The 69,279-nt window shown below is 47.4% G+C and overlaps 5 protein-coding genes and 1 non-coding gene across 6 annotated transcripts; all 6 read left to right on the top strand.

Annotated features, from left to right (window-relative positions):
• Positions 1 to 29,478: 29,478 nt before the first annotated feature.
• On the top strand, positions 29,479 to 33,791 carry Klk12 (kallikrein related peptidase 12). Its single transcript, XM_052178970.1, has 5 exons — positions 29,479 to 29,515; positions 29,928 to 30,087; positions 31,214 to 31,470; positions 32,391 to 32,524; positions 33,636 to 33,791. The coding sequence occupies exons 1-5, from the start codon at positions 29,479 to 29,481 to the stop codon at positions 33,789 to 33,791; spliced, it is 744 nt and encodes a 247-aa protein (XP_052034930.1).
• Positions 33,792 to 37,095: 3,304 nt separating this feature from the next.
• Positions 37,096 to 39,457, top strand: Klk11 (kallikrein related peptidase 11). Its single transcript, XM_052178955.1, has 5 exons — positions 37,096 to 37,162; positions 37,485 to 37,641; positions 38,079 to 38,344; positions 38,851 to 38,987; positions 39,305 to 39,457. The coding sequence occupies exons 1-5, from the start codon at positions 37,126 to 37,128 to the stop codon at positions 39,455 to 39,457; spliced, it is 750 nt and encodes a 249-aa protein (XP_052034915.1). The 5' UTR covers positions 37,096 to 37,125.
• A 2,122-nt stretch (positions 39,458 to 41,579) lies between these two features.
• Positions 41,580 to 45,728, top strand: Klk10 (kallikrein related peptidase 10). Its single transcript, XM_052178943.1, has 6 exons — positions 41,580 to 41,644; positions 41,987 to 42,123; positions 43,080 to 43,263; positions 43,862 to 44,127; positions 44,772 to 44,905; positions 45,323 to 45,728. Exons 2-6 carry the CDS (start codon positions 42,033 to 42,035, stop codon positions 45,473 to 45,475), a joined length of 828 nt encoding a protein of 275 aa, XP_052034903.1. The 5' UTR covers positions 41,580 to 41,644; positions 41,987 to 42,032; the 3' UTR covers positions 45,476 to 45,728.
• LOC127676528 (small nucleolar RNA SNORA42/SNORA80 family) lies at positions 43,440 to 43,581 on the top strand. The gene has a single exon (XR_007976001.1). It is a non-coding gene; the product is annotated as a small nucleolar RNA SNORA42/SNORA80 family (small nucleolar RNA).
• A 7,213-nt stretch (positions 45,729 to 52,941) lies between the features above and the next one.
• On the top strand, positions 52,942 to 57,151 carry Klk9 (kallikrein related peptidase 9). The gene is made up of 5 exons (XM_052194318.1): positions 52,942 to 52,984; positions 53,130 to 53,286; positions 55,230 to 55,495; positions 56,536 to 56,672; positions 56,978 to 57,151. The coding sequence occupies exons 1-5, from the start codon at positions 52,942 to 52,944 to the stop codon at positions 57,149 to 57,151; spliced, it is 777 nt and encodes a 258-aa protein (XP_052050278.1).
• A 1,892-nt stretch (positions 57,152 to 59,043) lies between these two features.
• Positions 59,044 to 65,250, top strand: Klk8 (kallikrein related peptidase 8). The gene is made up of 5 exons (XM_052178930.1): positions 59,044 to 59,113; positions 59,596 to 59,755; positions 60,029 to 60,291; positions 63,559 to 63,692; positions 65,095 to 65,250. Exons 1-5 carry the CDS (start codon positions 59,044 to 59,046, stop codon positions 65,248 to 65,250), a joined length of 783 nt encoding a protein of 260 aa, XP_052034890.1.
• Positions 65,251 to 69,279: the final 4,029 nt, after the last annotated feature.

The following is a 69,279-nucleotide window of genomic DNA, read 5'->3' as shown; positions in this document are numbered from 1 at the left end:
CCGTGATGCCAGTGTCTCCAAGGTACCGGAGCCAGCAGCTATGAGTGACAGCTGGGGATTTGAGCAAATAGGAGGCAGCCGCCCAAATCCTTCCTGTGGAACAGAAAATAAGGATGTGGTTGAGTTGGAGAGACTACCAGCAAAGAAAAAAAAAAAAAGACTCAGGAAAGCCAGCCAAGTTGCCAGGCCTCCTCCTTCTCCCTCCTCCTCCTCCTCCTCCTGAGTTTCATTCACACACAACTAGCCTCCACTTCCTGTTTTTGCCCCAGGGAGTTTTAATAACCAAAGGTAGCTTATGCAGGAGAGGAAGGAATCCAGAGAGAGTTTCAAAGAGGAGACAAAGGAAGAGAAACTCGGAAGGACCTCCTCCAGGATGGGCTTTGTCAAAGGGCAGCCTTACTTCCTGGCACACACCCTGTCCCTACAGCGTGAGAAAGATCTCACCCAAGGGTGAGATGTCACAGCCCTGTTTTATGGAAGAATGAGCCCAGAATAAGGAAGGTACGACTCCAGTCCATCCAGGTTGATGGGAACACATTCTAGAACGTTCTTTAGCCTGAAAAGTCAAGAGAAGGGGCAGCGGGGAAGTAAAAGAGTGGGGTCGTGTCTCCATTTAAACAGAGATGAGAAAAACACCTAGCTGATAGGAGACTCGAGGAAACCAGGAGGGCTGTGATCCTTTCTTCTCCCCTCCCCCAACAAGCCTCTTACACCAGATCTGTTGCTCATCATAATTTCTCAAGGGTACATCTTGGCACGGGCTGCCAAAGGTACCCTACCCCTCGCCGGCATTTGTATCCTATCAGGAGCTCTTAGAACTCTTCTCTGACCTCTGAGGGCACCAGGCACTCACGCAGCACACGTACATACACACAGGCAGAACATCATACAAATAAGTAAGTCCTTTTAAAAATAATCTGTTTCCCAGCAACAAACTCTCCCTCTGTCCGTCACACGATTTCCCTGATTTCTTCTTCCAGCATGATAATCCTGGGAATGTCTAGTTTCTTAGGGCCCATTGTCTCAAAAGTCTGATAGCCAAAAGGAGTCTTTAGAAAGTCTTCATTCCTCAGACGTGGGTCTAGAGATGCCCAGGAGTCCAGCAATGCTCCACACTCCGTAGATGGTCTCTTTCTCCTGTGGGTTGCAGGGAGCAACGTTATCACAGTTCCTGTGATGTGATGTTCTGAGGTGCTCTGTACAGTTTCCCAGGGACTACAGATACTCTGATTTAGATTGAACCAATGAAGTCAGAAGATGTACAGTGGGGACTCTCCTTCAAGTGGCCCTGGGTTGCGTGTCTGGCTTGGCTAGACACTCTGTGTGTGCCTTTTAGTTTTGCTTGGTTTTTGTTTGTTTGTTTGTTTGTTTTGGGACAGTGTTTCCCTGTGTGGCCCCAACTGTTCTGGAACTCACTCTGTAGACCAGACTGGCCTTGAACTCAGAACCATCTGCCTTTGTCTCCCCAGTGCTGTGATTACAGTTGTACTCTCAGTTATCACATCCTGAGCACAGTTTTCTCCATTTTTCTTCAAGAAAGGGTAGACCTCCCACTGGATATCAACCAATCATGGCAGGTCAAGCTGCAGTAAGGCTAGGCACCACCCCTCTTATCAAGGCTCGATAATATCTGTCTGGTTCCTGTCTACAAGTATAGCAGAATATCATTACGGATCATTTCACACACACACACACACACACACACACACACACGCACACGCACACGCACACGCACACGCACACGCACATGCACAATCCAATATAACCTAACTGTAACCCTAATCATATATATATATATATATATATATATATATATATATATATATATATATATATATACACATATGGTCCTGTTTGGTTTATCCTGGGTTTCTGGGCTATCCAGCCTCTGGTTTCTGACCCTCCAGGCAGTGTCAGGAAAGTTTCATGGCATGGGTCTAAAGACAGACCTAACATTAGTTGGTCACTCACATAATGTCTGTACCACCTTTACCCCAGTACATCTTGTAGGCAGGACAAATCTTTTTGGGGGGGTGGTGGGTTTTTTTGTTTTTTTTTTTGGATTTGGTTTGTCTCAAGACAGGGTTTCTCTGTGTAGCCCTGGCTGTCCTGGAACTCACTCTGTACACCAGGCTGGCCTCGAACTCAGAAATCCACCTGCCTCTGCCTCCCAGAGTGCTGGGATTACAGGAGTGCGCCACCACTGCCCGGTCTATAGGCAGGACTAATTAATTATAAATCAAGGTTTCTGTGGCTGGATTGGTGTCTTAGTCTCTCCACAGGAAGCCTCGCCTGGTTACAAGGGGTTTCAGGCTCCCTGTCCCCCATTACTAGGAATTTCCATTGCACAAGATTTCTGGCTCATCCCTGGGATACGCCTCAATTCCAGTTGTCTCTTCAGGGCTCTGTCCTTCCACTCCCCTCACCTGATCCCTCCTGTTCATATCCCCACCTGCTCCCAGATCACCCACAGTATCTTTCCCATTTCCCCTTCTCAGGAAGACCCATGTATTTCCCCCTTGAGCCCCGAGTGTTACTTAACTTCTCTGAGTCAATGACAGATTACAGATTTCCTTTACATTACAGCTAATACTCATTGTAAGTGAGTTCATACCATGTTTGTCTTTCCGGGTCTAGGTTACCTCACTCAGAATTTTTTTCTAATTCCATCCATTTATCTGCAAATTTCATGATATTATTTTTAACAGCTGAATAGTATTCCATTGTATATAAAAATACCACATTTTTCTTATCCATTCTTCAGTTGAGGGACATTTAGGTTGTTTCTAGTTTCTGGCTATGATGAATAAGCTGCTATGAACATTGTTAAGCAAGTATCCTTGCGGTGGGATGGATTGTCCTTTGAGGGTATAGCTGGATCTTGTGGTAGGTTGATTCCCAATTTTCTGAGAAACTGCCATATTGATTCCCAAAGTTACTGTCCAAGTTTGCACTCCCACCAGTGATGGATGGGTGTTCCCCTTGTTCAACATCCTCACCACCATGTGCTGCCACTCAAGTTTTTGATCTTAGCCATTCTGACCTGTATAAGGTGGAATCGCAGAGAAATTTTGATTTGCATTTCCCTGATGACTAAGGACTTTGAACATGTCTTTGTGCGTTTCTTGGACATTTGAGATTCCTCTGTTGAGAATTCTGTTTAGATCTGTACCCCACTTTTAAATTGGAATATGTGGCTTGTTGATGTATCTTGAGCTGTTTGTATATTTTGGATATTAGTTCTCTGTTGGATATAGGCTTGGCGAAGATCTTCTCATTCTATAGGCTGCTGTTTTGTCCTGTTGATGACGCACTTTGCCTTACAGAAGATTTCAGTTTCATGAGGTCTCATTATTAATTGTTGATCTTAGAGCCTGCACTATTGGTGGTCTGTTCAGAGAATTGTCTCCCGTACTGATTTGTTCAAGGCTAGCTCCCACTTTCTCTTCTATTAGATTCAAAGTATCCAGTTTTATGTTGAAGTTTTTGATCCATTGGACTTGATTTTTTTGCAGGGTGATAAATATGGTTCTATTTGCATTCTTCTACATGCAGACATCCAGTTAGACCAGCACTATTTACTGAAGATGCTTCTTTTCCCATTATATAATTTTGGTTTCTTTGTCACAACTCAGGTGTCTATAGGTGTATGGATTTACATCCAGGTCTTTGATTTGATTTCATTGATCAACCTGTCTATTTTTTTAAAGAATTATTTATTTATTTTATGTATATGAGTACACTGTAGCTGTACGGATGGTTGTGAGCCACCATGTGGCTTCTGGGATTTGAACTCAGGACCTTCAGAAGAGCAGTCAGTGCTCTTAACTTCTGAGCCAGTCTCCAGCCCAACCTGTCTGTTTTTATGCCAATACCATGCAGTTGTTATTATTATAGCTCTGAAGTACAGCCTGAAATCAGGAGTGGTGCTCTAGCTAGAATTTTGTACTATTATGAATAGATAAGAAGAGAGCTTTGTCTTGTTCTCAATTTTAGTGGAATTATTTTAAGTTTCTCTTCGTTTAATTTGATGTTGGTTATCGGTTTGGTGCATATTACCTTTATTATGATTAGTTATATCCCTTGTATCCCTGATCTCTCCAATAAACAATAAAAGAAAGTCTTTTATTGTACAGGATTGTTTTAGCTATCCTAGGTGTTTTGCTTTTCCATACAAAGTCAAGTATTGTTCTTTCAAGGTCTTTAAAGAGTCATGTTGGACTTTTGATGTGGTCGCACTGAATCTGAAGATTGTTTTTGGTAATATGGTCATTTTTACTAAGTCAATCCTACCAATCCATTAACATGGGAGATATTTCCAACTTCTGAGGTCTTCTTCAATTTCTTTTTTCAAAAACTTGAAATTCTTGTTATACATATCTTTCACTTGAAGATATGTATCTTGGTTAGTGTACTGGCTGGTTTTGTGTGACAACGTGACACAGGCCTGAGTTATCACAGAGAAAGGAGCTTCAGTTGGGGAAGTGCCTCCATGAGATCCAGCTGTGGGGCATTTTCTCAATTAGTGATCAAGGGGGGAGGGCCCCTTGTGGTTGGTACCATCTCTGGGCTGATTCTTGGGTTTATAAGAGAGCAGACTGAGCAAACCAGGGGAAGCAAGCCAGTAAGAAACATCTCTCCATGGCCTCTACAGCAGTGTGGAAGTGTAAGCTGAATAAACCCTTTTCTCCCCAAATTGCTTCTTGGTCATGAGGTTTGTGCAGGAATAGAAACCTCGACTAAGACATTAGAGTTATCCCAAGACATTTATATTATTTGAGACTATTGTGAAGGATGTTGGTTCCCTGGGTTCTTTCTTAACCCATTTGTTTTTTTGTACATAGGAGGACTACTGATATATTTTTGTTTTTAGTGAATATTGTATCCAGCCACTTCACTGAAAGAGTTTATTAGCTGTAGGAGTTCTATGGTAGAATTTTTTGAGTAATTTATGTATATTACTATATGTCGCTTTAATTTTTTCAAACCCTACTTTTAATGATGGTTCTTTAATACTTTAACCACCATTGTAGCCCACTACCCACCAGAGGTAGTGGAAAATAAAGGGCACAGGGGAAATGGACCTGTTTAGAAATGGTTCTTTGGAGCAAATCTCATCTGCATTGTCTGGAAATTGGCAGTTCAGTTCACAGGTCAGCAGCAGCAGCTTGGTCCACTCACAAATATTTTTCAGATACACAAGCAGTCCAGTTCAGTAGATCCAGGATAGGAAACACCAATCGTCAGGAGGGACTGGGGCCAACAGGAACACCAGGAGAAGGTAAAGCAGAAACTTCTAGTTTCTTTGGAAAGTCAGTTATGTCAAATGATGTTTTGCTGGGGCACACAGGTGAAACCATGTTTTGCTGGAGCAGACAGGGGAAAGAATCCCTGAAGCAGACACAGATGAAAGGATGTTTTGATATAGCAGACATGTGAAAGAAGGCTTAATGAAAGAGTATAACTGCCAGGCAGTGGTGACACATGCCTTTAATCCCAGCACTTGGGAGGCAGAGGCAGGCAGATTTCTGAGTTCGAAGCCAGCCTGGTCTACAGAGTGAGTTCCAGGACAGCTAGGGCTACACAGAGAAACCCTGTCTTGAAAAACCACAGAGAGAGAGAGAGAGAGAGAGAGAGAGAGAGAGAGAGAATACATATGGGAGCTGGAGAGATGGCTCAGTGGGTAAGAGCACCAGCTGCTTTTCCAAAGGTCCTGATTTCAAATGCCAGCACCCACATGGTTGCTCACAAACATCTGTCACGGGATATGATGGCTCTTCTGGTGTCTGAAGACAGCTACAATATACTCACATGTAATAAATAAATACATCTTTGAAAAGAAAACAGAGTATAATCCAGGCAGTGGTGGTACACGCCTTTAATCCCAGCACTTGGGAGACAGAGACAGGTGGATTTCTGAGTTCGAGGCCAGCCTGTTCTACAGAGTGACTCCAGGACAGGCAGGGCTACACAGAGAAACCCTGTATCAAAAAAACAAACAAAAAAAAAACCCCAAAAAAAAACAAAAAAGAAAAGAAAGAGAAAGAAAGAAAGAAAGAAAGAAAGAAAGAAAGAAAGAAAGAAAGAAAGAAAGAAAGAAAAACGAGTATAAATATGATCCCATGGACAGTAGGAGACAAGCACTGAGCACTGATTTGGTTTGCTCTGCCTCACTATTTGTTGCTAAGGACACACATGTATTGGTTCACCTTATATACCATTGTTGAGCTCAACTTGTGGTAACAACATTGTCATTGAGAAACTCACCAAGGGGCTCCTGGGGCTCCTGCAGCAGCTCGCCTCTTCAACAACCTCGCCTCTTCAACAACCTCACCTCAGGCTGGTTGGTGTTCATGCCTCATATCTTCCCACCAAAAGAACTGCACTGAAGCTGTCAGTTCATGTCTACCTGCCTAGAAGACTGGTCTGCAGCTGCTGGTTCATGCCTGGTGTCTGCCTGCCATGCCTGGTGTCTGTGGCTGCTGAGTCACCTTTGGTGTTTGCTCCAGGACTGAACTGCTGCCAGAGAAGATCGAGCTCACCCCCAAGAACTATTGCTGAGCAGGTCCACTTCCCCAACATCCTAATAACTTTTCCACTACCTCTGCAGGTGGTGAGCTAGAGGAGAGGCTGAACCCATATTAAAAATAGGTTGCAAAGAATTTATGCCTACAAGAAGTTCTTGGCTGTGTCTCTCTCGGTAAAGCAAAGATCAGCAAAGACTCAAGACCAACAAGCATTGCACACCTGGCTCTACAAGCAAGCCAAGCTTTGCCTCTGTCACTGTCACTGTCTGTCAAGTCCTATTTATAATACCTTCAAACATCGTGTGCCCTTCATGGGTCTTGTCTCACCACTTGTCTTGCAATAGCATGTGAGTCTGTCTCAGCTGATATCACTCTGCCAATCAGCCTGGGTCTGCAAAAACAGAAAAAAACAAAACAAAAACAAAAACAAACGAACAAAAAAAACAACCCTGCAGCATGCAGCACACCACCAGAAGTTTTTTGGTGCATTTCTCTCTGTGGAGTCCTGACATAATGGAGCTTAGCTATGTAAGGCAGATTCATCCTTTACCACATGTCCTTTCCTATTCTTGCTTTAGCAGAACATCCGTTCACCTGTGTCTGCTGCCTTCACAAGTCTTAGTCTTTCACTGGTGTCTGCTTCAGCAAAAAGGTCCTTCATGTGTCTGTCTTAGCAAAACACCATCTGACACAAAAGACCTTCCAAAAAACCCCTTAAGTTTCTACTTCATTCACAAATAGAAATACTTTGGCTTCTTCTTTTCCTATTTGAATCCCGTTGATCTCCTTTAGCTGTTTTATTGCTCTAGCTAGAACTTTAACTATTATTTTAAATTGATATGGAGAGAGTTTTGTCTTGTTTTTGAGTTTAATGGAATTACTTTGAGTTTGTCTTCATTTAATTTGATGTTGACTATAGGCTTGCTGTATATTGCTATTATTATGATTAAGTATGTCCCTTCTATCTCTGATCTCTTCAAGACTTTTTTTTTTTTTGGATTTGGTTTTTTTGAGACAGGGTTTCTCTGTATAGCCCTGCTGTCCTGGAACTCACTCTGTAGACCAGGCTGGCCTCGAACTCAGAAATCTGCCTGCCTCTGCCTCTCAGAGTGCTGGGATTACAGGTGAGTGCCACCACCACCCAGCCTCTTCAAGACTTTTATTATGAAAGGTTGATGATCTTTTTGATGTGTTATTGGATTGGTTTGCCAATATTTTATTTAGTATTTCTGCATCAATGTTCATGAGAGAAATTGGTCTGTAATTTTCTTTGTTGACTCTGTGTGGTTTGGGTGTTAGGGTAACTCTGAATTCATAAAATGAATTTTCCAATTCTCCTTCTGTTTCTATTTTGTGGGATATTTTGATTATTGACATTAGCTCTTCTTTAGAAGTTTTGGAGAATTCTACACTAAAACCATATGGTCCTGGTCATTTCTTAGTTGGGATACTTTTGATGACTTTTTCTATTTCCTCAGGTGTTATAAGTCTATTTAAATTGCTTAAGTTCTTGATTTAACTTTGATAAGTGGTATATATCAAGAAAATTGTCCATTACCAATTTTGTGGAGTACAGGTTTTAAAGTATGACCTAATGACTGAATTTCCTCAGTGTCTGTTATGTCCCACTTTTGTTTCAGATTTTAACTTGGATATTCTTTCTCTGCCTTTTAGTTAGTTTGGATAGGGATTTCTTTATCTTGTCGTTTTTCTCGTAAAACGATCTTTTTGTTTCATTGATTCTTTGTGTCATTCTCTGTTACTATTTTATTATATCAACACTCAGTTTGATTATTTCCTGCCATCTATTCTTAGATTTGTTTGCTTCTTTTCATTCTAGAGCTTTCAGGTGTGCTGTTAAGTTCTAGTATGAAATCTCTTGGATTTCTTTATGAAGTGCTGTGAATTTTTCTCTTAATGCTTATGAACTTTCCTCTTAGCACCACTTTCATTATGCCCAATAAGTTTGGGTATGTTGTGCCTTCATTTTCATTTCATTGAATTCTAAGAAGTCTTTAACTTCTTTCTTTATTTCTGCCTTGATCCAGTATTCATTTAGTAGAGGAATATTCATTTTTCATGAGTTTTTTTTTAAAGGCTTTCTGTTGTTTCTGTTGTTAAAATCTGGCTTTCATCCATGGTAGTCTTAGGATACAGGAAGTTATTTCAAATTTCTTGTATCTGTTAAGACTTGCTTTTTGACCAAGTATATGGTTAGTTTTGGAGAAAGTTCCATGAGGTGCTGAGAAGGTATATTCTTTTGTGTTTGAGTGAAATGTTCTGTAGATATGATAAGTTCATTTGGGTCATAACATCTGTTATTTCTGTTATTTCTCTGTCTAGTTTGCGCTGGAATACCTGATCACTAGTGAGAATGGGGTGTTGAAGTCTACTACTATTGACCTGTGAGACTTGATAGTATGATTTAAGCTTTAGTACAAATGCCCTTGCATTTGGAGCAAAGTTGTGCAGAAGTGAGAAATCATCATGGTGGATTTTTTCTTTAATGAATATGAAGTGTCCTACCTTATCTCTTTCATTTAAATTTGAAGTCTATTTTGTTAGATATTACAATAGCTATGCCAACTTGCTTCTTTAGCCCATTTGCATGGAAAATCTTTCTCCAACCCTTTATATGAGGTAATGTCTATCTTTGGTGCTGAAGTACGATTCTTGTACACAGCAGCAGGATGGTTCTGTTTTCACATGTATTTGGTTAATCTGTGTCTTTTTATTGGAGAATTTCATCCACTGGTATTGAGAGAGATTAATGATCAATGATTGCTAATTCCTGTTATTCTGGTGACATGTAAAAGTGTGGGGGTTTTCTATGTCCTCCCTTGTATCTGAATAATGACACGGAGACCTGTTATATTTATTAATGAGTTTCCAGCACTGTAGATGGGCAGATGTTCACCTATTATAAACAACTATGCTGCCAACTACCCAGCCATGTGCCCCATTACCTGCCATATTGGTCTCACCCTGGCTGCTCCTGCTCTATCTGTGTCCCCATCAACTCCCTCATGGCCAATCTCTCCTGGAAATTTCTCCTTCCTTTCCACCCAGGACCCTCTCCCTGGGATCAGAAGTTCCACCTTAACTCTCCTCCCCAGCTGTAGGCTGACCATAACTTTATTAGCCAATTGAAGGAGAATAATTGCCATACAACATTGGAGCAGGAGATGTTTCAATAATAATGGCCCTGCCAACATCCATACTGCAACCAGATCTCTAGGCACAGTGATCGGCGTCTGAATACACAGTGCACAAAACAATCCCCCTTTAGTTGAATAAAGGCTCTTTCTCTTATATTAATGAACTACATTTAATAATAACAATTATGAAACTATCAGGTAAAACTTACATTCATAATGTCCAGTCCATTTGTATTTGTCAACCTTGAAAAAGTACTCCATCAACTATCCTATCTTGGTGAGGTCAGAGTTCTGCATTTAAATCATTTTCTATCGTAACTTGCATTTATCAATCTATAGCTATTATTTTAGACTTTAAAACATTTTCTTAAATCCTTAACAGCTTAACCTTAATTGTGAGATTTTAACTATCTAATCTTTAACCCCAGCAGAACCCGAGAATGATAAATATTACCTGAGTAAACAGGAAGTACAGAACAAGTAGCTTCCAAAACTGTGGAAATGGCAAAGGTTTCTGGCTGCCAGGACAGTCATTCAACGCTTCTCTGCATTATTAGAGTATCATCTTCAGCCTTCTGGCCCAGTATCTGGCCCATAATTCCTGTGAAACAGGAATTATGAAGGACTTGCCTACCCTGTCCTTGCAAAGTCCAGCAGTTGACTTCTTCCATGTCCTGTTTGTCAAGTTTGGAGAGCATGCTGCCTACAGTGGTGGTTAAAGCAGTTTTTTGCCTGGTGGCAGCTTGCCACATTTGAAGCAAACTCCACATGTAGATTCTTCGATGCTCATCATCTTCTTTAGTAGTAGAATGGGGTGTTGCCAGGAACTGGTCTATCTCACTGTCATGAAAAGCCTATTATTTATAATGTGTCTTTAAATACGATATTCAGTAGATCTCTGAGGTTTTTGAGGAGCATCTATCTACCTATAGTGTATCTGAATAGGCAAATGTTGCTTGTTTCTAGCTATTTATTATCTGCTTAACTTAGAAAACATCTAAAGGAGGCTAAATAAAGCTTATTTCTGTAATTAGCCAAACTATTACCTAACAAGACCATAAAGTTGATTGATTGACTACTAATTTGTGTTTCTTAATTACACTGAACAGTTTGCAATAACAGCTTTCAAGGACTAGTACTTCACATTGCATTTATAAATGAGTTGCATAGATACAATACCTTTAGCAAAAGTTAAAACATATGTGTGTATGTATGTATATATGTATCTTGTTGTTTAAAAAAAGCCTTAAACTTATATATACAAAATTCCACACCAATGTAAACGTATTTTGGCTTGTTGATGATTTTTAGTTTAAAAGTAGATCGAATACTCTACTCTTTTATCCTGTTATTCCTATATCCCTCCTTTTATTTCTTTCATCTTCACTCACCCTCCTTCTCCAACACTAAATAGGAGAGAAAGAAGAATAGAGGAAAGAAAAGAAAGAGAGAAATCCCTAAGTCTAACCTCCTGTATTTTATTTCCTCCCTGACCAAGACCATTTACAATTTGTAATCAACTCCCTAAAACAACAACAAACATCCATTGCCCACCAGGCAACCAAAAACCATCCACCCTCTTTTTGGGGGGATCTATCTCTTAAAACTGCTTCCTGCCATCTGTTCTCCTGGTGTCCTCTTTTGGGATCCCTAAGAAAATTAAGATAATGGCCAAGTCCTGAGAAAGCAGGCTGTGTCATTTGTTGTTAAGTCTCTGTGTGATGGGAAAGTGCAGGCTTAACTGACGTCCTGGTTGGAGCAGTCTGTGAGTCTGTCCAGACTTTCAAACTTACTGTCCATCTTAGCTAGCCATCTTGAAATTGTCTGGATGCAGATTCTTGAGGAAACAGCTATGGAATCAGTCTGTAAGGCAGGATCATCTGGGCTGTTTATCTTGTCTTCTTTGGTATCTGGTTCTATTGCTGTGCAAACATAAACCTTCAAAGGTAATACACGCTTCTGCATTAACATGTGTATGGAATGTGCTGTGTGCACAGATCAGCTAAAGATGATTCTTGGATCTTTGTTTGAGCTGGTAAGGCATGTATTCATTTTTTAGGTTAGTTTGGACAGTATAACCAAACTGTAATATAAATATTCATCCATTCCATTTGAAAAGATGGTGTAGTGAATCCTGAGTACTCTTTAGCCACCAAGATTTATTGGGTAGACTTTGCTAAAGTCCTGGGTGGAGACATTTTTATCTCGCTCCTCTCAACGCTGTTCCCATGTAGAGGGATCCATGCTCATGTTTCCTGCTTTATTGTTCTTTTATGAATTTTTTCCTTCATGTCTGTAGCCAAGATTTTCAGGAGGTCTTCCCTGGTCAAATCTAATCTTTATTGATTTTGATGATATCCACAGCTTTTCTTCTTCAGTTGAAACAAAGACAAAACCTCTTCACTAGCACATCATATTTCCTTCCTCCCAGTCTGAAATTAGGGCATCCTTAAAATAGATGGAATGTTCTAATTCAGCAGGTTTTTTTCTATACTTGAATGTTTCTCAGCAGATGTTGTGTTTTTTCTTTTGTCCATTGCCATTTAATTGTTTTAAAGTTAATAAAGCATTATGTTCTATTTCTAGCAATTTTTGTTACCCCTTTCTGTTTATTAAGCATCTCTTTTAAGGTAAGATTAGAACAGTTGTTTGTTCTTTAGGATTATGTGGTATACCTGTAATGTGTTTTATATGATAATATGCAAAAATTGTTTGATTTTATTAGAAATATATGCTGGAGCATTGTCCATCTTAATTTGTACAAGTATTCCCATAATTGCCATAACTTCTAATAAGTGTGTAATTAGAAAACCAGCCTTTTCAGAACTTAAAGCGGTTGCCCATTGAAATCCTGAGTATGTGCCTATGGTATGGTACACGTACCTTAATTTTCCAAACTCTGAAACATGGAGCATATCCATTTGCCCAATTTCATTTCTTTGGGTATCTTCTGGATTACTCCCTGTAGGTAATGGAGTTTGGTTATACGAAGAACAAGTAGAATATTTCCTTATAATTTCCTTGGCTTGTTGCCTAGTGATAGAAAATTCTTTAAACCTTTGCTGTTAACATGGTGTTTTTTATGAAATTCTGAAGCTTCTAGCACATTTCCTATTAGTAGCTGGTCAATTTCTTTATTACCCTGTAATAAGGGAGTCTGGTAAACCTGCATGGGATCTCATATGTGTTATGCATAATGGATGGTTTCTATTTCCGATTACTTGTTGTAGTTGAATAAATAGTAAGGTTAATTATGAATTATCCTGAATAAGTTCAGTGGCTTTTATATGTTAAATTACTCTTTCTGCATATTGAGTCAGTAACTATATTAAGAGATTCAGGAAAATCTAATAATGCTATATGAACAATAATGTTGAAACTGAGCTGTAAGGGCTCTGAACCATTTTGCTAATTTTTTTCTGAACTGTAACCTGACTTTCCTGACTTCTTTGCATCAGTATGGAATGTATGGGCCCCAGAAATTGGTGTCCCTTCTACTATGTGAGAAAGAATCCAATTGGTTCTTTTAATAAACTGAAGTCACTTGTCTTAGGGATTGTTTCTAATGCTGTCTCAATTCAATTCAGCTCCCAAAGGCTGAGTTCCCAGATGCTGAGGTTTTCCACCCACACTTGGAATTGATTATCAACAAAGAATTGCTGTACAGACAATGGCCGGGTAGACTGAGACAGAACCTCGAGGGATTTGCACAGGCTAGGAACCTGGGGAAAGGAAGGAAAGTGAGATCATCATGACAGGGAAGAAGAAAGACCAGACCTAAAGGCCCACTGACATGTGAGAATCAGGGAAAGAGGTCACCGGGGCCACTTCCCCAATTGTGTTTTGGGTAGCAAAGATAAAATTAGATTTTGAAAGATGTTAACTCAAGAGTATTAGCAGGGAGTGTTTGCAGAAACCAGGGAGAATTTGAAACTCCCATTCATTAAGTTAGTCAAGGCATATTAAAAATTAACTGGGGTGTGTGTGTGTGTGTGTGTGTGTTTCATTAGCAAATCCAGATAGCTCCTGTGTGGGTGTGCTCATTCAACTGTTTGGGAGCCAGAGCACTTAGCTAAATTACTATCACACATTTGCTTTGGAGTTATTTGTTTTTAATCTCTCCCAAAAAATTATTGCAAGCTTCTTGCCAATATACATTTTTCTGCCCCCAATGGGGCAACTTCAGCATTAGAAAATGTACCACATTTTCTGCTAATTGACAGTCTCATTTTTCTTCTAGAATCAATTCAGAAACCTTTTCTAAATAGGTCTTTAATTTTCTTATTGCTTGTGTGCTAAAAATATCCATTATAAGATGAAATCTTCTCCCTGCATAAGAATTCCTGTGGGAAAATGAATAGATTAAAGAAATCTTTGGATCCAAATGATCTACATGTGCATCCTGTAGTTTATTTTTTACCAGAGTCATTTATTTTTCAACTTGAGATGATAATTTTCTTAAACTCTTTAACTCTGTATCACCTTGTAAGGTTTAAAATAAATTGCTTAGCTCATGAGTAGTTAATCCAATTATGGGCCTTAGCCAATTGATATCTCCCAACAATTTTTTTTTAAATCATCAAGAGTTCTTAATTGATCTCTCCTGATTTGTACCTTCTGTGATTGGATTTTCTGCAGACAGATCTTATATCCTAGATAATTAATAGAATCTCCTCTTTGTAGTTTTTCAAGATCGATTTGTAATCCCCAACAAGGCAAAATTTCCTTTACCTCATCAAATGTTTTTCCTAAGGTATCGCCATCTGAATCAGCTAGCAAGAGATCATCCATGTAATGGTAAATTATATTAGAGTAAATTGAAGAAACTTCTTATGATTTATTTCTAATGGCTGTTGTACAAAGTATTAACATAAGGTAGGACTATTCTACATTTCATGTGGAAGCACTTTCCAATGATACATTTTTATTGAACAACTATTATCATAAATAGATATTGAGAAAGCAAACCTTTCTCTATCATGCTCTTGCAAAGGGATTGTGAAAAAGCAATCTTTTAAATCAATTACCATAATAGACCATGTCTTAGGTAACAAGGAATCCAATGGATTCCAGGCTGTAAAGAGCCCATTGATTGAATGATTTTATTGACTGTTCTCAGATCTGCTAACAGCCATCATTTGCCAAGGGCTGCTGGACTCTTCTATGTTTTGAGCCTCCAACTTCTCTTGGACTAACTGTTCTAGAGCCTTTTCTTTTGTCATAGGTCATTGTTCTACACAAACATGTTAGTGAGTAAAACACCTTAGTGGAAGGGCTGTTGGTGTTCTGCCAGCAGTGACTCTCTCATATAAAGTTAAAGAGTCTCTCTCGTGTCCTGCTTATGGACAACTAGGACAGATTGTGACTCTTCTTGATAACATTTTTGAATAACAGCCTGGCCATTTGGGTTCTGAACACCAGCAAGCATGGTTTCTAGGTCTGGGGCTTCTGCTGGAGTTGTAGGAAAGCATATGGAAACAAGGGGAGGGGTGCTATTAGAAAAGCTTAGTCATGTCTGAGGAAGCATTGGATACCCAGTAGAGTAGTAGCTAGTTTGATTTTTTTTTGAGTCATAGTCTTGCACTGTAACCTAGACCTCAGCCTCCTGTCCTCCTGAGTGCTGAGATTACAAGTCTGTACCACCACACTTGTTTTTGATTGTGTGTGTGTGTGTGTGTGTACATACATGTGTGTACATGTGGAAGCCAGAGAACAATCTTAGGTGTCATTCATCAAGGGCCATCCGCCTTTCATTTTTATTTATTTATTGCACTGTTTTGGGGGTATAGGGAGAATTTCCATATGCCATTGCTCAGATATGGAGGTCAGATGTCAAGTCTCAGTTTGGTTCCATCCTTTGACAATGTGCATTTTAGGGATAAAACTTGTGTCCTCAAGCTTATCAGCAAACACTTTAGGTGATCCATCTTTTCGTGGGGGGGGGGGGTGGTGGTGGTGGAGGTGGAGGGTTTATTTGGCTTATACTTCCACATCATAGTCCATTGTGGGGCAGCGGACCATGCCACCAGACAGAAAACCTGATGAGGTCAAGCAGATTGAGGAACTCCAGCAATTTTCATAATTGAGGATGGCAGGCATTTAAATCTATTCCCAACCAGATTCCTGTCCTGAGACACATGACCACAACACCCCATTGTGAGGATTGTGACAATCAGTCACATAGGAACAACACCTGAAGTCCTTCCACATGCAGCAGATGAGGCATCCCTAACATTTCAGACCAAGTCAATAGAAAACATTTGCCTCTAGATCCCAACCCACCCCCAAATGTTGATAAGGTCCTATCCACAAGGGAAAAAGTGCATGAGATATTTCACCAAAGACCTTTTGAGAGTGTCTGTCTTATGAAGCTGTAACCATCCAGGAAAGGGTTTTCCTCTTCTGAAGCTTTCTTTGCTGGAGGTTGCTTGAGCCTACTGCAGCCAGTTCTTGCTCTGTGGCCCTGACCTTGGCGCCCAAGATGCCTGATGCCTCCTGTCTCCTGCCACTGACTCTGGCAGCAGCAGCCCCAGAAGAGGCCCAGCAGCCTACCTTGCTCCTGCTCCTCACTCCAACTGGACCAGAGCCCTACAGATCCCCGTGGATAGCACCCAGTATGAAGAAAGCCAGGACTACCTCCAGAACCTGGAGGTAGGAGCTGAAGCAGAGCCCATGGAGAAGTGCTTCTTACAGCTTGCTTCTCCTGGCTTACTCAACCTGCTTTCTTCCCAGGACCACCGGCCCAGGAATTAGGTGATCCATCTTAATGACTCCACCTCACGTTTTGTTATTGTTTTGTAGTTGTTGTTCTCTTTTTTCTTTCTTTGTTTGTTTGTTTTTAGTTAGGATCTCACTAAGTAGCATTGGCTGGCTTAGAATTCACTGTGTAGACCAGGCTAGTATTGAATTCACGGAGACCTACTTGCCTCTGCCTGCCAGGTGCTGGGATTAAAGGTAATGTCACCATACCTAGCTCTGACCTTGTTTTTAGAGATTCTCTCCCTAGCCTGAGACCTGACAAGTAGTCTAGACTGACTGTATTGAGCCTCATGGGCCTTCCTCTCCTTACTTCTCCAGCTCTGATATTACAAGCACACAGCAAACCAACTTCATATAGGAGATTCTTTGACCCATTAATCTCCTACAGAGAGATCCAGAGTTACGACTTTCAAGAGCTATGGGGAAGTTGCTGGTGGGGCTTTTTGGTTGGCGATGCAGCTGTCTTCCAGCCAACCCTGCTCCTATAAATAACCAATACTCATTAGTATGCCAAGCTGGAGTTTGGTTTAATCCTACTTTAGTCTGTTCTGGGTTTCCTCTTTGAGCCAAGTAGATGTGTATGGTGTCTCCCTAGGAGAAGCCACACAGCATATCCACTACTGTTGAAGGGCTGTTACTGTGTCACTAACTGAAATTAAACTCCAGAGGTTGGACTGAGAGCCTACAGACTGTCTCTGCAGCCTTATTCCACTGGATTCCCACAATATCACACAACACTTATCGAGAAAATTTAAACCAAAGCAAACCCTTCCGCACATCCACAAATTTAATACAAATGCCAAAGCTTTGAGAGGTGATAATTCTGACTTGGTGACTTAGAAGAAAATAAGAAAATTGCAGTATAAGAATGTCAAAGAGAAGCCACCTCACCCTCATGTGTATCCAGTCACCAAACATTTAAAAATAAATTTCAGTATCTTTAAATGAATTTTTTATGCTAGAGGGGAAAAAATCCTTAAGAACTCCACTATACAACATGGTAACTTTAGCTACTACCCAGGCAATGTGTTCTAGGGAAAGCTAGAAGGAGATTGCAAATATTCTCATCATCAAACAATGGTTACTATGTATAGCAGTGTGTGTGTGTGTGTGTGTGTGTGTTTAAACCAGGTGGAGTCACACACCCAACAGAGCATACAGATTTCTTTGTGTTTTGTTTGTTTTGTTTTGTTTGTTTTTACCTTGATACTGGGTATGGAATTCAGAGCTTCATGACAGCTAAGAAAACACTCTATAACTAAGCCATGCTTCCAATTTTCTGAGGAACTGCCAGATTGATTTCCAAAGTGATAGTATAAGTTTATACTCCTACCGGCAATGGAAGTATATTCCCCTGTTCCATATCCTTGCCAGCATGAGCTGCTGCTAGAATTTTTTATCTTAGCCATTCTGATGGGTGTAAGATGAAATCTCAGCGTCATTTTGATTTGCATTTCCCTGATGACTAAGGAAGATGAACATTTTTTTAAAGTACTTCTCAGCCATTCAAGACTTCTGTGTTGAGCATTATCTCTTTAGCTGTTTACCATATATATATATATATATATATATATATATATATATATATATATTGGTTTTTCAAGACAGGGTTTCTCTGTGTAGCCCTGGCTGTCTTGGAACTCACTCTGTAGACCAGGCTGGCCTCAAACTCAGAAATTTGCCTGCCTCTGCCTCCTAATATACCCTATTTTTTAATTGAGTTATTTGGTTTGTTGATGTCTAACTTCTTGAGTTCTTTGTATATTTTGGATATTAGCCCTCCCTCAGATATAGGATTGGTGAAGTTCCTTTCCTAATCATTAGGTTGCTCTTTTGTCCTATTAATTGTACTTTGCCTTACAGAAGCTTTTCAGTTTCATGAGGTGTCATTTATCAATTGTTGATCTTAGAGCCTGAGCCACTGGTGTTCTGCTCAGGAAGTTGTCTCCTGTACCAATGCATTCAAGGCTATTTCCACTTCCTCTTCTGTTAGAATTAGTGTATCCAGTTTTTATATTGTGGTCATTAATCTACTTGGACTTGAGTTTGTGCAGGGTGATAAATATGAATCTATTTGTATTCTTCAACATGCAAAGATCCAGCCGGGGCGGTGGTGGCGCACGCCTTTAATCCCAGCACTTGGGAGGTAGAGGCAGGTGAATTTCTGAGTTCAAGGCCAGCCTGGTCTATAGAATAAGTTCTAGGACAGCTGGAGCTACACAGAGAAACCCTGTCTCGGAAAAACAAAAACAACAACAACAAAAAAGCAAACATCCAGTTAGATCACACCATTTGTTGAAGATGCTTTCTTTTTTTCCATTGTATGGTTTGGGCTTCTTTATCAAAAATCAAGTGTCTGTAGATATGCAGGTTTACTTCTGGGTCTTTGATTCTATTTCATTGATCAACCTATCTGATTTTATGTCAATGAGGTTTTATTATTATTGCTCTTTAGTATAGCTTGAGATCAAGGATGGCAATAACCTCAGAAGTTCTTTTATTGTTCAGGATTGTTTTGGCTATCCTGGGTTTTTTGATTTTTCCATATGAAGTTGAGAATTACTCTTTCAAGGTATGTAAAGAATTGTGTTGGCAAACTCAAGTCCAAGCTGGGTTTTTTGATTTTTCCATATGAAGTTGAGAATTACTCTTTCAAGGTATGTAAAGAATTGTGTTGGCAAACTCAAGTCCAAGTGGATCAAGGACCTCCACATAAAATCAGACACACTGTAACTATTAGAAAAGAAAGTGTGGAAGAACCTTGAGGACATGGGCACAGGAGAAGAATTCCTGTTCCACCAATAGCTTATGCTCAAAGATCAAGAACTGACAAATGGGACCTCATAAAATTGCAAAGTTTCTGTAAGGCAAAGGACACTGCCAAAAGGACAAAATGGCAACCAACAAACTGAGAAAAGATATTTACCAAACCTACATCTGACAGAGGGCTAATATCCAATATATACAACGAACCCAAGAAGTTAGACTCCAGAGAACCTAATAACCCTATTAATGGGGAACAGGGCTAAACAAAGAATTCTCAACTGAGGAATACTAAAATGACTGAGAAGCATCTAAAGAAATATTCAACATCCTTAGTCATCAGGAAAATGCAAATCAAAACAACCCCGAGATTCCAGAAACCTCACACCAGTCAGAATGGCTAAGTTCAAAAAACTCAGGTGATAGCAGGTGCTGGCAAGGATGTGGAGAAAGAGGACTGATAGAATTGCAAACTGGTACAACCACTCTGAAAAGCAGTTTGGTGGTTCCTCAGAGAATTGAACATTGTTCTACCAGAGGGCCCAGCTCTGCCACTCCTGGGCATATACCCAGAAGATTCTCTAACATGTAATAAGGACACATGCTCCACTATATTCATAGCAGTCTTATTTATAATAGCCAAAAGCTGGAAAGAACCCAGATGTCTCTCAATAGAGGAATGGATACAGAAAATGTGGTATATTTACACAATGGAATACTACTCAGCAATTAAAAACAATGAATCATGAAATTCTTAGGCAAATGGATGGAACTAGAAAATATCATCCTGAGTGAGGTAAACCAATCACAAAAGAACACACATGGTATGCACTCACTGATGAGTGGATATTAGCCCTGAAACTTGGAATATACAAGATACAATTCACAGACCAAACAAAGCTCAAGCAGGGGATGGCCTTGTTGGTCATCAAAGGGTGGAGAGGTCCTTGGTCCTAAGAAGGCTGGATGCATCAGTATAAGGGAATGCCGGGACAGGGAAGAGGAAATGCGTGGGTTGGTGAGTAGGGGGAAGGGGGGAATGGGATAGGGTATTTTTGGAGGGGAAACTAGGAAAGAGGATAACATTTGAAATGTTAATAAAGAAAATATCTAACAAAGAAAAGAAAAAAAGAATTGTGTTGTCAATTTGATGGAACTGAACTGAATTGATGGGGATTGCTTTTGGTAAGATGACAAATTATAGTATGTTAATTCTACCAATCCATGTGCATGGGAGATCTTTCCATCTTCTGTTATCTTTTTCAATTTCTTTCTTCAGGGACTTGAAGTTACTGTCATACAAGTCTTTTTCTTGCTTGGTTAGAGTAACAGCAAGATATTTTATAATATTTGTGGCTATTGTGAAGGATGTTGTTTGTCTAATTTCTTTCTCAGCCCTTTTATCATTTGTATATAGGAGGACTACTGATTTTTTTTTAGTTATTTTTTTAGCCAGCCACTTTGCTGAAGGTGTTTATCAGCTATAGGAGTTCTCTGGTGGAGTTTTAGGGGTCACTTATGTATACTATCATATTATCTACAGATAGAGATACTTTGACTTCTTCCTTTACTATTTTAATCCCCTTTATCTCCTCTAGTTTTCATATTGTTCTACCTAGAGCTTCATTCTTCAATAAGAGATATGGAGAGAGTCGACAATTTTGTCTTATTCCTAATTTTAATGGAATTCCTTTAAGTTTCTCTCTATTTTATTTGATGTTGGCTATTGACTTGCTGTATATTGTCCTTACTATGTTTAGGTATGGGCCTTATAGCTCTGATCTTTCTAAATCTTTTGTCATGAAAGGATATTGGATTTTTTTGTCAAAGGTATTTTTTAACATCTAATGAGATGATCACATGAATTTTTTTCTTTCCATTTGTTTATATGGTGGTTTACATTGACGGACTTTTATACGTTGAACCATTCCTGTATGTATCCCTGGGCTAAAGCCTACTTGATCATGATGGATGATGTATTTCTATATATTCCTGGATTTAGGTTGTGAGTGTTTTATTGAGTATTTTGCATCAATGTCCAAAAGAGTGTGGTTTAGGTATCAAGATGACTGTACCATCATAAAATGAGTTTGGTAATGCTCTTTCTGTTTGTATTTTATGGAATAATTTAAGGAGTTCTTCTTTGAAAGTATGATAGAATATTGCATTAAAATCATTTGGCCCTGGGCTTTTGTGGTTGGGAGACTTTTGATGCCTGCTTCTATTTCCTTAGGGATTATAGAACCATTTAATTGTTTACCTGATCTTGATTCCACTTTGGTAAGTGGAATCGATCAAAGAAATTGTCCACTTCATTTATATTTTCTAATTTTGTGAAGTATAGGCCTAATGACTATTTCAATTTTCTTGGTGTCTGCTGTTCTCTCCGTTTTTTCATTTCTGATTTTGTTAATTTGGTAACTCTTTCTCTGACTTTTAGTTAGTTTGGGTAAGGGTTGGTCTATCTTGTTGATTTTCTCAAAAACCAGCTCTTGGTTTTATTGATTCTTTATATTGTTCCCTTTGCTTCTAATTTATTGATTTCAGCCCCAAGTTTGATTATTACCTGCCACCAACTCCTCTTGGAGTTGTTTGCTTCTTTTTGTTCTAGAGCTTTTAGGGGTGCTTTTTGGGGTTTTTTTTTTCCGAGACAGGGTTTCTCTGTGTAGCCCTGGCTGTCCTGGAACTCACTCTGTAGACCAGGCTGTCCTGGAACTCAGAAATCCGCCTGCCTCTGCCTCCCAAGTGCTGGGATTACAGGCGTGCAAGGCCAGCGCCCAGCTAGGTGTGCTTTTAAATTGCTAGTATAAGACCTCTCAAACTTGTTTATGAAGGCACTTAGCAACAGGTTCAAGAGTTCCTAGATGCAACTGGATATTGCTGCCTCTGGATATCAGAAGTTGTGGAAATAGCAAGAAATTTATACACTAGCACGAAGTGGGGCCCTGAGCGCTAATCTGAACGGGGACTAAACAAAAAGCATTCAGTGTTTAAAAATAGCTCTAATGTCTGCTCCGGCCCTGGGACTTCCAGAAGTGGCAAAACCTTTCATCTCTTCATCCATGTGACAAAAGACAAAGCCGGTTTTAACCCAAACTTTGGGGTCATGGAAACACCCTATGACATACCCGTCCAAACAACGGGACCCTGTAGCCACAGGCTGGCCCGCCTGTCTAAGAGCTGTGGTAGCTTCTGCTAGTTTAATGAAAAGAAGCAAACAAATCAGCTCTAGTCAAGATCTTATACTCACAGCGCCCCACAGTGTAGTTGAGGTCCTCCTCTGAGGAGCACCAGAACACTGGCTGTCTAATGACTGTGTTACCCAGTATCAGGCCGTAGTCTTGGCCCGCCCTCAAGTCTGGTTTGAGAAACCCACCAGTGCCAATCCTGTTACCTTCTTGCCTGAAGACCCATTGGTAGCCCATCCATGACTGCCATGAGGTGAAAGTTGAAACCAGGTACACAGGAGCTAGAGTAGCTATTTTAACCAAAATGGTTTGGGCCCAAGCCAGGTACCTTAGCCCAGACAGCAGAATCGATTTTACCTAGGCTCTCAGATGGGAAAAAGGAAAAGTCCAACATTCTACACATGGACCATCAATGAGTATGTTTTTACTTCTGGGCTTGTCCATTGTATGACCTAAAGAGAAAGAGGAAAAAGGGACATTAAATAATTTTGGCCTTCCTAGAGAGTATTTGGCTTCTCCTACAAATTGCTGACCTCTCCTGCTGGGCTGCTTAACAAACAGCCTAAGACCAGTGGGGCCTAGTGATATTCTGATACCAGGCCATGGTGCTGCCTGAGTAAAAAAGAGATAGACAGCTCAAAGTCACAGACTGATGGTGGACACCAGAGTGAAAGATCATTCTCCCAGAAACCACTGGCAGAGCTCTGATAAGTGATGTTCACCAGGCTTTTCACCTGGGGTCCACAAAACGTTCTGAGTGCTCAGACCAAGTGGTGTGATGCCTAGACTGGACAGGCTAGCGTGGGATGTCTCAGCCAGATGCCTGGATTGTGCTCAAGTGAATTTAAAACAGAGAATTTACTCAAGAAGGGAGTGGAAGAAGAGAGCAACACCCCAGGGAACTCTGGGAAAATTGACTTCACCTAGCCTCCCAGGGAAGATAAAAAAAAAAAGTGTTTGCTACATTTTATAGAGACCTTTTCTGGGTAGGTAGATTTATTCCCCACCTGGACTGAAACGGCTCAAACAGTAGCTAAAATGCTCCTCTAGGAATTGGTCCCCTGATTTGCCCTCCTGTCTAGCAAAGGGTCTGACCATGGCCTATCTTTCATAGCCAAACTTCTCAATTAATTAAGCTAAAGCTTTAGACATAGATTGAAAGCTCCCCTGCTCATATAGACCTTAGAGTTCTGGCCAGGTAAAAAGAATAAACAGGACATTCAAAGAAAACTCTTGTTAGAGTCTAGCAAACGATGGATGGACACCCTTTCTTTGCTTTGCTTTGGACCTGTTGAGCCACGTAAGGACGGATTTACACCACCATGAGATTAAGTCTGGAAGACTTCTCCCATGCTTTCCAGGCTCAGAGACTAGCAGTTGGCAGAACTCTCTAAGCATTCCTTTCTTAAGTCATCATAGGCCCTCCAGTTCTCCACACAGACTATTCACTGGACTATTGAAGAGACTCAGCCGACCTCTGAGTGCACCGTCAGTTTCTCCTTGTCTGAGTCCAATGATGCCATCTGGGTCAAGCCAAAGGGATGCTGGATCTAAACTAAAAAGGGAGCCTACCAGGTGATTTTCTCCACTCCTCTAGCAGTGGAGAGAGCTGCCATTGCACCTGGATTAAGAAAAGGGAAGCCACAGACGCTGCTGCCAAGTAGATTCCCTCTGGACTATGATGTTGGGATTAAGCTTTCACTGGGCCCCAGGGACTTCTCCTTGCCCTCTCTACCTCCTCTGAGTCTTGTGTTTTACAATCTGGGTATGGATAGAGTTAGGACTCAACCCCACCACCCTCAAGCCTAGACTGGAACCTGAGGGAGACAGATACAGGGAAGGTATTCGCTAATGTGATTTCAGACCAGCAGCCCATATCCCATTTTGATTCCATTTTGACCTTTACTGACTGATGTCCACTTTAAGTGTCTGGTTGTATTTATTTTTTAAAGACAAGATGTTCAAGGATATGTGTTGAGATAGGAATGCAGAGTTTACAATTCTATACATGCCCAGCAGTTGGACCCCTTAGTTGACAAAAACAATGGAATTTCCATCCCAAAAACTGGCATTGTAAGACAGAGGCTTCCTAAAAGCATGCAGATGAGTATAGAGAAAGAAAAGGCCTTTCCCAAGAAATGCACAATAGGAAAATGTAATCCAGTGGCCATAAAATTAAAAGTCTGGAAATTTCTTAAAACATATTCCTGGCTTTTGGGAAACAGGAAAAACCCGGGTTATCAGCCTCTATGCTACAGGAAAAGACCCTGGGGGATAGAGTTAACCATTCCCAGCCAAAAGCTGTCCAGAATTGCTGATTCTGCTTAGATAGCCAACCCCTGTACTATATAGAGATTAGGAACTAATCAGACTTCCAGCCCACTGCCTAACAAAATTCATTGTGACTGAGAACAGTCCAAATTAACAACAGAGGACTAATAGGGGTCCAACACTTATCTAATATCCAAAACTTTTAATCTAGGCATTTCTCCTTACTCTGATGCCTGCTGTTCTCCCTTGTGGGTTAATTCATTTCAACAATAACATATTATCAGGCCCCAGAGACAACTTGGTGGGCACGGAATAGATGTAGCGGTTTGACAAAATGTACCTCTTCTGATGCTTTCCAAACTAAGGAGATAGGGTGATTAGGATCTAGGGGATTAAAACAGCAATTAGATTCCCTTGCAAAAATGATCCTACAAAATTGAAAAGGTTTAGATTCACCTCTCATGAGATAAAGGATACTATGCCTGGCTTTGGGGAAGAGAGTCCTGTTGTTTCTATGATAATTGATCAGGAGTAATTTAAAAACCTTGCCCCGGTTAGAGAAAACTCAAAAAAAAGAAAAAAAAAGAAAAGAAAAAGAAAAAGAAAAGAAAAGAAAGAAAGAAAGAAAGAAAAAGAAGAAGAAGAAGAAGAAGAAGAAGAAGAAGAAGAAAGAAAGAAAGAAAGAAAGAAAGAAAGAAAGAAAGAAAGAAAGAAAGAAAGAAAGAAAGAAAGAAAGAAAGAAAGAAAAGTTAGCATCAGTCTTTGATCTCTGGCCCCCCTTGTCTAACTACTCTGTTATCAGCACTGATGGGGCCTCTAATGCTCCTGACTGGATTGATGGCAGGCCCCTGAATATTAAATATATGGCCAATTATATATCCATTTAGTAAAATTAATGATCCTTAGGACCGACTAGACCTCTTTAAAGCAGGATGAGTCCAAGATTTGACTTGTTCACTAAGACCTGTGGAAAATGTAACAAAGCCTCAGACCTTAGAAGGACCTGAGACTTTAGCACAACTGACTCCATGATGGAAGTACCATTCAGGCTGTAACACTCCACGGTAAACAATACCACCTTCCAAAAGATAAACAAAGGCCAAATCCATCAAAGTTCATAGCTCTGGGAAAGTCTCTGAACTTACTAATGTTTCCATTTGTTTTCTGTAGTTCTACTTCTGCCTAACTGCTCTTGTTAACTGAAATGTGTCAACAAAGGATGTGGTATTTGGGCTTAAAAGCTCATCCTGAATGTAGCCAGGGGCTACACTGGGATCCCAAACATCCCGTGTAGTCACTGTCCTGATTAATAAAGGCTTTCTATTGTCTTAAACCTGTCTACACAATACTCCACAAGTATACTAATTATTGTTAAAAGGGTTTTCTTGGGCTCACCTGTTAAGAGTCCTTGCTGCTCTTGCAGAAGACCCCAGTTTGGTTCCCAGAAACAATGTGGGGTGGCTCACACAGCCTACAACTCCAGCTCCAAGTGACCTGATGCCCTCTTCTGGCCTCTGTAGGCACTGCACTCACATGTATATACCTCTTCACAAAAACACACACAAAGAAATCTGCTTTTTTTTGTTTGCTTGTTTGTTTGTATGTTATTTTCTCTTTTTCTTTCTATGTAGCTCTGACTGTCCTGAAACTCACTCTGTAAACTGGACTGGCTTCAAATTCAGAGAGCCACCTCTTCAGTGCTGGTATTAAAGGATTAAAGGTGTGCACCACCACTGTCTGGCTTGCCTTCCTTCCTTCCTTCCTTCCTTCCTTCCTTCCTTCCTTCCTTCCTTCCTTCCTTCCTTCCTTCTTTCCTTCATTCTTTTCTTCCTTCTTTTCTTTCTTCCTTCCATCATTACTTTCTTTCTTTTATAAAATTTTGTTGTGATAAAAATTGCATTGATGCAGCCTGGAGAACAGAATGGGGCAGTGGCTATCCTGAAACTCCCATAGGCAGCCTTTCCCTCAGGGTCCTGTGTTCCAGCCTCCCTCCCCTGCAGCCTCTTCCCCTCTGTTCCTCCCACCTCTGCCTCCATCTTCCTTCTCTCCTTAGTTCATTCCTTCCCTTCCCTTCCAGATCTCTCTCTCTCTCTCTCTCCCTCTCTCTCTCTCTCTCTCTCTCACACACACACACACACACACACTAAAAATAACAAAATATTTTCAAAATTCAAATGTAAAATAACAAAATAGGGTGGATAACTGGCTATATTGTGGTCAGTTCTAAATGGAATATTAATATTGCCCCTTCAAGGTTCAGGAAACATTGCAAAAGAGGAGCCAGAAGGGGTGTAAGAGCCAGGGAGAGGCTAGGCTCACGGCTGCTGGACAGCATGACAAGGCCATTGCACTTATAAAGTCCCCACTTTGACCCAGCTGCCCTGGTCCTGCCTTGCCCTGTGCAGGACCTCCAGGGCCAATGAACATCACAGATGGGGGAGGAGCTTGCCCAGCCCTCGCTGGGAACTGTGGGGCAGTTGAGGTTGCTGGGGAGGGGGAGCTGAGACATCTTCTTCAGTAATGTAGTCCCTGGTAAGTGCTCCGCATCCTTAAAAATAAAGATATTAAAATGGGAGGGGATAGACTCTCTACTAAGTCAGCAGGAGTGGTAATGGGGAGAGGTGTGTCAAGTGGTCAAAGTTTAGTATAAACATTATCAAGGAATTAAGATGAATTCAATAAATAAATTTAAATCAATACATTTAAAATAAAACATTTTCAAAAACTAAAAAGAGTAATGGGAAGATGGAAGCAAAATCCATTGTATTCTTTCTCCACTCATCTATGGACAAATACCCAGGCTAATTCAATAGCACAGGAGTTGCACACAGTCCAGAAACAGGAATTCACAGATTACAAGATAACAAGTCCATCAGAGGCAGACACCTGACACACAAAAGAACTGGATCAGGCAGTGATGGTACAGTGTTGTTGGGGTCTAGGAATCACCACACGAACCATTCAGACATTGATCTCAGTCAACTAGAGATGGGTTATTGAGCACCACATCCCAAGACTGATTGATCAGGGACACGGTTCATGCTCTGGTGCTGAACCATGACCCAGAGTTAAGATTCTGCAGGGCTTTTTAAGCCAGGGAGCTACAAATATCTGTGCCAAGTTATTCCACTACTCAGGATTTAGGGATGGGGATTTCCTTAGGAACATGTTCTTGTTGTACCCTTATCCTGCTCCCATTGCTTGGGGGTATTAATGGGGTATTCAACTTAGCGGGGGACAGGCCTGGTCTAGCACTCATGCCTTAACTTGCCAACCAGGAAGTTAGTTGCTGAGCACATGTCTCTTCTGCCGAGTAGGAAGGACATCAGTTCCCAAGGAGGTCTTGGGAACTTAAACTTTACTCGACCCCTACTCAAAATGGACATCTTATTCCAAATAGCTTCTTATATTGGTGCAGGTGTCTCTTATGCTGGGGTTCATCCCAGAGGCAGCCAATAAAGGCAAATACCACAAAAGCTCACCCATAGGTATAGAAAGTGCTGCTGGGTAGTTGGTTCAGGTCCAAGCTTATTGTGAATAACTATATAATAATAATGATAATAATAATAACAATAATAATAATAAAATATTTATTATTATTTGCCTTCCTTATAATGGCAGGCCATCCAATAACAGTTACCTAGGTCTTAACATTCCATATAGGAATGTTAATATGCGTGATCCCAGCATTCAGGAGGCTGAGGCAGGAGGCTTACCTGAATTTAAGGACAGCCTGGGCTCCATAGCAAGTACCAGGGCTAGCCAGGGCTAGCAAGACCCTGTCTCACAAAACAAAACAAACAAGATCAAAAACAAATTCAGGGTACCGGAGAGATGGCTCAGGAGTTAAAGCCTTGGCTAGTTTTAGAGGACCCAGGTTCAATTCCCAGCACCCATATCGCAGCTCACCGTCACTTCCGGGAGATCTGACATCTTCTTCTGACCTCCACTGGCACCAGGTACACAGGAGGTACGTGGATATACATGCAGAGAAAACACCCATACACATAAAATAGTTTAACAACAACAACAACAACAAAAAGTTTAAAAGGGAATTCAGTTAGAATTAAATCCCTAAAGAACCCAGGTCAAGAGCCTACACTGTACACCCTAACCGCAGGGCTGGGAACCTCGCCTGGCCTCTGCTCTTCTGCCCCGGGCTCTCTCTGCTCTCAGTTCCCCACTGAGCCCTCATACCCTGTACCCAGCCTCTTTTCTCTGCCCTTCCCTGTTCAGGGTGTCCTGGGGCCCCACCCTCCCAGCTCACTCCTCCCTAGAGTGGGGATTAGAATCCAGGTTCACAGACACCTTGAGTCATTGTGCCCTGGGCCCATCCCCTGGGCCGTTGGGGGGTGGGGTAGGGGTAGTCGCACTGGGTCTTCCTGGGCTTCAAAGCTCAGTTATGTGTCATCAGCTGCAGAAAGCTTCTGTGGGATTAGCACTGTGCCCCGCCCTGTCTTCCTCGTCCTCTTCCACCACACCACCACACGGAAGTCCGAGGAGCTGAAACAGGTGGGGCATCATGTGTGACAGGTGGACAGCAGGAGAAGTGACTCTTGAGGTGGCCGGCAGATGAAAGGGCTGGAAGGTAGGTGGACCGGGAGATAGCAGAGAGAGACGGAGAGACAGGCGGAACAGGTGGCAAACCATTGAAGACCTGGCAAACAGGTGAGAAGGTGGCAAACAGGTGGAAAACCATGAAGGAGTGGCCTGGGGGACAAGGGGCAGAGAAAAGAGGGCAGGGGTGAGGGCACAGGGGAGGGTGAGCTCAGATACCCTATCTTTCCTGGCAGACCCTGGAGGCAGCACACCATGAGGTTCCGCATTCTCTTGCTCCTGTGTGTGGTGGGTGAGTTTTCTGAATTGGTGGTTGGGGGGACTAGGGAGGGTGTGGGGTGGGTGAAGGGGTAGAGGAGGGGTGGTGGCAGCCCTGGGACTGGGTCCTTCCCTTTCCCCGTGATAATGTTTTATACCGGAACCTGGTGCTGAGGAGGGGAACAGGGCAGCCCTGCTTAGCTGTCTCCCTGTATCCATGGATTTGTGGACCATCCACCTTTCTCGGACATTTCTCATCTCTCATCTTTTTGTGCATTTTGCTTTGTTTTCCTGACCTCGGCCTCCTGAGGGCAGGGATGCCAACCACACTCCACCACATACCTCAGCCATTGTGTCTTCGCCTCTATCTTCCTGTACCATGCCTCCTTCTTCCACCCACAATCTTCATGTCTAACCTCATTTCCCTGGTCTACACTCTACCTCAGGTCTCAGTCAGGCTGACAGGGAGAAGATCTACGGTGGCACTGAGTGTGTGAAGAACTCACAGCCTTGGCAGGTGGGGCTGTTCCACGGCAAATACCTGCGCTGTGGCGGCGTTCTTGTGGACCGCAAGTGGGTCCTTACGGCTGCTCACTGCAGTGGCAAGTAAGCACCCTGGATGGGACCTCCTCAGGCTAGAGGGGCAGGAGAGCGCCCTGGAGTGGAGCTGGGTATTGCCAAGCAGGACCAGGCGCCCGCAGTGGGTGGAGGACTGGATGGAGGACTGGATGTCGCCTCTGGTCCTCTCCCATTTCCTCCCATGCCCTTCTCTTTCCTACGGTGTTTATCACCAGCCCCAGGCACTCCATGACCCCAGCCAGACTAAGGGTGTCACGGAACTTGAGTCACAGACTGTCCCCCAAGAAGCCAACTTCAGCCACCCTTCCTGGAGAAGCCAATTAAAACAGACAAATTAATAATAGAAAGAAGATTTACTCAACATGGCCACACTGAGAAGGGCAGAAAGTGATCCCGTGATCCCCTCTACTCCATCTTCGGGGTCCCGCAGTGAGACTGAGGTGTAAATAGAGGCCTAGTGTTATGCAAGTCTATGCAGACTACGATGTGGTCAGACCCACCACAGACCCACCACCCTCTGGGCTTCAGGCTCAACCTGTGGCAGATGAGCTCTTAGAACTAACTGCATGAAATCTTATTCAAGGAGATGCTACTCCTTGGTTGGCATCTTTTCCTTTGTCCAGCATGAGATTCCTAGGAGGGAGATTCCATTGTTCCAATAATCTGATAGATAGATAGATAGATAGATAGATAGATAGATAGATAGATAGATCCATTGTTCCAATAATTGGATAGATAAGTTGATAGACACTAGTGTCTTAGACAACCAGGATGCCCCCTGAGCTATCTCCCCAGACCCCAGAGAATCCATTTTCTAGGTCTGGACTTCGTTGTGAAAGGGGAGCCTAGGTGCCAAGAGACTAAGAGGTTCCATGCAGGACGGAGACGTGGTATCCTCCTGATCCATTGCTCAGCCAACCGCCCCGGTAGCACTGCTGGTGCTGGCTATGGGGATAAATTCAGCAGCTGGTATATTGAGGACCCCCCTGTCCCATGACACTTGTTGTCAAAGAGCAGTAGAGAGAGACAGGGGCCATGGAAATAGAAGACTGAGGTAACATACATAGATGATGTGGGGCAGAGATTCGGAAACAGAGACAGAGAGAGGTAGGGGGCGACCTATCTGCCACTCACTGACCAACCGCACCCTCAGGTACATTGTGCGTCTCGGGGAACACAGCCTCACCAAGTTGGACCGGACGGAACAGTTGAGATTCACGACGTTCTCCATCACACATCCCAGCTATCAGGGGGCCTATCAGAACCATGAGCATGATCTTCGACTCCTGCGGCTGGACAGACCCATCCGCCTGACCCACGCTGTCCGGCCGGTGGCCCTGGCCAGTTCCTGTGCACCTACGGGGGCCAAGTGTCGTGTCTCAGGCTGGGGCACTACAAACAAGCCATGGGGTAAGAGGGCCTTGAGTTTAGGGGTGAGAAACAAAGGGTAAGAGATTGTTCACTTCAGGGGAAGCATGGGTGTGGGGTTAAAGATCAGGGTCAAGGGTCATGGTAGGTGGGAGTCTTTAGAGTCTCAGAGGTTAAGAAATTGAATATGGAGTCAGAGGCCAGGGGTTAAAGTTGTGACCAGAGGTCAGAGTAACACCAGGGATCATCAGGACATCATGGGTCACGGGTTCAGACACTAGAGGTCTCTATAAGGCTGGTATCACTAGGCTTCTAATCTCAGGTACTCTGGAGGCTTCCATAAGAGGGTAGCAAGTTCAAGCACAGCCTTGGGTAGAGAATGAGAGCCCATCTCAAAATACAAAATGAAAACGTCTATAGATGTGACTCAAAGGTAGAACCCTGCTGAGACTTCTTAATTGAGTGTCCGGGCTTGTGGTCCAGCTTGAAAGCCTTTAGGTTCAGTCTCCACTAGGGGTGGGACACTGAGGTCACTGAATCGCAATCTGGTCAGAATCTTTCTCATGTCATAGGATTTGGGCCAGGGTTTCTGTGTCATGGAATCTGGGGTCAAATGACCCAAGATCAGAAGATCTTTTTTTTTTTTTTTAAGTTGAGATGAAGCAAAAGTTTGGAAGATGCAGAACTGAGGTCTGGGGTTAAAGTGAAACTCAGGACATGAGTTCAGGAGATGGAAGACAGGAAGTGAGGCTGAGAGTGAGAGGTAATGAGGTCAAAGGTTAAGGGAGCAGGTCTATGACCTGGGGACAAGGGTTACCATGAAACTGAGTCATGAAACTCGGTGTTCAGGAGGCAGCAGAGTGAAGGGGAGGGGTACGAATTCGGATGGAATGTCTGGGAAGAATGTAGCCTGGAAGTAGGGATCTCAGAGCACTCCCACATCACCCTTCCTCCATCTCCAGACCCTTTCCCAGACCGGCTCCAGTGCCTCAACCTCTCCACTGTCTCCAGTGAGACGTGCCGCGCCGTGTTTCCTGGAAGAGTAACAGAGAATATGCTGTGTGCAGGTGGAGAAGCCGGGAAGGATGCCTGTCAGGTGAACCCACTCAGGGTGGTGACTACAGTCAGGGACAGAAAGGAGAAAAGGAAGATGAAGCCTTGGGTGGGGTCGGGGAGGAGGCTGAAGAGGGACTCTGAGGTAGACTGTGGGGCATAGTAGAGTTCTCAGTGCCATGGCCAGACAGACACAACAACATGGCAGAGCGAGGGGGAGAGGGAGCAGCGTGTGTGGCCACCAATACTCACTTCCCAGGCCAGGATCTCTGTTAGCTAGGGCCTGGAAGACAGTGTCTGGAGGATGGCTGTTGGTGTCTGAGAGAGGCGAAGAGGAGGGCTGCTCTTCACCTGAGCCAAAGCTGGATTCTGACCTCACATTCTTACAGAAGTGAGGAAAAATAGGAAGATACACAGACCCAGGAGGGGAGGGGGGAGGGGAGGGGGGAGGCTTGGCCTGAGGGAGGAAGAGGCAGGAACTAGGAGAGAGGGGCAGAGTGGAGGACCAGGAGAGGGAGGATTAGAGGGTCAGAAGGATAAGAAGAGGGAGGGACAAACAGGTAAGCAGTAGAGGATAGAGAACTAGCCGGGACTGGATATGCCAGGGCCCTTTGCGGGTCCTCCAAGGCTTCCCCACCACTGACTAATTGGGCTTACCCATGGGGGAGGGAGAGAGAGAGAGAGAGAGAGAGAGAGAGAGAGAGAGAGAGAGAGAGAGAGAGAGAGAGAGAGAGAGAAAGAAGAAGAAGAAGAAGAAGAAGAAGAAGAAGAAGAAGAAGAAGAAGAAGAAGAAGAAGAAGAAGAAGAAGAAGAAGAAGAAGAAGAAGAAGGTCACAAAACCAGCTGACTATGTCAGTGGGTGATCAGGTGACCCTGCTCTCTTCAACACCCCAGAAGCGGCCACTCTATCATAGGCCCAGAGACCAACCAATTTCCTCAGAGCATTCTTCTACTATAGACCAGCCCTCCTTCCTAAGGTTGGGCAAGGAAGGGCATTCTCTTCACTTATTGGCCAGAACCTCCAGTCGGGTGGCATCTTCCTTCCTATTGGCTAGCTGTCAGCATGGTCTTCCTGTGAGCTAGCCATGCTCCTTTCTCCCAGGACCTGGCTTGGAGTCACTTTCTTTAAGTATCGTCTCCTTTCTGTCTTTTAGGGTGACTCTGGAGGCCCCCTGGTGTGTGGAGGGGTTCTTCAAGGTCTGGTTTCCTGGGGATCTGTTGGGCCTTGTGGTCAAAAAGGAATTCCAGGGGTCTACACCAAGGTCTGCAGATACACGGACTGGATCAGAAAAGTCATCCAGAACAACTAAGCGGCTCCCTCGATCTGCATGCAGCTCTGCTTAGGGACCACTCGGACCCCTGGACCCTCGGACCCCCCAGACCCTCGGACCCCCGGACCCTCGGACCCCCGGACCCCCGGAGCCCCGGACCCTCGGAGCCCTGGACCCTCGGACCCCCAGACCCTCGGACCCCCAGACCCTCGGACCCCCAGACCCTTGGACCCCTGGACCCTCGGACCCCCGGACCCTCAGACCCTCGGACTCCCGGACCCCTGGACCCTTGGATCACTGAGCTCCCCTCCCTCACCACTCCAAGCTCCCACCCTTGTGAGCTTAGAACCTCTTGAAGCTTCAAGTCTACCTATGGCAGTGGCGAGGGGCCTGTACAACTGTCTGGAATAAAAGTCATACAACCAAGGGAAGGGGCTGCACCCGTCTGTTTAATATCCAATATTAAGACTGGAGGAAGCCAGGAAGGGTGGCAATTTTGCTGGACTTGGTTGCATAGATCTGTGATCTGAGCACTCTGAAGAGAGAAGTGAGGGGGATCAGGAGCTCAAGGCCATTCTGAGTTTTATGAGACCCTCTCGCAGAAATAAACAGCCCAGGAGTGAGGGTGGAGGCCTTTAGACCCAGCACTTGGCAGGCTGATCTCTGAGTTTGAGGTCAGTCTTGTCTACAGAGGGAGGTGTAGGCCAGCCAGGGCTACACAATAAGGATCTGTTTTAAAATCCAAAGTTTGGGCCTTAAATTTATTATTATTATTATTATTGATGTATATGGGTATTTTGCCTGCAAGTATGTCATTGAGCCACATGCATGCAGTTCCCACTACAGCCAGAAGAGGACATTGGATTTGGAGCCCCTGGGGCTGAAGTCGCACAGGGTTATAAGCCACCGTGTGAGTACTAGGAATTGAAGCAAGGTCCTCTAAAGAGAGTAGCCATCGCTCTTAACTGCTGAACCATGTCTCCAGCCCCAGCTTTTGGCCTTCTCATGAAGTGGATATAAATGACCAGGGTGGGGGTGCTGTGTTAGGCCTGACTGCACCGTACTATCCACCTGTTCTACCTTCTATGGAAGGCCAGTACGTTCTATTGTGTCAGAGACAGTCTGAGGTGAGTCTGGGGATGAAACAACCCAGCTACAGTAGTTGACTATTCCTGCCCTACTGGTCCTGTCTCTACATTCTCTTCAGAAGGCAGAAAAGAGGGCTTTGCTAAAAATGGCCTGAGAGGGGATCTGGGGACCTGGGGTGCTGACCCAAAAGCACAAGGGTGGTAGCCTTTCCCAGCATCCTCCTGGGAATTTTATCCCCCACTCCACCCCAAGGTAGGGCCAGCACCCCCATGTCAGAGCAGGGAACTGAGCTTCCCTGGGGTGGAGTCACCTGTCCCACGTCACTTGGGTAGGAAGAGGCAGAGCCCGTAGGGTTTGAGGCCACGGTAGGCTGCCGCCGGCAGAGCCTGGGCCTACCCCGCCTTGCCCCACATCTGGCTAGGGAAGAAAGGAAGGCGAAGGAGGCCCACGGAAGAAAGATCTCAATGAAAACATAAGCTAGGAGAACTGAGGCTTCAAACCTGAAGCTACCTAATGAGGAGACCCAGGAGGCTGAAGAGTGACTGGAAATTATCTACAGAAACCAGTAAGTGCCGAGGCCAGGGCAGTGGAGACCGGGGTGCGGGGGCAGGGAAGGGTCAGCAGGGAAAGGAGATCCACGTAGGAGCCCTGCTGCCCCCCCGCCCCCCACTGCCACTGAGGGTTCTCTCTCCTTTCCTGAGCCATGGCTGTCACAGGCCCTGACCTGCCTCCCCCACCGTCCTGTCCTGCCCCTTCACCTGGCAAGCAGCCCCACCTCTGTGATGTCCCAGATCCCCCCTTCTCTCTTTGGAAAGGAGAAGGAGGGCCCAAAGGAGGCCTAGGGGCCCACTGGAGGAGGGCTGTGAGGAGGGAGAGGACCACAGGAGGAGAGACAGCAATGGAGACCTTAGAGAAGAGACCAGACAGGCACAGTGGGAGGCCTCGAGAGGGATGGGACAGGACAAAAAGCTGAGACAGGAGAAGACAAGCAGGGACTAAGCCTAGAGGCAAAGAGACCAAAATCACACACAGAGGGAGAGAGGGGTGGGGGCGGTGCTGAGGCTCAGAGACCTGCTGGAAAGAAAAGGCTATTCCTCCAAGAGGAGACCACAGGGGAGAGAGGGGCTCACACAGGTGGCATCCTGTCTCCCAGACCCCAAGGCTGCCTTGGGAGCCCCCCCAGCCCTCCCCCGTGGCAATGAGGCAGAACTGGAAGCCCAGTCATCCCAGCGCCCGCCCGGCTCCAGGGGCCAGTCCCCTGCCTGCCTCCCTGCCTCCCTCCTCAGACCCAGCCTGCAGCAGCTGCCAGCCACACCCTTTCGAGTCCCTGTCCCCAGAGCCCAGGAATGAATCCAGGAGAGAAGGTTCCCCCACCTCCACCTCCACCCCCACCCTCACCCCCACCTCCACCCATTCCAGAAGACTGCCATCCTAGAAGCTAGGCCTCCTCTGTCCTAACAAACATTTCCCCCTCTGATCTGTCCTGGGAAGATAGGGAGGGACTTGAAGCCACACTCTGCTTCTCTCTGTATCTCTCACCTCCAAACTGCTACCCCCAAACTCAGTGACCTCTGTCCCCTTAGGTGGCTTTATCCTGCCCTTCTCGTCCTGCCCTTCTCTCCCACCCCCGCCAGCCAGGGCAGCTGTAGGCACCAGCTGTCCCTTCGCCAACCACACCCAGCCCAGGGCAGTTGTCCTTCCCAGGAGTTCAGCAAGGTGGAGGGAAGGACTGCACTGGTTGTGGACAAACCTCACAGGTCCCTAATACTCCGCATGTTGGGACATCAAAAATGAGGTCCTTACCCAGTAGGTGTAGCCCCTTCCCCTTGTCCTCTCATTTGTGGGGCTCCCAGTTGTGGAGCAAGCCAGGTTCTCATGTAAGGAAGAAGAAAAATATTCTCTAAGATGTGTCCAGGGGTCTTCCTTGTCCACTGGCAGCTTAGACAGCGTGGGCCAGGGTCCTTGCCCGACAAAGCCCCTCCCAGCAGTGTTGTCCCTCCCTCACTCGTGCTTTCTGTACCCAGGAAGTTGCCTAGAGCCAAGATTCTGCCCAAGGCCGTTCTAGAAGCAGAAGGCTTTCCTTACAGGCTTGGGGATTGGTGTGAGGACCAGGAGGTTCCCCTGGGGAAAGCAGTAAGTGGTCAGAGAAGCAGAGAAACCCAGCAGGTGAAAACCCAAGAAGAAAATCCAAAAGCCAGTTTTCCAACCTCCTCTTAAAGTGAATAGACCTCCCTCCTTGTCCCCAGGGGAACCTGGAGCCCGCCCTACCCTACTCCAGGCCAAGATGATTCTCCGATTCATTGCACTTGCTCTGGTAACAGGTACGGTGGGGCTTAGAGGGAAGGGTGGGACCTCCCTCTCCTATTTCTCAGTCCTCCCCCACACACACATATGGGGCACCTCCTTGAAGATCACCTCCATGAACTAGATAATCAAGTGGGTCTAAGAGGAGGAATGAGGGGTCCTGGATCCCCTCAAAATCTTAGGACAGCCATTAATGACCTGCAACTATAGTCTTATACCAGCGCATGCCAGCCGGGAATGCGAACGCCTACCCTTTTTGCTCCTCCCACTCTCATTTCTGGGGCCCCTCTACCAGCGTACCTCCTCTTATACTTGTAACTCATTTTTTGCCCCCTTCAGGGCACGTAGGGGGAGAGACGAGGATCATCAAGGGCTATGAGTGCAGGCCTCACTCCCAGCCGTGGCAGGTGGCCCTCTTTCAGAAGACACGGCTTCTCTGTGGGGCAACCCTCATCGCCCCCAAATGGCTCCTGACAGCAGCCCACTGCCGCAAGCCGTGGGTGCGGGGGCTGGGGCGGGGCTGGGCGGGGCTGGGAGGGGGCTGGAGATGGAGAGATGGATGGAGAGAGGGGCTGGGGCTAGAAAGAACATGTGGGGGTGGCAGCAGTGGGATTGGGGATGGTGTGGTGTTAGCATGGATGATCAAGACTGGAGAGGCTGAAGTTCATGTGTATGACGGAGGCCTGGTTGGTCTGAAGATGGAGGCGTTGGGGATGGAGTGGCATTAGTTTGTATGAGGAGGATCTAGTTGGGTTGATGGTAAAGGAATGAGGTGGTCTTAGAATGGGTGACGGCCTTAGTCAGGATGAGGATGAGGGAGGGGTGAGTGAGGCTGGATCTGGGTTTTCACAAGGTACAATCATCATCTCTCCCTCCCCACCCCTGCCCCGTCCCCCTACCCTTCTACTTCTGACCACATCTCTCCCACCTCAGCCATTACATAATCCTCCTTGGGGAGCACAATCTGGAGAAGGCAGACGGCTGTGAGCAGAGGCGGATGGCCACCGAGTCCTTCCCCCACCCCGGCTTCAACAACAGCCTCCCCAACAAAGACCATCGGAATGACATCATGCTTGTGAAGATGTCGTCTCCCGCCTTCATTACCCGAGCTGTGCAACCACTCACCCTGTCCTCGCACTGCGTCACTGCAGGCACCAGCTGCCTCATTTCCGGATGGGGCACCACGTCCAGCCCCCAGTGTAGGGGCTCCTGGGGGAACCGTGATCAGGGTGGGGGATGGGATGTGGGAAAGGAGACCAGACGCATCTTCTGGGGCAGTCAGGAGAGGGGGGAGCTCAAAGGGAAGATGAGGAATTCTGGGAGACTCACTTTTGGGCCTCAAGACTGAGACAGGTGTGAGACAGGTGTGAGACAGGTGTGAGGCAGGTGTGAGGCAGGTGTGAGACAGGTGTGAGACAGGTGTGAGACAGGTGTGATTCCCAAATCTATAACTTTCTAGTTGTGGGATCTAAAGCGTGTGGCTTTACCTCTCTGAACTTTGGGTTTTTTCCTAAAAGAATAATCATACCCACCTACCACAGTGGGGTCAGAGATAATGCATAGGGAGCAAGCAGTAGAAGAATTTACTCATAGCATTGCTGGTGCTACAGTTACAAGCATAGAGATGGCTAAGGGCAAGCGTTGCCCCGGTGGGGTTGGAAGATCAGGGGATCACTGCTCACACCCTCCACTGCTGTCCCCACAGTGCACCTGCCTCACTCCTTGCGATGTGCCAATGTCTCCATCATCGGACACAAGGAGTGTGAGAAGGCCTACCCGGGCAACATCACAGACACCATGCTGTGCGCCAGTGTTCGGAAAGAGGGCAAGGACTCCTGCCAGGTCAGCAGACAGGGGCTGGGTCTCCAGCCACATACCCATTCCCACCTCCGTCACATCTTTACTGATACCCCCAGCCCTGACCACAACCACATCCAACCTGCCTCCCCATGTCTACCCTCCTCTCCAACCCCACCATGAAGAACCTCTGGACCCTAACCCCATCTATATTCTCACCCAGAATCCCACCTTCATCTCCCAGCCTCTCACCATCCCTCCCGCAGCCTCTTCCTTTACCTGCCCGCTGGCTTCACCACCGTCCTCACCCCATCCCAACTGCCCCGCTTGACTCTAACAGGCTGTGTCTCCTCTCGTGCCAGGGTGACTCAGGAGGCCCTCTGGTCTGTAACGGATCTCTTCAAGGTATCATCTCCTGGGGTCAGGACCCGTGTGCGGTCACCAGAAAGCCTGGTGTCTATACAAAAGTCTGCAAATACTTTGAGTGGATCCACGAAGTTATGAGAAACAATTAGAGGGAACCTGCGTCCCACCACCCAACCCCTCCAACCTCTTCTTAATGTGTTGACTTCTCTCCATTCTGCTCCCAAGAAGTCTCAGCTGGGAACCTTGCATGTGCTCTCTCTGACCCCACCAGTATAGTATAGGGATGCTCTAACTTGATGATCGACCGGGAGGCCTGGAATCAAATCCTGACTTGAACTAAATTGTGACTCTGGACATGATCATCGCTGGTTTTGTTTGGTTGGTTTTTGTTGTTTTGTTCCCAGCTTTGAAGACAGTCCCTGGCATATTCCAGGGTTTCAATAAATATTTGTTAAATGATAAATGGTTCTGTTGAGTGCCAACTGCATGTTAATTCTGATCCAGAGGACGTTTAAATGTCACATGTGCATGAGCGTTTGCCTGCGGATTTGTTTGTCCACCCTATGCCTGCCTGCTGTCTGAGGAATCCAGAGGAGGGCAAAGGATCCCCTGGCCACCATGCGTGCTGGGGACCGAACCCTGGTCCTCAGAGAGAGCAGCAAGTCCTCTGAACTGCTGAGCCTCTCCCCAGATCTCCCACCTAGATCTTCTAAATGTTACTAAGCAACTGAATGCTCGTAAGCCCCTAGGAGATTGGTCCTATTTTTCTACCCAGTTTGTAGTCATGAAAGTGAACACAGACATATGAAGTCCACACGGTTGAAACCTGAAAGACTGGGGGATTTAAAGTCCAATAACTCTTGGCTCAGTTTGTTTTCTTTTTTATGTTACTTTAAAATTTTTTTTTAGTTTTTTTTCCATTTATTTACTCATTCTTTTTTTTTTTTTTTTTTTTTTTAAGGAGTGGACAGGGAGAGGCTCGTGCCATGGTGCACGTGTGGAAGTCAGAGAGAAGATTGCAGGAGTCAGTTCTCTCCTTCCACCATGTGGGCCTGAGGATCACACACAGGGTGTTAGGCAAGAACCCTTACCCACCAAGCCATCTTGCTGGCCAGGCAGAAGAGACACACCCAGTTCATCTCTCTACATGAGAAACTGCCCGTGCAAAAGTGTAATCGCACTGAGTGTGTCCTCGTGCGTGGATTAAGAGGTCTTAAAGGGGGCTACCATCATTTTCCAACTGCCAGCTTCAGTTCACTGAGGTCAGTGTCGACTGGTCTCTGCAGGCCAAAATGAAGTCAAAGGACACAAAAGCAGAAAGGAAATTCCTGTCACCTGTAACACATTTCGAACACTCTGTAGCTCCGAGTAGCTGGGGACTGGTATAATCACTGTAGCAAAATGTCTGGACAGGGTTGACCCAAGCAACCTCTGAAGTTAACACAGTTTTCGACAGACAAGATGTCTCGGGGATAACACAGACATTCTGTTCAGCTTCTGGGGAGAGATCGCTGGAACTGGAGAGAACCAACCATCTCCAGTTGTTAGGTGGACTCACTTGCTGTGTGACCTCTTGTGAGTCACAGCCCTCTCTGAGCCTCCCATTCCTCACCCAAAATGAGGGTGTCAGCCAAGGCGAGGTGGCCTGTCCCTTGATGTGAATCACTACCTCCTGTCACCTGAATACACACAGGGAGGGTACAAGATGCTCACACGGGCTCAGCACAAAGCTACGGCTTCCCGCCCCCACCCTCTAAGCACATGCTGAGACACAGGAGCCTACTGTGTCTTGGTTTAGACACTTGGGAGTCTGTCTGTGTCCTTCCCACTCTTTCCTCCTGCCCACTCGAACTCTGCCCACCTCTCTCTTCTTCCGCATTCTGACACCTGTCAGCACACACCTTGCCCCCTCTTCGCTGCCCCTCTCCCGCCACTCACCGTCTCATCGCCCCAAGCTCCCAGAAGACGCGCAAATCCTCCCATCTTCCCACCATACCTGGGAACATTTCTCAGAACAGGGCATGGGGGAACCCCCAAGAAAGCCAGCTCCAAAAGGTATTCTTGTCGCTGACAGAAGCCTGTATTCCAGGGCCCCTCCCAGAGCAGGAATCTGGAGCCCTGGTTGAATGCCAGCCCCACCCACGTTATAATTAGGGAGAGGGAAAGAGAGGGAGTGAATCCCTAAGGGGGAAAGGTGGGAGGAAGCTTCCGGGATCTTGAGGGTTAAAAAGGGAGGTCTGGCTAGGGGTCCTTGGTCAAAGGATCGTTTGCAGCCCATACTGCAGGGCAAGAGACACTTCTGAGTCTCCTCCTTTCTTCTTACTGGCGACTCCCAGGTGAAGCGGGATGCACCCCACCCTATCGGGGTAGATGTCAAGAGGATGGGTGGAGAGACCCTCGGGCAACGGGCAAGGACTCTTTCACAGCCCTGATTTCCCTGCAACGTGGGGGAAGTCCCTCAGCTCTGGGGTTAGGAAGAGGTTCTCACGGGCTCTGAGCAGGACCCCCACCCACCCACGAAGGAGTGTGGGCCTGGAGTTTAGCGTGTGGCTAGTGGCCAAGAAAGGCTAGGTGCACAAATCCAGGTGCACTGGAGTCCTGGGGGCCTGTGGAGTGGGCTCCACTGAAGCGGTTCAGGTGTGCTGGGGCAGGGGGTCTTGACCGAGCATCTATTTTAGGCCTCCACTCTATAGCCTCTGCAAGCCAGGTATCCAGGTATCAGCTATGAGGGTCCCGTTTCTTCACCTTTCCACCGCCTTTGGCTCCTTGTCCCCGGTAAAGCTGCTGCCGCCGCTACTGATGGTGCAACTCTGGGGTGAGCCTGGGGCGGAGGGTGACTGGAGGGAAGGGCCAGGGCCGGAGGTGGAGGAAATGTTGCCACTGCAACCATAGTGAGCTCGCCTTCCTGGGGGCCTGGTATCCACGTAGACACCCCAAGCAGGATCCACCCTCGGGTGGGCTCTGTCCCCAGATGCCACGCCCAACTGTTAGCGAACCCAGTCCCTTCACACCATCCGCTTCGCCACCTCTCTGCCTCTCCTACCTTGTCTCTTAGCCTCTGCTGCCTCGCCTGCCTTCTCCCCACTCCTCGCAGACCCATTGCATCCCTCCCTCTTCCTAAACGGGGTGCTACGGTCCCCCTAACCTGCTGGGCAGTGCTGGAGCACCTTCTCATGCTTGGACTAGACCTCCCCTCTCCTCTTACACATCTCTTCCCATTTGTCTAGCGCTTCTCAGCGTTCTGGTCCCGTTTCTTGCTGTCCCACCTTGTCCCTGTCTCCTCACTGCCGCATTAGTTCCTCATTGCCCCACTGTGTGTCCCGTGTCCTTCTCCATATTGCCTCCAGTGTGGTGACTGCTCCCTTTACCGCCCTTTTGTATTCTGTCTTCTTACTGCTCGCTCCACTGTGTCTCTGCCCCTCTGCCCCTTCCCCCCCCTTATCTATCACATTCCCTCTGCACAGAGCTCTGCCTAGGCTCGCATCGGGTGTCAGCCCGGTAGGTTAGATCCCTGCCTTCCCTGCACATTGCCTCACCCCGCATCTGACTCCCACTCCAGCCTCAGCCCTGGGCTGTCTTAGTCCCATTCTACTCTAACCCCTCTTGCCCTGTCACGCCTCAGTAACTGGTTCGCGGAGTTCTCTAATTTTCAAACTCCTCGCGACTCAGCAGCGCCCCCTAGAGGCAGGTCCTTTGAAGTGCTGCACTAACCCGGAACCCAGACCGGGCCGGGCCGAGACCTGATCCGCTCATCCCGCTTCTCTATTTCAGCCGCACAGGCTCAGGTGTTCCCGGAAAACGACACGCGAGTGGACCTCGAAGCCTTCAGCGCCCTGTGCGCGCGTGACTCTCCTCCCTGGCAGGTCTCCCTCTTCCATAACCTCCAGTTCCAATGCACGGGAGTCCTCGTGGACCAGAACTGGGTGCTCACGGCCGCACATTGCTGGAGAAATAAGTAAGGAACCACTCAGACGTAGCAATGGAGGAGCGGGGAGGATGGAGCCGGGGTGCTCGCCCAGCTTCGGTCAGGTTACGGGTGGCAGCCATCCTTTAAAAGAGGCAGGGTCCAAGCTGCAACGCCAGGGCGGGATGCTGTGAGCCCATCGCACCTGTCCATAGAAGTCAGGGCCTGCAGTAGTCAGTATTTAAGTAAGACCTGTAGTCTCTCCTGTGGGCTTCTCATAGTGTCCCATGCTAGAGCAAACTGTGGCTCCTGACCATCGCCTGCCCTCTGTGCCTGTAGGCTGCTGGCACTGAAGTGGGACACAGTGGAAGAAAAAAAAAAAAAGACCTGTAGTCTCCTCATATGCCTGCAACTCAGGGAGAAAGGTGACACGGAATAAAGGAGAGGTGGGCATACCAAAGAGTTGAGACGTCACACCCTCAAACTCTTACTCTCTTCCCTCAGTCCCAGGGGACCAGCCCCAGCTCCTCTCCCAGACCTCTGATCTTAGGAACCCATTTCACTTTCCCACCCTCTGACCTAAGGACTGAGATCCAGGCTCTGTCTCCACGAAGGCTTTGCCTCCATCAGACTACTCTTCCTTCCCCAGGTCTCTGAAGGCTCTAATTGGGGGTGACCAATTCCAGAAGGGGCAACTGCGGTCCACGGAGTCCCCTGTTTTCCACCCCAAGTACCAGCCTTGCTCAGGTCCCATCCTACCACAACACTCAGAGGAACACGACCTCATGCTGCTGAAACTGAGCAGTCCTGTGATGCTGACGTCCAGCGCGAATCCTGTGCGACTGCCCAGTGGGTGCCCTCAGCCAGGGAAACAGTGCCAGGTCTCAGGCCGGGGGACCAAGGCCCCCAGAAGAGGCAAGAACTGGGCCGGAAGAGGGTACTTTAGGGAGGAGGGCTGGACTCCTGGGTTTAGGGGAGGACCCTGTGGCCTGGATTCCTGGGTCCAAAGGGCTGAGTTAGAGCTAGACCCTAGATCTGAGGGAAGATGACTGAAGCCTGGATGTCTAGGTCCGAGGCTAGAATACGATCCCTGGGTCAGGGGACTCCAGAGATTGGGGTTGGATTCTTAGGTCTGAGATTAGAGGGATGGAGTTTGTAGTCTTGGATCTGGGGAAGAGTCTAGACACCTCGATGTGAGGTCAGAGAGCTGGGGCCTGGACCTCTGGGTATAAGAGAGGAAGGCTGTGGTTAGACTCCCAGGCTGGTGGAAGAGGGCTGAGGTCTGACATCTGGGTTTAAGGAGAAGGCTAGGATCTAGACCCCTGGGTCTGAGGGAGGAGGCTGGGGCTGGCACCCTGGGTCTGAGGGAGGAGGCTGGGGCTGGCACCCTGGGTCTGAGGGAGGAGGCCTAGGGAGGATCATGAGGGTATGAATTTCTGTGCCTAGGGGTGGAGGGGTGGGGTTAGGTTCCCTGGGAATGCAGGAGGAAGGTTTGGGGCTGGGTTCTGGGGTCTGGAAGAGAGGGCTAACTGGTCCCTGTGTGACTGGCCTGTCCTCAGTGAAGAACAATAGGGGCCAGAGAATTTCCACGGCAATTCTCCTTAGCCGGGGGCAGTGTGAGACCTTCTACCCGGATGCAATCACCAACAACATGATTTGTGCTGAGCCGGAGAGGGACCAAGACTCTTGCCAGGTAAGGACAGATCAGCAAGCAAGTCTGTCTCCTGGACTGGGGCGGGGGGCAGAAAGACACAGAAAGAGCTGTCTCTGCTTTCCCTCCCCTCCTCCCCAATCCACGGTCCTCCCTACTTTTTACCCCCTTTCCCCACCCACTGCCTCAATCCATTTTTCACCCTGCCAACCCCTATCTCTTGATCCTTGTCAGTCTTCTCACTTTGGGACCAGCGGGTTCCAGCTGCAAACCCACTGCACCTCCATTGTCACCTCCCCACTTGAACCCCATGCTGGCATCACCTCTGTCTGTACCCCTTACCACCCCAGCTCCTAACAGCCTTCCGGCCCCAGTCTTCCATATCCTAACCACACAACCAACAGTCCTCCAGACAGTGGCAGCTCTCACTCCATGCTATCTCCTTCCTCTCATCCCCAGAGTAACTCCGGCAGCCCCCTGGTGTGTGACGACACCCTGCATGGCGTCCTCTCATGGGGTGCTTACCCATGTGGTGGTACCCGGCACCCGGCTGTCTTCGCCAAGATCTGCACCTATACCAACTGGATCCGAAATGTCATTGAATTCAATTGACGGCTTCTCACACCCTCCATCCCCGCTCCATCTGCCCACCCTTCTCCTCCTCTCATGCCAGCCCACACCTCTAAGAGTGTACCCCCTCCTCTCAGCCCCTGCTCACCCCTGTTCTCTGCTCGCAAATGCAGAAAATGGTGGCTGAGAAAGTTCTAGTACCCCAAAGAAGCTGGCAGTCCCCAAGTCTCTAAGAGAATTTATCTGTCACTCAACCTGGCTTCCTTGACCTCCCTCCTCTGTGTGGCCGGAACAAGCCCAGTACTCTCTCCAAGCCTTGGTTTCCTTGTCTGAAAAATGGGGATAATGAATTGTCTACCTCTTACATATGTTGTATGAAGACCGTGTGTGTGTGTGTGTGTGTGTGTGTCTGTGTTTATGCTAACTGTCATGAAAACATGAACAGCATCTGGTTATCACTCGCTGATTAAACACCACCCAATCCGACCTCCAAGGTGTGTGCCTCTGCCTAGGATCAGAGCCAGTGAGTACACAGAGGGCAGCCTTCACATGTCAGCAGCAAGGAAGAGACTGGCTCCACACTGCCACCCAGAGCGCCCTTAGAGTCCTTTCATGTTTTAAGTACCTCATCCAGTAAAACTGATGATACAGTGTGTGGCAGTAGAGTTGGAGGCTTTTGGCTTTGGTTTTGAAAAATCACATTTTTTTTTTTTTGGTGTATGTGTCTGCATGCATGTGTGGAGATCAAAAGCAGTTGTTTCTTTTTTTCTACCCCAGAGTCTGAACTCAAGTCATCTGGCTCAATGGTGAACACCTTTACCCACCGAGCAATCCTGACAGATCTTCTTAATTCACAAAAGCATGTATTTATTTACATGAGTGGATGTGAGCATATGATGCATACATGTCAGAGGAGCCAGTGCTTCCATTCTAGGGACTGAACCCAGGGTGTCAGGCGTGGTGGTGCCCTCGCCCACTGAGTCATCTTACTTGCCCAAGTTGGAATTTATTGCAAAAAATTTTAACATTGGTTTTAAGCATGAGGGTTAAAAGAAAGAGAAGCACTTTGGAAGAAAGCAGGACACATCTAAAAACATAGGCATGGCCTTCTTTTTATTATTAAATGTATATATCTATTCAAGTGTGCACAGGTGTGTGTGTGTGTGTGTGTGTGTGTGTGTGTGTGTAGAGCAGAGAACAGTTTGTGAGAGTCAGTTCTCATCTTCTCCTGTGTGGATTTCAGGGATCAAACTGAGGTCATAGGCTTACCAGCATGCGATTTCACCCACTGAGCCACCTCACCTACCCCAGGAGTATGGGCGTCTCAAAGAAGCAGCAGCTCATTGGTTTTCACAATAGTCGGAATGGGCTTTTCAATAGGGCTTGAAGTGAGCATCATATGGATTTTTGGTTATATCAATATATAACTGTGCCATTATATCTAAATGAGATCATAGGGTAGCTACTGGGGTCATCTGCTGGGACCACAGCAGAGATGGTGTAACTCCAGATCAGGAGGACTCGGGAAGGGGGTTACCTACAATGTTGATGGTTAACAGTCTCATCTCAGAGGGACCCAGAAAAGTCTTAGGAGAGGCGTGAGGCCCAACCCAGGTCAGATACATTTTGTCCTTTGGCCTGGATTACTTTGACTTTAGGATTCTTTTCTGAAAACATTTTTATATAAAAGAAATATTGGACCAGTCAACCAGCTCCACAGGTCACACACCTGGAGGGAAAGGGCAGACGCTGCAAATTGTTCTCTGACCACCACACAAACAAACGTAAAAAACACGAAGGTCTGAAGAGATGGCTCGGCAGTTAAGTGTGCGGGCTGCTCTTCCAGGGGACCAGAAATCAACTCGTAGCATTCACACAGCGGCTCACGACCAGCTATAATTCCAGTCGCAAGGGCTCTGAGGTTCTCTTCTGGTTTCCAGGCACTCACGTGGGGGCATACTCATGCAGGCAAAGCAATGATGCACATAAAATTGCAAATACTTAAAATATGGAATAATGTCTTAGTTATGATGTCTATTGCTGCAACAATACACCATGACCAAAATGCAAGTTTGGGAGAAAGGGGTTTATTTGGCTTATACCAACATATCACTGTTCATCATTGGAGGAAGTCAGGACAGGAGCTCAGTCAGGGCGGAACCTGCAGGCTGGTACAGAGGCTGCTTCCTTCCTTGCTTGCTTGCTTACTTGTTCAAGCTGCTTTCTTATAGAACCCAAGACCACCAGCCCAGGGATAACCCCACCCACAATGGGCCGGGCTCTCCCCATAAGTGACTAATTAAGAAAATGCCTTACAGCTGTATCTCATGGAGGCGTTCCCTCAACTGAGGCTCCTTCCTCTCTGGTGACTCTACTTTGTGTCATGTTGACACAAAACCAGCCAGTACAGCTGGAGAGATGGCTCAGTGGTTAAGAGCGTGTAGTGCTTCTACAGAGGAGCCTGAGTTTGGCTCCCAGCACACAAGGGTCAGATGCCTCGGGCTGCCTCTCGCGCCTGCACTTACATCCGTGGACCCTTCCACAGACATGTACTTTAAAACAATAAATAAGCAAAAACTCAGTAGGGTTGACTGTGCTGGAATCCCTGACTCTCAGCTGGTGAGACACGTGAGCTCGCCTTTGGAGCACAGGCTCCCTCTTCTGCCATTTTCCATCCCTGCCCCATCCTCAGCCCACCCACAGGACTGATGGGAAAATCAGATTCTCCATCCCCCTAACCTTCCAGAAAGGTTTTTTAGCTACTTCCTTTTCCCCTCCCACTAGGTCTCATTTCTGGCTGCACCCCAACACCAGTTCTTCCTGTCCTGGCAGGAACCAGCCTGACTTTAGGTCACTGGACACACTCTCTGCCTCCCTTGGGGACCTGGAATTGGAGGGTCTGGTGCTGCATCCTCGCCCACTCCCAGCTACAGCAGAGAGCCCCCACTGCTAAACTCACCAAGGAGCCTTCCCGTGGACTTTAGAAAAAAAAATGTGCTGTATGCTAAGGGCTCTAAGGGTTTTGTCAGAGAGGTTATTGTCCCCATCTTGATATGGTCTGTGAATAAATGTATCTATTTCAAAGGGTGTATGGAGTTCTCAACAAAAATTCAGATGAAATGTAAATGCTTGATCATCCTGACTTACCCTAGACTTAAATAAAGGGAACTCAGAATTTTTGATAGAGGGGCATTTAGTTTGGGTCTTAAGGGATGAATAAGAGCTCACCAGAAAAAGGATATAAAAGAAAAGTGTTCACTTATTCAATCATCACGTTTTCCCCTTTCGATCACCAGTTAATTGAGCCTCTGTTATACTCCAGGCCCAGAGCCCACCTAGTGTTGATGTCTAAGGTCAGAACCTGGAGTCTGACCTACAGCTCCCCTCCGTCGGCTCTGCCCCATCCCACATCATTAGCATACCCAGGAAATGTCAGTCCAATGTGTCATCTTAGGATCCGAAGCCCAGTAAGTAGGGTCTTGCAGATAGGCCTTATGTTTGGAAGTCATTCACCTATGTCATCTGCCAAGTCCCAGAGATGACTCCAACCAAACCCAACCCCCAGGAAGCTGCTCATCAGGTCTGAGAGACAGGCTAGTCTCGCATTCCTGACATTCAGGTCTCGGTGAGGTCACCTCCTCCATGAGGCCTCCCTGGATTGCCCTAACCAAACTTGTCTTATGCTGTTTGCACCCCCCCTCTCTTATTTTTTTTTTTTTGGTTTGTTTTTTTACTAATCATTTTGTTGGTTTACATTTCATATGATCCCCCCTTCCTGGTTACCCCTCCACAGACCCCATTTCCTCTATGACACCTGTGACAGCAGCTGCTGTACCGTGTGTGTTTTTATTTGATAGCATCCTCCCCAGCCCCGTCGTGCACTGCTCCAGCCCCTACCCTGAAACAGAGATGCCTGCTAGATTAGACTCATGCATATTAAATGAGATCGTAGAAACCCGCTTATTTAGGCCCAGGCTATCGAGGCTGGAGATAGCCCAGTGCTCAGGAACCCTGGATGAGCACAGAGAGGCCAGGCTCGGCCCCAGCATGGTGGCTCACAGCCGTCTATGACTCCTGCTCCATGGGGCCCAGTGCCTTCCTCTGACATCTGCAGACACCAAGTGACACGTGTGCGTGCATCCAGAGAAAAAGTCACACGCATAGAGTCCTAGAATCCAAATCCATTTTTATAAAAGCCCCCTCGAATGATTGGGCTGGAGAGATGGACGGCTCAGTGGGAACGAGAGCTCGTCTCCAAACCTGATGACCTGAGTTAGATCCCCGCGACCTACATTCTGGAAAGGAGAGAGGTGACTTCTGCCAGTTGTCCTTTGACCTCCACACCTATTCTGTATTGTGCCCTCATACAATAAATTAATCTAATTTTTAAAGGCAGCTTCTAGAGGCTGAAGAGATAGCTCGGCGGTTAAAAAGCCTAGCATGATCAAACACGTGTAACACATGAATAAAATAAATCTCTTTTTAAGGATAGGTATTAACACAGATTTTTTTATTCTCAAGACAGGGCTTCTCTGTGTAGCCCTGGCTGTCCTGGAACTCACTCTGTAGACCAGGCTGGCATGGAACTCAGAAATCCACCTGCCTCTGCCTCCCAAGTGCTGGGATTAAAGGCGTGTGCCACCACAACTGCAGCCAACACCAACTTTTTTAAGATCTATTTTATTTTCATGTTATGAGTGTGCTTACACTCAGGTACCACCAGAGGGCATCAGATCTCGGGGATCTGGAGCTTTAACTCAATACAGGCTACAGTGCATGGCTGTTGAGAACTGAACCCCACTCCTCTGGCAGAGCAGCAGAGCTCTGTCCCACTGACACATCCCCCTGGGTCCTAAAATGTACTCTCAAAGCAGGTACTGTGGTCCTTAGCACACAGTGTCTCCTTTCAGCTCTCAGAGACATCTGCACGGGGAGTAATTTTACCCTTGGCTGGCATGCACTTGAAGACTGTGCAGGGCTCGGGGGATTGGGGGGGTGAGAAGGCAGGTTGTTGAATATTCTTCACATAGAAGGCACTTTTTGTTTGGTATGTGCATGTATTCACATGCGTGTGTGTGTGTGTGTGTGTGTGTGTGTGTGTGTGTGTGTGTGAAGGCCAGAGATGTGTGCACATGTGTGTGTGTGTGTGTGCATGTGGAGGCCAGAGGTGTGTGTGCACATGTGTGTGTGTGCATGTGGAGGCCAGAAGTGTGTGCACATGTGTGTGTACATGTGGAGGCCAGAGATGTGTGCACATGTGTGTGTGTGTGTGTGTGTGTGTATGTGTACATATGAAGGCCAGAGGTGTGTGCACATGTGTGTGCCCACATGTGAGGGCCAGAGGTCAGATAATTTCTCTCTCTTTTTTGCTGCCCACCCTTTCTTGTTTTTGCAATTACCATTCTTTAACTTTTTATTTTTGTAATTTATTTATTTATTTGATTTTTATGTGCATTTTGCCTGTACGTGTGTTTGAACACTATGTACATGCAGTGCCGAAGGAAGCCAGAAGAGAGCACTGGATCAGATCTCCTGGAGCTGGAGTCTCAGTTCTGAGAGACCATGTGGTTGCTGGGAATTGAACTGGGGTCCTCCGGAAGAGCAGCCAGTGCTCTAACCCCCCCCCCGAGCCATCTTCTTAGCCCCTCTACCTCCTTTTATTACATCTTATTATTTTTAATTTGTGTGCATGTGATGGGAGCTGAGAGGTATTCATGCCAAGGACAACTCATAAAATTTAATTCTTTCTTTCTTCCACCATGTGGCTCCTGGGGATCAACTGGGGTCAAGCTTGGCCGCAGTCCCCTCTACCCACTGAGCCTTCCCATTACTCCTTCTTATTTTTTGAGACAGAGCCTTTCGCTACATCTCACAGATTGGCTAACCTGGCTTGCCAGCAAACCCCAGGGTCTGCCTGTTGTCATCTCCTGAGTGCTGGGGCTAAAAAACCATGAACCACTGTGCCTGTTTTGGTTTTTGTTTGTTTGGTGGTGGTGTGAATGTGTGTGTGTGTGTGTGTGTGTGTGAGAGAGAGAGAGAGAGAGAGAGTGTGAGTGTGCATGTGTATGAGTGTGCATGTGTGTGCGTGTGTGTGTGAGTGTGTGTGTGAGTGTGCATGTGTGTGAGTGTGCTTGTGTGTGTGAGTATGTGTGAGTGTGCTTGTGTGTGTGAGTGTGTGTGTGTGAGTGTGTGTGTGTGAGTGTGAGTGTGCATGTGTGTGTTTTAAACAGGGGCTCTGGTAACTGAACTCAGGTCCTCAGGTTTGCACAGTAACTAAGTACTGAACCATCTCACTCCCCAGGCACCCTGACGAGAGCAATGTCTGTTCCTCAGTGCCACCCGCTCCCTCCCTGCGGCTCTCATTGTCATCGCCATTCAACAGCCCCAGAATTAAGTCACACATCTGATCTTTACCCCCAAGAGAACTGGGCACGGATGGTCTGGCTCACACATCGACATCACAGGGAAGGGGTGTTCCGGGGAGCAGGTTTCAACTTGAGACTCAGGTTCCTGGGCACCAGAAAGTGGACACAAAGGCCGACTCAGCCTTGGCCTGAAGACGTCATTGAAGGCATGTCAGCAGAGGGCATTCGATCCTGAGGATGAGTAAGAGTTTATCAGAAAAAGGAGGATATGGAGAAAGACCTCACTCCATCACTGACATCTTTGAAGGATTCCAGAGAGCCCCGCCCAGAACAGGGTGATATTGGGGACAGGGATGAGTCAGAACCAGGCTAGGCTCTCCCAGGGGGTTCACCCCATGCTGGGAGGGAGATGCATGAACATTGGGTAAAATAGAATGGGGGGCAGGGGGGATGGGCAAGACCAATACCGCAGGGGTGAGGCTCTGAGAGGGTGGCAGAGGACAGAGGAGAGGTGTGGAGAGAGATGGGCTTGACTCCAGAGACCTTGAACACCCGGGTTCGTGGGGAACTGTGGGGAAGGGCGCAGGTTATGACAAGAGTGGGTTAATCCAGATAGGACACGATTTCTTAACACCACAGGAGAGACTCGTGTGCTTGATGGAAGGAACCCAGAACAGGTTTGGTTTGGTAACAAGAGCTTCATTCTCACTCAGACATATATATTCTCTGTCTCTCTGTCTCTCTGTCTCTGCCCTCCCTCCCTTCCTCTTCCTATTCCTCTTCCTTCTCCTCCCAGTTCCCCTACTCCTCCAAGCCATAGACCATTTGAATCCAGATCTCGAAGTCTGAGAGCATGGGAAGCAATCCCCACCCTCTTAAGGCTCTGACAGAAACTCTCCAAGGCTCAGCGCCCTTCTCCCATTTAGCCAATTCTGCTAAGCTAGGAGACCCCATGGAGAGGTCCCTGTGCCCCCTCCCCTTCCAGAGGACCCTGTCATAAGGCCTTCCCCCTCCCCCGGGGACATTTCCCAACTCTGATTAATCACAAGGGCGGCCCCAACGGAGGAGGAAGGAAGATCTCTATGGCTTACCATAAAGAAGGCCAGGCTCCCGGTAGCAGGCCGAGGACCTGCGCCCAAGGCCATGAAGCTGGGACTCACGTTGGTGCTGTTCTCTCTGCTGGCAGGTGAGAAACCCAGACCTGCACCCTCCAACCCCATGTTTCCCGATACGGTGTCCTCGCCTTTTGGACTCCCCAGGAAACTCCTCCCCCGAGCTCTCCCCAGCCTGCTGGCTCTGATCTGACCCCTGTGCCCTCCACCGCACCCTAGGCCACTGTGGAGCTGACACCCGCACCGTGGGAGCCCGGGAATGCCAGCGCAACTCTCATCCCTGGCAAGCCGGCCTCTTCTACCTCACCCGGCAGCTCTGTGGAGCTACGCTCATCAGTGACCAATGGCTCCTCACAGCGGCTCACTGCCGAAAGCCGTGAGTGTCCAGAGCTGGCCAGACCCAGCTGCGACTGAGAAACAGGAGGAGGGGAAAGCCTGGCTTGGGGGTTTGGGGCCTCAGGATTGGAGGCAGTAGAGGGCTGACATCAAGTCAGGGCTCTTAGCTACCTGCTCAGAGACCTGATTCTAGGACTCAATACATAAGTCCTTCAGGGTCTCACTGGGTAGTAATTCTGGCTATCTTGGAACTTGCAATGGGGACCTGACTGACCTGGGACAGAGATCCAGAGACATCTGCCTTTCCAGAGTTCTGGGCTTATAGGCATTCGGCCCAAACAGACATTCAAGGTCACCCTCACTTACATAAAGCTCTAGGCCAGCACAGGCAACTCTGTCTCAAGGAGGGGAACTAAAACAAAAGAGAGAGAAAAAGAAAGGAACAAGTGATGGAGGACATAAGAGAGGACGAAGAAAGAAGAGGAAGAAAGAGAAGGATAGAGAGAAAGGAATGAAGGGAGGGAAAATTCTAGAACCTGTAGTCAGAAATTACTAGATTTCCAACCACAGTGTTAGGAATGGACCAGTGAACATGTAAAATCTGGCAGGTTTAATGTCCCAGAATCCCATGCTTGTAGAGTCTTGTGGACCAAGATGCCTCTGAATTGTGGATGCTTAACGTTCTCTGAATCAAATGTTTATACGGGGACTAGATCTGTAAAACTCTTGACTTACAGTGCTGGAATATTTGGATTCTAAGATCTTTGAGCGCTTGTATGCTATTTAATGCAGACAGTTTTAAAATCCTGCAGTTTGTCTTTGAGACAGGGTTTTGAATAGTCCTGGCTGTTCTCAAACCTGCTGTGTAGCTGAAGGTGGCCTTGAACTCTCCTTGAACTCCTTGCTCTTCTCACAACCTCCCCCTCCTCTCCTCCCCCTCCCTCTCCCGTCCTCTTCCTCCTCCTCCTCAGTGTTAGAATGATGGGCTTTTATAGCCACAGGACAAAAATCTTGAACTTTCTGACAAAATAAGATGTAGGATGTCAGAGGAGTGGCTCTATATAGTGCCCTGAGTTGAACTTCTCAGACTCCCAGAAGCACAGGCAATGAGGTGTCAGACTCTCAGGTGCCTTAGCATCCTGGGATCCTGATTCCAGTTGTTCTAGGGTCCTGGACACTGTAAGGTGAAAGAACCATCTCTACCTTTTCTCCAGACAAGGTCACCTAGGTTATTTCAATATTCTCTCTAGGAATTTCCCAACATGCATCCTTCCCAGATGAGCACCATCTTGGCCTGAGAGGGTGATATTTTGATTTAGCCCGCAAGATATCAGGGCTGCAGAGAGGGAGGAGGAATCAGGGGGGCTAGATGGACAAAGGGGCTAGCCTCCTCATCCCCCCTCATCCCCAGGGTGTCGGAGAGGCGAAGAAACTGAAATAAACACTTCGGTACTCCCCAAACCCCAAGTTTTTAATTGTAACCCTGATGCTCCCTATCGAAAGTTGGAAGCTAGGGGCCCTGGAGGCCATAGAAAGCCCCCAACTGCCCATAGCATGAATTTAGACCAAAGCAAGTTTGCTGGGGCTGCAGCAAGGGAATCTAAGGTTAGAACGGAGGAGAAACACCTGGGCAATACAGGATGTTACAGGTGGAAGTGGCTGTTTGAACTCTTGGAAAACTTGGAAGTTAGCCATATCCCACCTCCCTCCATACACACATTGAAAACACTTACAGCCACTCCCAAAGAAGCCACCAGACCTGTGGGAACAGGGGCGGGGTTGTTTTGTGTGGTAGGTGGGGTTCCTGTGCACCCACAAGGTTCCAGTGGGCCCAAGTCACCAGCGGGGCCCCAAGTGGGATGGGGAAGGAGGTGGCTGACTTCGGAAAGTAGACTACACGGAGCCGAGCCTTGGAGAAGGTGTGTGGCTTGGGTGGACCGAGCCCCCTGTCCCCAGCCTGACCTCTGGAGTCTGTCCTCACAGGTACCTGTGGGTGCGCCTCGGGGAGCATCATCTATGGCAGTGGGAGGGCCCTGAGAAGCTGCTTCTGGCCACAGACTTCTTCCCCCATCCTGGGTTCAATCCGGATCTCTCTGCCAATGACCACAATGATGATATTATGCTGATCCGGCTACCTCGGAAGGTCCGGCTGAATCCAGCTGTGCAGCCCCTCAACCTCAGCCAGAGCCTGCCAGCTGTGGGCACCCAGTGCCTTATCTCTGGCTGGGGCAGTGTGTCAAGCTCCAAAAGTACGGGTTTGCCCTTAACCCTCTCTCCCCCTACCTTCTCTCCTCTCTTCCTCCTCCCTTCCCCCATCTCCTCCTAAATCTCCTCCTCCCGTCCCTTCCCCCACTCCATCCTCCTCCTCCCTTCCCTTCCCCCACTCCATCCTCTTCCTCCATCTTCTTCTTTTCCCTCCCCTCCTTTTCCTCCTCCCTGTTTTCTTCCCTTCATCCCATGCTCACCCCTCCCTTTCCAGGGTCCTCCTCCCTAGGACTTGTTAGCTCTGAACCTAGCTCCAGGTTCATTGAGAGACCTTGTGTTGAGGGAATATCGCATAGAGTGACAGAGCAGGAGACCTGATGGCCTCCTTTGCCTCTGTGTACACACACACACCTTACACATCTGCATGAACCACGTAGATACACACAGAAAATTCAGGACAGGATGTGGTAGTATGTGTTTTTAATCCCCACATTTGGGAAGTAAGGGCAGACAGATCGTTGAAGCCAACCTGGTCTATACAGCATTATATACATATATGTATACATATACATATATATGGGGGAAAAAGTGCTCACACTCTCAAAATAGCACCTACTTGGCAGAATCACTAATACAGGCTACCCCCAGAGTGGCAGTAGAGGTTACCCTGGAGGGATTTCTGTCTGCAAGAGACTCTGTGTTGTCTTCCACTGTGTTACTGTGTTGTCTGGTTTCTGTTAATGTCTCTCAACCCTTTTCTCTGCAGGGCTGCCTTGCCATTTGCAGTGAGTTTCATCTCTGGGATGTTTATCTCCCTTCCTGGTCTTTATTCACCCCACCACACACACACACACACACACACACACACACACACACACCTTCCTGTTTCACTTCCTTTCTCCTTTGGCTTTCTTCCCTCTTAGCCATCTATTCTTTCTCCAGCTCTGGGTGACTCTCTGGGATCTCATCTCTGAGTCTTGGCCCAGTGACTCTGTAGGAGTCCTGAGGACAGAAGGGCTGCAGGGAAGGTTCTTGGGGGTGCGCCTTGGATTCTGGGAACATCTTCCATCTTCTCCCCCAACAGTACAGTATCCAATGACACTGCAGTGTGCCAACATTAGCGTCCTGGACAACAAGCTGTGCCGCTGGGCATACCCAGGCCACATCTCTGAGAAGATGCTGTGTGCTGGCCTGTGGGAGGGTGGCCGAGGCTCTTGTCAGGTGAGGCGTCCCCTGCGGGAGGACGGAAGCACTTTTCAGGACCTTGGGGTAGGAGATGGCTGGAACCACGGACTCGAGGACCTAGGGATCCAGGCTGAGTACTAGGAGGTTCTAGGAACCCAGGATGCTACATGGTGGGATGGGAAATGAGATCTGTGAGTTTTTATTCCTGGGTCTGAAGGAGGAGAGATTACAGACCAGGCCTCCCGGGTGTTGAATAGCAGGAAACAGGAAGCTTTCTCAGGAGGAAGCTTCGATTCTCGTGAATAGACACAGCTAACAGCTCTGTTCTTCACCACGCACAGGGTGACTCTGGGGGACCCCTGGTGTGCAAAGGAACCTTGGCAGGAATAGTGTCTGGGGGAGCTGAGCCTTGTTCCAGACCCCAGAGACCCGCTGTCTACACTAGCGTCTTCCACTACCTGGACTGGATTGAAAACACCATAGAAAAAGCCGAGTCCATGCTAAGGACAGACTAGAGAGGAAGATGGAGGTAGAACGAGAAGATGCGGCAGGATTCCACAGCCCCAGCTTCTCTGGCGCGCGACAAAGCTCGGGATGATGAAACTCCGCCCCCTCAGCCTCTGACCCTCTGACTTCACTCCTTAGGCTCCTCCCGAAGACTCCACCCACTTAGGTCATCTTCCCTCTTGGGTTCTGCTCCCAGGCAAATCAATTATAATAAGACCACGCCCCTCAAAAAACCAACATGCCTCCTTTACTCTTGGCCCATACTACATGATTTTAATCACCATTCTCTGGAATGGCCCAACCCCCAGGATCACCGCCAAGAAATATCTTTCACTGAATAGCTGCGGCATCCCTTCAAATTTCACCCAATAGGATTTCTTCTCTGGACTCCATCCCATTTAGGAGACTCCATCTCCTAGTGATGTTAGTACTGCGCTTATTCCGCGCACGTGGACCTCAGATGGCTCTGAGTTCTGCCCCGGGTGTGTCGTGGGTTTGACTCTTGAGAGAGGATGATGGGAGCATCGATCTCTCCAGAGCCACCAGATGAATCCGAATAAACCATAAAAAAACGATGACTTCCTGTTGCCTGTAATGTGGGATAAAGGGTGCGCACAGATGGGGAGGAAAGGGTAAATGAAGGAGCCTGCACCGGCCGAACCTTTGCGCTAACCTTAACAACAAGCCTATTGCAGCACCTTGGGACTTCAGCCAGGGCTGGTCCCGCCGCCCTGGGAGGAAGGGGAAACCAGGTTACAGCGCCACCCTAACCTGCCTACCCAGATGCCCCGGGCTGGTTACTGATCCACCCTCAAAGTCCCCAACCAGAACACACGCCTTTCCCAACTTCCACAAAACTCAGTTCCAAACCTTCCTGAAGGACAGAGAACTTAATCCCAGCCCCTTTTCCTCAGACCCTGGAGAACACCCCGGTCCTCCTCCTTCAGAGTCAACCTCCACCCTCAAACTCAGGAACCTAGATCTCAGAGCTCCTCCCTTCCATCCAGGGTGAACCCTGGATGAGGTATTCAAACCCCATCTCACTTCCCTCCCACTCAGGGATTCGGGCTTCCACTTTCCTCCATCAGACTCGGGTCCAGGCTCTGTTCCTCCTCTCTCTCAGACCAAGATATTCAAATACCAGCCCTCCTCCCTCCGGCCCAGGAGCCCAGATTCCAGTTGCCTTCCTCCGACCCATCTCTTTCCGTTCTACCCCGGGGGTCGGTGCACTGCCCCTCTAGTCCCCACCTCGGTTACCGAGACTCCAGCCCCTCCCCCTAAAGTCACTCCAGCCCCTGCCCCTCCTCGAGCGCTTGCGGGTTCAGCCGCACAGGGGCAAGGTGCGGGCAGAAGGCGGAGCCGTGGGCGGGGCTTCCTAGTTAAAAGGCTGCAAAATCTTGTACCTGACACACCGAAGGGAAGTCCGGGGGCCTCTTCCACCGAGTCCGAGTGACCCCGCCCCCTGCATTCTGGAAGGTGAGGCGCAGAGGTCCCCAGACGCGGACCTCAGGCTCAGGGAGGTCCCCCTTCCCCTGAGCCCAGGACCCCACCCCCCACCCCCAGCCTCACATTCTTTCTCTCAGGATCTTCAAGCAGGTCTCCTAGGCTCCCTCTTCCCCAGGACGTTGGAGTCACAGCCTCAGATCTTTCTCTCCAATCTCACGAGTGGGCCACAACTTCTTTCTTTATAATGTTGGGATCCCCACCAGCCAGGTCTCCCCCACCCTAAAATTAGGGGATCTAGAGCTTTGCCTCAGCCTCCTCAGACCCCAGCTCCATCCTCCAGCAAGACTCAAGACAGCTCCGGAAACACCTCCTTTCCCTGGTTCCCCAGACAACAAGACCTCAGGCTCCTCCCTCGGACGTCCTCTTAGTTCCTCCCTCTTCCTCAGAGGCCACCATGGGACGCCCCCCACCCTGTGCAATCCAGACGTGGATCCTTCTGTTTCTGCTAATGGGAGCGTGGGCAGGTGAGGGCAACAGGTACCAACACCCAGGGACTTCAGTGGGATAGGGGTTACTGGACTCTGAGCGAGCTCCTGCTGACGCGTGGGTGCGTGGGTGCGTGGTGGTCTTGGGGACTGGGGAGCTTTCTTGGGAGTGAATACAGATGACAACGCGTGGTGAGGGAGTGGGTTGAGTTTCCCGTAGGTACATGGCTGCGGTCTTATTGTCTGTCAGACAAGGGGCTGTATTGGAGCGTGGGGATGAATAAGAGCTCCTCTGGAGCTGTGTGAAAGCATGGTGGGGGCTGTGCCTAGTGTGGATTAGTGAGCTTACATGTGTGGCCATGTGGTCATGTTCCAATGGACGCTGGACACATAGCTGTTGAAGTCCTAAGAGATGGTACGCAGAGGAACTGGCCTGTGTGTCCATTTGAACCCACAGTGGCTCTCCCGGCTGGGGCTCTGACATCGAGGGTGGCGACCCACCCTTCTCCTTCCTGATGCAGGACTCACCAGAGCTCAGGGCTCCAAGATCCTGGAAGGTCAGGAGTGTAAACCCCACTCCCAGCCTTGGCAGGCAGCCTTGTTCCAGGGTGAGAGACTGGTTTGTGGGGGTGTCCTGGTCGGAGACAGATGGGTCCTCACGGCAGCCCACTGCAAAAAAGAGTGAGTGAAGGACTGGCCTCGGATGGGTGTGGATCTGGAGGGAAGAGGCTGAGGGCTCCATTTGAGGAAGAGAAGGAAGTTAGAAGCTGGGGTCAGATGAAAGAGGGCTGCTGGATCTGAGGCAGACAGGCTAGGGCCTGGACTCCTGGGCTTGGCAGAAGATGAACGGGTTCTGAGGGAGAAGGATGGGTAAGGACCCCCATGTACCTCCAACTTCTGCCTGGGTTCCGACATCCACCCCCACTCCTCGCCCCCCCATCCCTCCTTGCGCAGGAAGTACTCCGTGCGGCTAGGTGATCATAGCCTCCAGAGCAGAGATGAGCCAGAACAGGAGATCCAGGTGGCTCGGTCTACCCAGCATCCCTGCTTCAACAGTAGCAACCCAGAGGATCACAGTCACGATATAATGCTCATCCGACTGCAGAACTCAGCAAACCTCGGGGACAAGGTGAAGCCCATCGACCTGGCCAATGTGTGTCCCAAAGTTGGCGAGAAGTGCGTCATATCAGGCTGGGGCACTGTCACCAGCCCTCAAGGTAAAGAGTTGGGCCCCTGGGTAAAAGGGTGAAGAGAAGGCAGTCGCCCCCAGTGGACCCCAAGACCTGACCCCCACCCAGCATACCCTGACCTACACACACCCTAAGAGAAGATAAGGAAAGAGACAAGTGACCACATTCAATTTTATGGGGAAGGGGAGGAAATGCTTTGGGGAGGGGGACTGTAAGGAAAGTGCTTAGCAGGCGTGAGGGCCTTGAGTTCAAATCCCCTAGCACCCATGTTAAAGCCAAGTGTGACAACATACACTCGTAACCCCGATGCTGGGAGGTAGAGAAAGGTGGGTCCCAGGGTTCATCAGTCAACCATCATAGCCCAAAGATCTAGGTTAGATGACAGACCCTGTCTCAGTACATATATGTAGTGAAGCATAGACACTGTTTGGTTTGAATAATATCTATTCACTTGCTTGTGTGTGTAAGTGTGAGCATGCGCACACGGGCATACATGCCAAGGTCAGAGGACGGCCTGTAGGAATCAGTTGTTTCTTTCCACCTTTCAGGTCCTGGGGCACGGGGAGGTTGGAACTCAGGTTGCGAGGTTTGGCAGCAAGCATCTTCACCGGCTGAGCCATCTCAGCAGCCCGTGTTGTGCACGTGTGATCACAGCTCTGAGGAGTTAGATAAACACGGGGGCTCCTGGGACTCTCTGACCAGACAGCCTAGCTGAATTGCTGAGTTACAGGCCAATTAGAAATGCTGGCTTGCAAACCAAGATAGACTCCAGCGTGAGGATCAACACCATTGGTTAATCACTAAACACACACACACACACACACACACACACACACACACACACTCAACCAGAAACCTTGAATGCTAGATGATAATGAGAAAGAGATTAGACAGCTTGTTAGTATTAAGCAGAATTCAAAAAAAGAAAAAAAAAATAAACCGCCTTTCCTTTACCTTGTATCCACTTCCATTGTATAGAGCTTTATATAAACATCGTAGCCGACTTGGACACAAGCTCCATTCTGACCCTGTTCTTTCTCACACCCTAGGGACCAGACCCTTCATCATCACCCAGCTTCCATGATCCAAGGAGGTCCAAACTCCCTTCTTATTCACGTGCCAAGCATTATTTGCTTTGGGGTGTTGGTATAGCTAGAATGTTCCTCAGCTCATAACTTTATAGTGAGAACAAGTGGGACTCAGCTCAGAGAAACAATGGGGCCCTCCAGGCATTGGCCCTGCCAGCAATCAGGTCCCTACATGCCTTGACTTCTACCAAGACAGCCATCGTGGCTTGGAAATGCATACTGAGGAATGGGTGGATCTTTCCCTCAGGCCTGGGGGAGCCACTTCCTATCCCCCAGCCTTGCTTTCTCACTTTCCACAGTGATGTGCAGGGAGTCAGCATTGGCAATAAGCCCATCAGGGTTCTGTTTTCTTTAGTTTGTATTGCATTGTGTATGCGTATGTGTGTGTTTCACAGTGCACATAGGTGGAGGTTGGCTACAACTATGGGACTTAGTTCTCTCCTTCCGCCATGATGCCCTAAGAATCAAAATCAGGCTACCAGGCTTAAGGTTTGATTCACTGAGATATCTCTACGAGACTCATCTGTGTTTCTTTCTTAGTTTTTTATTTTTATTTATGTGTATGAGTGTCTTTGCCTGCATGATGTGTGTGTACTCCATCCATGCAGTGTCTGAAGAGGCCGGAAGTTCTAAAACTGGTGCTGTAGATGGCTTTAAATCACCATGTGGGCACCATGTGGGCACCGGGAGCAGAGCCTGGGGGCTCTTAACCACTGAGCATCTCTCCAGACCTCAGGCTGATTATTGTTTTGCTTTGACACAGGGGCTCTCTATTGTGCAGCCCTGGCTGTCCTGGAACAATGCAGACAAGTCTGCCTTTGAACTCCCAGGGATCTACACGCCTCTGCTTTCCAAGTGTCAGGGCTAAAGGTGCCTGCCACCCCTTCTATCTGCTCTCTTGACAATGTGTTCTGTGTGCTTGGAAGATCCCTGGGAATGTTTTGTAAATTTTCCTGCATGGATGAATGAACGAATAAAATGAATGAGCGCATCCTGACCTCTTCAAAGAGTGTGAGCAGAAAGAGTCTGTGTCTTCTCCCCGTCTTCTCCTTAAAGGGGATTAATAGCAAAGTTAATTGTAATTTCAGTCATTAATTTTTTTGTCAGTATTAGAGATTGAGCTGGGGGCCTTGCTCTTGTTAGGCAGGTGTTCTATCACTGAGCCACACCCCCAGGCCCTCTCAGGGGATTCTAGGCAAGGGCTCCACCTCTGAGCCACACCCACAGCCATCCATTAACATTTATTAAGCACCCAGTATGCCCAAGATACTGTGGTCAACACGGGAACAAGCATATAGTCATGAGCAAATGTGAAACTCTCCTGGAGCTCACCCCACTCGGGGGAAATAGACAATAAGCAAACACATGTAACAGAAAGTAACAAGAGGCAAGAGGAAAGTTGTGAAGGGTATAAAAGGATACAAAACCCCAGGAGCTCACACAGACTATCATCCCAGGCACCTAGGAGGCTGAGGCAGGAGGATTTCATGGTCAAGATCTGTCTAAGCAGTTTAATGAGAGTCATGTCTCAAAAAATCAAAAGTATAATGTGACATGCACAATTATGACCCCAACACTTGGGTAGTGGAGGTTTGGAGAATCAGGAGTTCACTCAGCTCTGCAGAGAGTTGGAAGCTAATCTTGGCTACATGAGACCACCTCAAAAGAAACAAAAATCAATAAAAAAGAGGATTTGGATGTAGCTCAGTGATACAGTGCATACCCAGCATGGATGAGGACTTGAATTCAATTTCCCTCCTCCTCCACCTTTCCCTCCTCCTTCTCCCTCCTCCTTCTCCTCCCCCCCTATTCTCCCCACCCCACCGCATGCGAGGACAGACAGATGTACTTTAATTACAGAGGTCAGGAAGGGCTTCTAGGAGGAGATTATATTTGGGAAAAAGAAAATATAGATGAAATTAAGGACCTGGTGGGCTAATGCCAAGAAATCTGGGAAGGGGACGGGGGCATGTCACAAGAGATATTCCAAAATTCCCCTCCATCATCTGACCTTAGATTTAAATTTTACTAAAGGCAAGAAACAGAAGGTAAGATTCGAGGGCTCCTGTCTTAGATAGAGAAAGATACACTGGTCTGTGAAGCCGTGGGTCCCATGGAATGTCCAGCCAAGGGGCTGCAGGGAGGTCCAGTGTGGATGGCATGGAGAAAAAAGGTATCCTGTATCTTCTTGCCTCTCCCTCCTCAGAGAACTTTCCAAACACCCTCAACTGTGCGGACGTGAAAATCTACTCCCAGAACAAGTGTGAGAGAGCCTACCCAGGGAAGATCACTGAGGGCATGGTCTGCGCCGGCAGCAGCAACGGGGCCGACACGTGTCAGGTGAGTCTCCTCTGAAACTGCCCCTCACAGCTTGGTGTGGATGGGCTGTGACCCAAAAAATGCGGTACCTAGAGAAGTTGTGCTGTCCTGGCAGAGTTCAGAGAAAACCAGCTACTCACAGGAGGTTACAGAGAGGTTGGCATGCTCAGGGGCTTTGCTGGCCACCATCCTTGTCTTGTCAGCCTTTGTGTACATGGTAAGCTGTGGAGAGGTGACAGAGGGTATGGAGGACAATCTGAAACTAAGGATTAGGCAATGCTTCACTCCCGGTGATGACTCTTTGAACTGGTCTGGTTTCTGCCACTAGGTTCCCAAGGGAGGCTTCCTTGTGTCATTGCATCCTTGGGGACCAGCATTGCCTTCTGAGCTGGCCAGGAGGTAGAATCAGACTTCCATGGTGACCTCCCATCCCTCATGGCATTTTTTCACAGATAGAATGTTTTATTCCCCATCCAGGCATCTGTGTCCATAGGACTTACTCTGGCTTTGACCCTTTCAAGGAAGCTCCGCCCACATCACTAACGATTAGCCCCCCCCCCCCCCACCAAGGCAGATCTCTCTTCCTCATCTGCCAAGGATGTTGTGGTTCCCCTCACTGACAAACCAGCCTGCCTCAGAGACCACAAAGGTCCCCAGAAGTGCACCTTAGGGATTGGTTCTGTGCATGAGTGTGACGTCTTTTCATCTGTCTCCATGAGGATCCTTTTCTTTCCCCTGTGCTCCCCAACTGGAGTCATTAGCTGAGTCCCCTCAACTAAAAGTTGTCTCTATGAATTACACTTTGGACACTTGGCTTTCATTTCTCGTTGGTGAGGAATTTGACCATCATCTTTAGAACTCTTCTCTGCACTGGAAACTCCACTTTCTCCCGCTGAACTACCACATCTGATTCCCATTTCCTAGAAGAAACCAACCATTCCACTGTGCAGAAGACTTGGTTTTAGGACCAGGAGATATGGCTCAGTTGATAGAGTCCCTGCCTACCACACACAAAACCCCAGGTTCCACCCCCATCGAAGCAGAAACTGGGTGTGGTGGTGCATGCCTGTCCTCCCAGTACTTGGAAGGTGGAGGCAGGGGGATCAGAAATCCAGGGTTAATCTCAGCTCCACAGAGGGTTTGAGGTACCGGGGCTATGGGAGACTATATCTCAAAAGTTAAATGCTTAGGAGTTTATTGCAAGATGGTAAAGTCACTTCTTGCTAGTCAACCCCAACGACCTGAGTTTGATTCCCAGGACCCTCCTTGTAGAAGGAGAGACCAGCCCCCTCCCTGCACATTGACCTCTGATCTCCATGTACCATATTAGATAGCAAGATACAATCCAGAGTTTTAAATGCTGGGTGCAGAAGGAAAAGGAACATGGGCATTTTAAGGCAAATAAAACTCTGCCTCTGTTCAGGGCGACTCGGGAGGCCCTCTGGTGTGCAATGGAATGCTCCAGGGCATCACCTCGTGGGGCTCAGACCCGTGTGGGAAACCCGAGAAACCAGGAGTCTACACCAAAATCTGCCGCTATACTACCTGGATCAAGAAGACCATGAAGAACAGGAACTGATCCTGTGGGGGGGGTCAATAAACATCACCACTGGCTGGCTCCACAACTGCGTTTTGGCCTGTGTTTAGGGCGGAGGGACAGAGGAGGGTAGAGGGCTACATCTTGCTAGCAGACTTGGTGGGAGGCGTGAAGGGACGAGGTCCCCATGGCTTCTGTGCCCATCACATTTTCTGAGTGGCTATACAAGGGCTTGAAGGACTTGGGCGTGGCGGGACATGTCTGTCATCCTGGTACTCAGGAGGTTGAGGTTGGAGGAATAAGACCTTAAGACCAACCTCAGCAACATAGTAAGTTCAGGGCCAGTATGGACTAAGTGAGGCCTTGCCTTAAAACGGAGCAGGGGAAAGAGGAGGAGGAGAAAGAAGAGGAGGAGAAGGCGGAGGAAAGCAACTTTGGTTAGGGGGGGTGCTGTTTCAAAGGATCAAAATTTATAAGAATTTTCAAATATCCCAGCCCAAGTCTGTAACAGGTCAGTGTTTTGTTTTCTTTCCCCCACTTCCTCGTGAGACAGGGTTTCATTCTATAGGACAGGCTGGTCTTAAAATCCTGATTCTGATACCTCCGCCTCCTGAGCACTGGAACAGAGGGAGAATACCATCACACAGAAATTCCCATTATGGTTTTCCTGCTTTTTAAAGTTGGTGCTAGCGATTGAGGCCCAGGCTTTGCCTGGCCAGGCAAGTGCTTTACCCCCAAATCGTGTCCCAGCTCCTTACACAAGGAATCTAGGCAAAATCTCTACCACTGAGCCAATACCTCCTGCCCCTCACTGGTGGGGTTTGGGTAGCTCTACTGCTGAGATACATCCTCAGCCCATTTAGTTAGTTAGTTAGTTAGTTAGTTAGATAGTTAGTTACTATCATTGTGTGTGTGTGATGTGTGTGTATGGCATACATGCAGAAGTCAGAGGACCACTTCATGAAGATGTCTCTCTCTCCTTCTCCCTTTATATAGGCTCTAGGAGTTGGATTCAGGAAATGAGGCTTGTGTGGTAAGAACTTCTACCTGCTGAGGTATCTTGTCAACCCCACAGATGCTTTTAAATACATTTTAATTCCAAACAATCCTCACTAGGTCGTCCAGGCTGACTGGAGCCTTGATCGCACTCTGAAGCTACCACAGGCTTTACATTTACAATTACAATTACATATATGTGTGTATGTGTGTACGTATATGTGTGTGTGCATGTGGTGTGTGTGTGTGTGTGTGTGTGTGTGTGTGTGTGTGTGTATCTGTATGTGTGCATGATTACAGTGGCCACCAAAGGGCATTCAATCCCTGGAACTGGAGTTACAGATGGCTGTGGGTTGACATGTGGGTGCTGGGGACCAAAGCTGGGTCCTCTGAGAGAGCAGGGATAACTCTGAGATAACTGCTCTTATCCACTGAGTATCCATGGGTACAATAGTGGCATGGATGTTGTGAGGGGACTGATGGCTCTGTGACTGGATTTAAGGCCTGTTCCACAAGAGGAACTGTGTGCAATCTAGAACTGTATATCTGGCTCAAAACCCGCAAATAAAAAAAATCATGTTCAGCATTCTTAATGATTTATTTTATTATTTATGCATATGTCTCTCTGAGTGTGAGAGAGAAACAGAGACCGAGACCAGAGAGACCGACATGTATGAGGCTTTCTGAGGAGACTAGAAGATGGCGTCAGATTCCCTGGAGCTGGGGTTAAACAGATGGTTGTAAGCCACCATGTAGTCTCTGGGAACAGAACCTGTGTCCTCTGCAAAAGCATCAAATTCCCCCTCCCCATCTCCCTCCCTCCCTCCCTTCCTCTCCCCCTCTCACTCTCCTCCCACCCTGTGTGCCCCCCTCTCTCTCTTTCTCTGTGGTTTTCTCTCTTTCTCTCTTGTCGATGACCCTGTCTTCATATGTCCAAGTATTCACCTGCATGTATGTCTGTGCAATACATGTGTGCCCAGTACCTGAGGATGCAAGAGGGCATCAGATCCTCTGGAACTGTAATTAAAGATGCTGGTGGCTAGCTACCATGGGGGTACTGGGAACTGACCTCTTGATATTCTTAATGCCTACGCCATCTCTCCAGCCCCAAGAATTCATGACTTTTGGTCTTTTAATGAAAGAGAGCAGGGTTAGTCAATCTTATTTTTCTCTTTCAGCCACATCATCGATTCCTAAATGGCTAATGATTTCACTGAACTTTATTCAGGAGGCCAATCCTAACCAGCCAGTGGCTGGTGCAATGCGCTATGAAACATGGCTGGTTGGGTTATTTGAGGACCATTTTCCTCCACAGGGTGTGTGGGTGTGTTGAATGTCTTGCACAATTAGATACCAACTCTGGTCCAGCTTGAAGGGGACCCGCCCCAGGAACCGTGAGTGTTGCTGGCTTGGCTTGAGTCCTTCTCCATCCACGATATTGTACCCATGAATACTCAGAGAACAAATTTAAGGCATCGTCCTGAGACTATTACATCACGAGGCCAGAGAGACGCTCAGTGGGTTACGGCAGAGCACTGCTCTCTCAGAGGACCTAAGTTTTGTTCCCAGCACCCACACGGCAGCCCACAGCCATCTGTAGCTCCAGTTCCAGGGATCGAACCCTCCAGTGTGAGGGAGGGATTGTGAGGGAGGCTTTCACCTGATATGGGAAAGGAGGGAACCTCTCCCTCAAAGAAGTGCATGTGGGTCTACAATGAAGGCAAATGAGACTTAGGAGGTCAGAAGCAATAAACCATCAGAAGCCACGGGTGAGGCAGGAGTGGCCAAGTTGGTGTGTGCAGGATACCGCGGGCAGGGCACAGCTGGGAGGGTGACTGTCTCTCAGTCCTCACATGTGATTGTGAGCTACCATAGGAGTCACCAGAACAGGCTTCAGGACAGGCCCGAGGACAAGGAAAGACGTGGGGCTGAGTGTCTGGATGTGGCGTTGGTGACAAGTGCTGGGCTTAGCTCCAAACATGAAATGCTTCTGTTTGTTTCACGGCTTTGGTTTTGGTTTTCAAGACAACCTGTGTAGCCCTGGCTGTCCTAGAACTCTCTGTTCTGTAGCTCAGGCTAGCCTCAAACTCAGAGATCCACCTGCTTCTGCCTCCTGTGTGCTAGAATTAAAGAATGTGTGAGGATGTTTATCTTAATAGGACCAGCAGTTCTGAGGTGTGTGTGTGTGTGTGTGTGTGTGTGTGTGTGTATACACACGTGTGTAGGTCAGAGGTCAACCTCATCCTTCCCCAGGCACAGTTTACCTTCAGGATCTATCACTGGCCTGGAGCTTGCTAAGAAGGCCAGGCTGGCCATCGAGAGAACCCCAGGGACCCCTGTGTGTGTGTGTGTGTGTGTGTGTGTGTGTGTGTGTGTGTGTGTGTGTGTAGCTCCCTAGAGCTGTGTCCTGGTCTGCATTTCCCCAAGGCACTTACTTCACTGAACTAGCCTCACATCTCCAAAATTCCTCCTTCCATATGTAGCTGTTTATTTTCTTACCTGGGAAACGAAGGTGACAATCCTCTATCCACCCCAAATGAGAATGAACAAAGGACACTGCGGGCCGGCTCACTGGTTAGGAGCATTTGTTCAGTCCCCAGGAACCAGGTCAGATGGTATACAGCCAGCTGTAGCCACAGGGGATCTGGCTCCCTCTTTTGGCCTCTATAGGTACTGCCTAAGCGCACACTTGCACATACAGATACACACACATGCATGTAAATACAATCTATAAAGGGGAAAAAAAATCTAGCAGGTCTGAGAAGCGCCCAACACGCGTCCAGTAGGCTGACAGGGCTGGAGGCCTCTTCCTTTGCTGCACTTTGGGCTCGGCATCTTCTCTGTACCCGTTTCTCGTGCACAGCTTTAAGTAATCCTGATGTGTTCTGTGCTCTCCCGCGTTAGAGGAGGGCACAGTGAGACACAGAAGAGTGAAGTCACTCACCTGAAGTCACAGGGTGAGGAACTCTGTGTTGGATTGACCTGTGAGGCCACGTTCTTTTCTGCCACACCCCGAGGCAGAATGGCTCAGCAGGACTGAGCGTAAGGAGGCGGCTCTGTGGGTGCTAGGTGGTT

Source organism: Apodemus sylvaticus, chromosome 1, assembly GCF_947179515.1.
Source record: "Apodemus sylvaticus chromosome 1, mApoSyl1.1, whole genome shotgun sequence".
NCBI classification, from domain to species: domain Eukaryota; kingdom Metazoa; phylum Chordata; class Mammalia; order Rodentia; family Muridae; genus Apodemus; species Apodemus sylvaticus.
The sequence above is the reverse complement of the archived record's forward strand: the minus strand, read 5'-3'. Positions and strand labels throughout refer to the sequence as shown.

Excerpts from the sequence above, each read along its gene's own strand:
- Klk8 (XM_052178930.1), top strand. The coding sequence starts at position 59,044 with ATGGGACGCCCCCCACCCTGTGCAATCCAGACGTGGATCCTTCTGTTT. Across the intron at positions 59,756-60,028 it reads GCAGCCCACTGCAAAAAAGA|GAAGTACTCCGTGCGGCTAG; the intron begins GTGAGTGAAGGA and ends CTCCTTGCGCAG. Across the intron at positions 60,292-63,558 it reads CACTGTCACCAGCCCTCAAG|AGAACTTTCCAAACACCCTC; the intron begins GTAAAGAGTTGG and ends CTCCCTCCTCAG.
- Klk9 (XM_052194318.1), top strand. The coding sequence starts at position 52,942 with ATGAAGCTGGGACTCACGTTGGTGCTGTTCTCTCTGCTGGCAG. Across the intron at positions 52,985-53,129 it reads GCTGTTCTCTCTGCTGGCAG|GCCACTGTGGAGCTGACACC; the intron begins GTGAGAAACCCA and ends ACCGCACCCTAG. Across the intron at positions 56,673-56,977 it reads GTGGCCGAGGCTCTTGTCAG|GGTGACTCTGGGGGACCCCT; the intron begins GTGAGGCGTCCC and ends CACCACGCACAG.
- Klk11 (XM_052178955.1), top strand. The coding sequence starts at position 37,126 with ATGATTCTCCGATTCATTGCACTTGCTCTGGTAACAG. Across the intron at positions 37,642-38,078 it reads GCAGCCCACTGCCGCAAGCC|CCATTACATAATCCTCCTTG; the intron begins GTGGGTGCGGGG and ends CTCCCACCTCAG. Across the intron at positions 38,988-39,304 it reads AGGGCAAGGACTCCTGCCAG|GGTGACTCAGGAGGCCCTCT; the intron begins GTCAGCAGACAG and ends CTCTCGTGCCAG.
- Klk10 (XM_052178943.1), top strand. The coding sequence starts at position 42,033 with ATGAGGGTCCCGTTTCTTCACCTTTCCACCGCCTTTGGCTCCTTGTCC. Across the intron at positions 44,128-44,771 it reads GACCAAGGCCCCCAGAAGAG|TGAAGAACAATAGGGGCCAG; the intron begins GCAAGAACTGGG and ends GCCTGTCCTCAG. Across the intron at positions 44,906-45,322 it reads GGGACCAAGACTCTTGCCAG|AGTAACTCCGGCAGCCCCCT; the intron begins GTAAGGACAGAT and ends TCTCATCCCCAG.
- Klk12 (XM_052178970.1), top strand. The coding sequence starts at position 29,479 with ATGAGGTTCCGCATTCTCTTGCTCCTGTGTGTGGTGG. Across the intron at positions 29,516-29,927 it reads CTTGCTCCTGTGTGTGGTGG|GTCTCAGTCAGGCTGACAGG; the intron begins GTGAGTTTTCTG and ends ACTCTACCTCAG. Across the intron at positions 30,088-31,213 it reads GCTGCTCACTGCAGTGGCAA|GTACATTGTGCGTCTCGGGG; the intron begins GTAAGCACCCTG and ends CCGCACCCTCAG.